At 44.0% G+C, this 72089-nt stretch overlaps 1 protein-coding gene across 2 annotated transcripts; it reads left to right on the plus strand.

Annotated features, from left to right (window-relative positions):
- The first annotated feature begins 508 nt into the window (after nucleotides 1-508).
- Nucleotides 509-26305, plus strand: Cysltr2 (cysteinyl leukotriene receptor 2). 2 transcript variants are annotated; one of them, XM_028877633.2, is made up of 4 exons: nucleotides 509-665; nucleotides 20285-20411; nucleotides 22794-22940; nucleotides 25111-26305. In XM_028877633.2, exon 4 carries the CDS (start codon nucleotides 25122-25124, stop codon nucleotides 26121-26123), a length of 1002 nt encoding a protein of 333 aa, XP_028733466.1. In that variant the 5' UTR covers nucleotides 509-665; nucleotides 20285-20411; nucleotides 22794-22940; nucleotides 25111-25121; the 3' UTR covers nucleotides 26124-26305. The 2 variants fall into 2 exon arrangements, with proteins under 2 accessions (XP_028733466.1, XP_028733467.1); XM_028877634.2 differs by lacking the exon at nucleotides 20285-20411.
- The last annotated feature ends 45784 nt before the right edge of the window (nucleotides 26306-72089 follow it).

The following is a 72089-nucleotide window of genomic DNA, read 5'->3' on the forward strand; positions in this document are numbered from 1 at the left end:
GGTGGACTGAGAACCTGTGGAGAGAGTTTGCACAGTTAACAGTTCAAGCAAGAGGGAAAGGAAAAGGGGAACACATGATGTGAGCAATGGGACCATCCATGACCTTTAGAGAGACTTTTTAGCAGCATGAGTAAGGCTTTTGCCCGAGTGCATGAGGAAGCCAGGGAGAGGGTGATGAAAGTGTTTTTATCGAAAGTATTTTACAGTGTGGAATGTAAAAAGCGGTGTTGATGGGCTTGTCATGGAAACAGAAACCCTTTCAGAGAAATAAGAGCCACTTAACTGCCCTCCCCCCCCCAGCTCTCTGCCCATCACATATGATTTAAAAAAAAAAAAAAAAGAAGAAGAAAAAGAAAACCCCCAACAAAAAACAGTCATTAGAGGAGGGCAATTCCTGGGTGACTTGGTAAGACAGCTACTAACTGGAAATTCTCTGCCTTTGGGAGAAGGAAGCCAGCACCCATTCCCACGGTCCCGCCACAAAGCTGAGGACCTGCTGACCCAAGTTCCTTCTTTTTCTGCTATTGGCTGACACTGTTCATAAAACATAGTTTGCTGTTTCACTTTTGCTTTAAATGAACAAGCAAGTTGCCTTCTATGGGGAGAAAGCCAGGAGGGAGGGCAGAGACAGACAGACCGCAGGGCAGCTGAAGGCAGACACACAGGTAGGTTGTCTGGTTGGTCGATTTGTTACTGAGAATTGTGCTTTGATGGTTCCTAGAGGAATGGCATATGGAAAGTAAGCTTAATTTGCTCAACTATTAGTGTTTGTTCTAGCATATATGTTTTAGACTTAAAAAAAGTACAAAAATTGTAGAAGGAAGAAGAAAACCACAAGATAGACTTGATTGGTAGTTGGGGAGTATTTTCTTCTTCTTCTTCTTCTTCTTCTTCTTCTTCTTCTTCTTCTTCTTCTTCTTCTTCTTCTTCTTCTTCTTCTTTTTTTTTTGTTGTTTGCACATATGATTTTAGCTTCCTTTCATAGTTGTATCTATAAAATATGAACAAATTTATATTCCTTCCTTTTATTAAAGCTTGTGCTTTATCCACACTGCCATGAATTCTGTGCAATCATAATTGCAAATTGCCATATAAGGCATTAAAAATTTCCCTCTTTGGGACCATATAGAATTTTTCCATTTTGCGTATATTTTATTCCATAAGATTTTTTTCTACTCCAAGTCTTGCTTTTGGTAGAGGGATTATATTTGAGAAGGTCTATTTCAGTGCTTTTGTTCAGAGGCAGAGCAAAAGTGAATATGAATGCAGGGCTGTGCACTTGGAATCATTTCGCTTCGGAGCACCCATAGTCTTTTTCAGCTTGCATCTCATGATGCAAGCCCTCAAATAGCCAAAAACTGATTGTCTGGTATTAAGCAGTCTTTAATGTGTTTGGATTGCTATTACTTCCCAGGTGATATTAATGAGTGGTCAGTTTAAAAAAAAATAAGTTGTTTGAAATACTTTGTCTCTAACACATCCCTGAGTGTGATATCAATGGCGAAACAAGATACAATTGAAGGCAAGTCTCTCTTTAACTCTGTAAGTAATCTAAGTTATAGAGCTGATTTTGTGGGACATACAAGAATTTTAGAAATCTCTGTTGTCTACCTCAACACTTCCACTCCGGAGATTAGAACCTACTTGAAAGCTCCAGTCCACTAATGCTTGAAGGAGGTAGGAGCTAGAGAAGTAGAGGCTCTAGAAGGTTCTAAATATGTTAACCTTAAGCTCACTGTGTACTAGTACCTGCCAAGGCAGCCAGACCTCCTTTCTTTTATAACCTTTCAAGGTCATTAAAGAGACGGACATTTAATATCTGGGCGTTCACAAATATACCACAGGTAGAGCAGGTGGATGATGGCTTACCCTGCTTTCCAAAAGAAATTATTTTCACTGGATCCCATGTCCCTCTAAGGAAAAAACGGACTGATTTCATATCAGAACCATGTTCTGGTTTCTCCCTGCAGGAAGAGTAGACAGAAAAAAGACAACTAAACAGGCTGAAGCCATCCTGGCTGTGCTCTGGGCTCCCCACAGGGTATACTTGACCTTAATTTGATCAACAGGGTGTCAAACAAATTTCCTCTTGTCTTCGTTCCATGGAGGAGAGTGTCTGTTCAGCACCTTTGATGAGAATAAGCATTTATGTAGTTCTTTTCTATACAGAAACACATTTTCATGTATCTGTTCATTTGACCTATGCAACAGTCTTTATAAAGAGTGTATTTCTCATTGAGAGATGGCAAAAATGAAGCCCTGTGATTGTAGGATATTTCCCAAGGTAGAACCAAATTGGCGAGCCCAGAGTACATGGCTACATCCTTACATCCCCAATAATAACTATTTTATGAATATATATATATATATATATATATATATATATATATATATATGAATTTTCTTTGCATCCGTATATTATTAGATAGTTAAATGATGGCATTGATATTATATCACTTAGAAAAAAAGAGGTGACCATGTCTCAGTGGCAAGAAAAAGCAGGATACAAAATAGCATTATGATTTGCGCTCTCTTTTTTTAAAGATAGTTATCTGTATTTGGAGAAAGAGGAAAAGAAGTATATGTACAGAACTTTAGACTTGTCTGATTGGCAAAACCTGTCACTTACACATGATTCAGCTTATTATCTTTTCTCCACTTTAAATTAACGTAACACTTGCAACAAAAACAAGAAGTAAATTAAACAGAACTGAATAGAATTGACTGTGCCTGTCCAGTTCATTCTCCAGATAAAGTGGGCCCAACTCTTTTTTCCATTTGGCTAGAAAGAAGCCTTGTCTTCAGTTCTGAGTTTTGCCTGTGCCTGTCACGCGTTGTGTCGTGGCTGTGGCTTGCACGGAGTAAGCACTTAGTGTGTCAGACGCCATGCTGACGGGGCCGCTCTCATCCTCTCCATTTGCTCTCGCTCCGTCAGCAGATGAGGCTTTTAAGAGGGGTGAAATAATGTGGCAGAAAAAGCAGAGCTGAGACTTGTAAAATTGGGATTCTTCAGACTCTGTCTACCTGGGGCCTAAGAGGAATTCCCTCCCTCCACAATTGTGGGGAAAGGATCATGGGGACCCTTTCCTATGCTGCAGAAGCGCTTCAGGAATTGTTATTACTTAATACCTCCTGTGCACACCAGACTTCAGGCCCCTTCTGTTTTTCTTGTTTGTCCTGAACAGCAGGCATCAGATACATGCTGGTCCCTCAGAAAGCAAGCTTATAGGAGAAAAGACTCATAAGGGATTATGCAGCCGCTCAGAGCTTAGCTTAATGCAACAGCAAGCTGGGTAACACAAAGGAAGATAATTTTTGCTGAGAGCCTTTTGAAATGCACTGTACTGTATGCATGCATTGTTCATGCATGGACTACCTCCCTCCTTGTACAGGAATGATTTATGTGTGTCTTTGTCCATTGCACTGCATGAAGAGTCTGAAGACAGAGTCTTGGCATTATATGGACTCCATTGAGAAAAAAATGGGAAGGTATAAAAAAAGTAACTCACCAATGGCTGTGGACTACATTATACTCATTACTGATGACTTTTATGTACTAACTTCTATTAACTGATCCATGGAGAAAATGTACTATTTGACACTATCTAAAGGAAAACTCCCATCGGGTTGAAACTGTTTCTTCACCGTAAACTCACTTCTTGCCTTGACAGGAACTGTGATGCTCGGCAGATTCTAAGGTTTGGAAATGGCTTACGTTGAACCGGCACAGATCTCTGTCAGGGATCTTACTGGCACAGAATCAGAAAGATAATTCACTGTCCTGGGTGTGTAGCAGCATCATTTCCTAGATGTTGACATCAGAACCTTTGCAATGGGCCCTGCCCCATTGTCCTTAACCTTAGAATTTTTCTTCCCTTTGATAGTGTTGGGAATTGAACTCATGACCTCATACATGCTAGGCTAGTATGCTACCAATGAGCCAGATTCCAGCCCTCCTGTCTTGCATCCTATTCACAGATCTTTGATCTGAATTTTAGAGAAAAATTTTTTATATAAGGAAAAGCACTAACAGCATTTCATTGCAAAACAATCAAACAAACAAAATAACAACAATCCCCCTCCCCCCAAAAAACTTGACATCCCCCCTTCTCCCCAGATATTTATTGAGAGACATGAGGAAGTAATGACTCAGCGGTCATTTATCTGAGCACATTTGTGTGTCACACGTGCTAGGCCTCCAGAGGGACTGCAGTAGGCATCCTGGTGATAGGATAGAATCGAGGCTGCTGCGACTCTTTGGGAGAACTGCAAAGACCTGAAATCTCTCAGGTACAGGCAGTCAAGACCTGGGGCTTTAGAGAATTCTCCCTCTGTCTCCGTCTCTGTCTCTGTGTGTATGTTGTGCAGAAGGAATGATATGTAGACAGGAATTGAAGATTGGGTAAATGATAACTAGGTTGTGAGGTGGGACTCCAAGTACATACTCAGAAGAGAGTTTCCTCTCCTTTTCTCCCCTCTTTTCCCTTCTCTTCCCTTCCCTTCCTTTCCTTTCCCTTCCCTTCCCTTCCCTTTTTCCCTTCCCTTCCCTTCCCTTCCCTTCCCTTCCCTTCCCTTCCCTTCCCTTCCCTTCCCTTCCCTTCATCCCTTCCCTTCCCTTCCCCTGCTCTCCCTCCTCCTCCTCCTCCTCCTCCTCCTCCATTTCCTCCTCTTCTCCGACTCTCTTTCCACTCCAGTTAAGCAGTTAACTAGTCTGTATACCATAGCATTCCCTCGAGAGTGTTTGCCAATCTTCTGCCTTTAGATGAGCAGGAAGGGAGACTCAATGCAGACTTATTGAGGCAAGTGAGCAGCCTTACTTAGATGCCAGATAGTAATGGTTAACTACAGTCTCCCTTAATGCACCGATGAAGTGGATTAGAAAACAAGAAAGTTGGGGTTTCAACAATGTAGTATTATTGTGTGTGTGTGTGTGTGTGTGTGTGTGTGTGTGTGTGTGTGTGTATGTGATATGTGTCTTGGCAGGGGCATGCACATGTCATGGTGAATGTCTGAGGGCCAGAAGACAACTTTGTGGGGTCTGCTCTTCTTTTAATGCTACATGAGTTCTGGGGATCAAACCTGGTCATCAGGTTGGCGTGGCAAGTGCCTTTATCTCTGAGCCATCTTACCAGCCCCAAAGTTGAGTTTTTTTTTTAATATAATTAAATCTATTGATTTAATAGATATCGTGGACTCATGATATTAACCAAAGTTAATGAAAGCTATGAGAATTTACAGAAGGCAACACTTAGTTAAAAAAAAAAAAAAAAGCTTTACAAAATTAAGTCTTAGTTTAAGGAGGCCAGAACTTTCTACATGTGTTTTCTGTGCACTGATGTATCTATTTACTGTGGTGCTTGAATGTTAGTGGTTAGGATGCGCATGGCAGAAAAAGTTAGCTTTGCAAGTAGCAGAGAAAGGAACAAGGGGATTTAGTGGAGAGAGAGAGGTGAGCTGAAGGAGACAATACTGTCATCATTCTTGGAGTCAGGGTGTCCCTCGCATTTATGGATATGGACCTTCTGTAAGGCTTTAATACCTGCTATCTTCCTGCAGATCAGTAATAATTTGGGAGCATTCATCCCTGAGAATAACACACAAATGACTGAAATTGTAACAAAACCTTAGTTTTAAGGGAGTAGTTATCTGAAAATGTGTCTGCAATTGATAGGTGCTTCTGTGTTCAGGAAGACTTTTGAGAAATCACTTAAAATGTACAAACTGGCCAAACATGATGTCAACAAGGGTGTGTGTGTATGCGGGTGGGGTAGGGGGTATTCTGCAAAAGAAACAAAAAGAGCAGCTATTTTTCCCTTTTATTGAATATGGATTATTTTCTCCCACAATACATCCTGATTATGGTTTCCCCTCCTTCTTCTCACCCCCCCCATTCCTCCCTATCTCCACTCCCCTCTGAATCTACTCCCTTTCTGTCAGAGCAGCTATTGCTAAAGTATCATCAATACAAGGTGCAAGGGTGATTATGGGATATCATCTTTGGGGGTACGTATATTCTCACTGTATTTTTCCACCCATGCAGGTTTTTTAAAATTTAGATTTTTTTTTTTACATTTATTTTGTTTATGTGTATGTGTGTGTCTGTGTGTGCCACAGAATGTGCACAAAAGTCAAAGGCCAACAGGTGGGAGTTGGTTTTCTTCTCCCACGTGGTAGGTCCAGCAGAAGTCCTCAGGCTTGGCTGCAAGTGCCTTTACCTGCTGAGCGTCTCAAAGGCCCTACTTTTGGATCTTTACCTAAATGTGGCTCTGGCAATATGCATCTCTTTGGGGGTGTCTCTTCTGCTGTCTGTATCTGCATTATATGTAGGGCATCTCTTCTGTCTGTATGTGCATTTTATGCAGTAGAGGATGTCCTGTGCATGTGACTATGTTCTCCTTTAGTGGAAGATGGACACACTGGGGTGTACGTGTCTATGTCCTGCACACAACCTGTGCCTAACAGTTGTTTCAAGAAGGCCATGGCTTAGGCAAGGAAGGATCTGGTGACATCTATACATTCTCATGGGTCAGAGAAAGACAGAGAGAGGTAGACAGAAGCTGAGAGGCACGTCTAGGTCAGTAGCTGGAAGAAGTCACTGACGTTAACTACCCAACTGCCATGACTTTTAGAAACTCTTTGAAGTAGGGAACTTAATGGCATACAATTTGACGTGCCTGGTCATTAGAACTAATATATGAAAGATGGTGAAACTCGGAAGTTATTTTGGGGTTTTCTGAATTTTCTTAGAGCATTATCATTTTGGAATTTGATGAGAAAAAGAAGGTCAGATGACCTAATATTTCCCACCAATCCTGGTGGATTCCTGAGGAACCCTTTCTTGAGAAAGGTGGATGGAAATTTTACTTACAGAGCAAACAGTTAGATGAGGCAATTTTAAGAAAGAAATTTCTTGGTGCATTTGGAGCCACACAGGGACTTTGGCCTGTTGGAGCAATTACGTATTAAAGCTACTCTGCCTCCTGGCCCTCAAGGATTCTCTATTCCCTCAGAGCAGTCCCTGATGGAAACCAGAATGGATTTGGAGACTGCTCCTCAGGAGCATCAAGTCACACAAGGAACCTGTGATACCTCTTGAATAACACCCCAAATCTCTCTGTCGAGTGCCAGGGTGAGTCAGTAGACCCTTGGCTTGGCATCTAAGAGGAGAGGACATGATGATCCTGAGGCTTCCAATGAGGAATGAACTGGTGGCTGTCCCCAGAAGAAGACAAAAATGAGCCACAAACCACGCAGGCTCTTGAGGGGGAACTTCAGGCCTGGACATCACATGAGAAGGTCCTCCAAAGCCACTGATGAGCTCTGAAGTAGAGAATGTGACATAGAGAACTAACTACCTCCTCTCGGCTGCCAGGGCCATGCATGCTTGTTTAATGAGTTCTGGCTTCCAATGGAGCTGCCAGCAAACCTTTTCCCAATGGACCCAGATATTGAGTACACATAAATGGCAGTTGGCAAGCAAAGAGTCATTAGTCTGGTGGCCCATGGAGTGGCTTCTGCTTTGGGAGTCTTTGAGGCACTCTGGGAATCACAGATGGAAGAACGAGGACATCAAAATCCTCCAGGGTGCTGAGTACAGTGGAAATGGAGCCAGGGTGTTCGTTCCTTCTAACAGACTCTGGGAGCCCAGTTCCTCATTTAGAAGCTGTCACAATCACAGTTATTTTTATCTGTGTGTGTGTGTGTGTGTGTGTGTGTGTGTGTGTGTGTGTGTGTGTGCTTTGTCTCCAATAACTTAGTTTGCTTCAACCCTTTGGGAAAAAAAAATCTGAAAAATCTATGAAGCTTTGCATTTCCAAGATTGTAGCACCTGTGCTCCTACCCATTCATCATGTCTGAGCGAGGGGCTGAGGCTTAAAACAGAGACAAGACAGCGGGTCATTCGTCTCAGTAGAATGCCATTTATTGAAGGAGGGAGGAGGCCTTAAATACAGGCTTACAGCACAGTGGGAGAACCCCGGAAGGCAGAAGTTCGCTGCAGATGTTTTACATTGCTGCATCCTAGCTGTTTACACCAATATGCAAGATACACAAACAAGGAACCTCCGGTAAATTGTTCAGGAGGAAGGAAACTGGCAGGGAATTAGCAGAGGAAAGACAAGGTCAGCAAGCAAGGCAACAGCTACTCAAGGAATGGGGGTCAGAGCCCAACACAAGATGAGTTCGGTTTCTTCTGCAGCTCAGCTCTACCTTTGCAGCTTAGACTTAGGAAGAGTCTCAATGCCACATCCTTGTTTTGAGGGCATATTAGTTATTAGTTCCACACTCTGCTGTCTAGAATTTGGAGAAACGAATATGCTTGTGGAATCTTCTACCCTGGAGGAAGGCCTCATTCTCTCTGCATAACAGGGAACTACTTTGGGGAGCCTGAACAACGACAGCAGACACATTCTTTCTGGTGTTTTCTAAGACACAGGCTCTGGCCTAAGTGTCATTCATATGTATCCTTCCAGCAAATCCATGAAGTATGCATTATTACCATGACTCCCATTTCATTGGTAAGAAACTGAGGTAAGAGATACAATGACCTGCCTTGGGTCGTAGAGCTAGTAAGTGAAAGGACAGAATTCAGATCCTGAGTTTGTGCTTTCCTCTCTGTCTCTCTTGTGCTGCGGAGGGAAACAGGGACCACAGCTTCCACAGTTTCAAAATCATTACATCATCTGTCTGTCTTTGCTTTCATAGTTGTCCCGATGTCTGAGAAAAAGGTGCCTCCTTAACGTTAGACTTGGGGAAGGGGGTGGGAGAGAGTTTTGAGCTAGCCCGCTTAATTCAGTAATGCTGAAGGAAGGAGGATGGTGGGATTCTGATGTCCATAGCTTCAGTGCTGCCCAGCAAAGCAAGGTGTCCACTCTTACAAGCTTCAGAGGAGAGAGGAGGTCTTGTATTTCAAGGAAGCAGGTTTAGTGAATGTTACCCTAATAATTATGGGAGTGGAGCGTACATGACTTAGGCCTTGTGACATTGGTCACATTTTTCTCTGGCTAGGGGGACTGAGGCTTGGTTAATGTGTAGCCATGCAATTTGACCCTGACCCCCAGATAGTGGTGGTTGTGGGGGATGTTCTTGCTTTGCTTGCAGCCCTCTCTGGTTCACACCTGTTTGAGTCCCTGAACACTTTTCCTAAGTCACACATTTGAAATTGAATAATAGTAGTGAATATCGCAGATACAGACACTGAGGCCCAAAGAAGAAAAACTACTTGTTCAAGGTGCCTCAGCTGGTACGATGCAGCTTTGGCTCTGTGACCTTCCAGAACCTTCTCCTGTGAACATTCCAGTTGTAGGTTCAATATAAAAACGTCCTCCGTGGGCTCATGTGCTTACACTTGGTTTCTGCTAGTGGTGCTGCTCAGGAGGGTCATAGACACGCTCATAGCTGGAGTCTTGCTAAAGGAATTGGGTCACTGGGGACAGACATTGACGTTTCATTTGGGCTTTACTTCTGGTCTGCTCTCTGCTTCCTGACTGGATTGAATGTCACCTGCCACCTTGTACTCCCGTTGCCATGCCTTCCTGGCTATGATGGACTGTATACCTTTAAATGGTGGCTCCAAATAAACCCTCCCATCCTTAGGTTGCTATGGTGAGAAAGCCATGGAGTCTGCTTAAAGGGCAAGGAATTTATTAGGGGATGAAACTCACTGCAGCACGAGAGATTTATCATAGGGTCTTGGAAAGCTGAGCTATGGTCCATGCTGTTCTTTGGCCTGGACCGACCCAGCATCCAAAAGCAGGAGGAGAGAGAGGGATGCCTACAAGCATCCCAGGTCTTGAGGGTCCTGGAGGCCACGCCCCAGGGACATGTACTTCAAGGTCATAGGCAGGTAGAGTAGTTCTACCTGCTGCATCTCTAGGGGCAGTGCTTCAAGGTCATAGAACAGCTACCCACTCTAGGTTGCTCTTTGCCAGGCATTTGTTTGCAGCAAGGAAAAAAGTGTTTGTAAGAACTGTGAATCGGGAGGCTCCTCAGTGTGCAGTAGCTGTGGGAGGTAAGATCCAGTTAGGTTCTGAAGTTTGGGGATAAATTTAAAAAAGAAAATTATGAGGAGAGTTAGGAACTGCAGGGCGTTATCAAAACAAAAGCCTCTTACCACGGAGGAATCAACCCCACAGCTAATAGACCCCATGTAAGGAAGGAGGAGAGACCTAAGAGGATGACAGATTCACCTGGACCATCAAATCCCACTGCTGTGCGGTACACACACACTCTAAGGATGTGGTATGGTGACATCCATTGGTTGATGATGGCATTAAACAAGATCTCTCCAACAGGAGCCTGGCAGAATTGCCTAGGCAGTGCATGGGAGGCCGTTCCTTCCACAGGCAGTGTGGTGTGTGGAAGGGCCTGGAGTCAGACTTGTCCTACTGAATTTCAGGGAAAATGTGTGGAAGGCTTTCCTTATCCACCATTTAAGTTATTTGTGGTCAACGGTGGCTCACAAATAGGAAATGGACAATTTCCAGAAATTATTTCTCAGTTTCAAATACTAAAATGTTTTGAGCAATTTGATAAAAATCTCATGAATCTTGCCTCTGCTGAACATGTGTGTATCAGCTACCTTCCTGTTAGTCATTTGGTGCCTTGAGATTATGTCTAGGTGTCTTGAGAAAGAGGATCTGGTCTGCCTTCCATGATTCAGCCTCTGTCAGCAGAAAATCCTTCACAGCATTTGCAGAACCAAGGATGAGCTGTTCCGCTTACTGTAGTCACATTTTCAATGACTTGTGAGAGACTTCCTTAACAAAAGCAGTGGAAAAAAATCTTTTAAAATATGAAGTTAAAATTTAGGTAAAGTAGGTGGTCTGGGTAAGCAATTAGTTACAGCAAAAACATGATTAATAAAAATGTACACACCTTTAATTCCAGCACTTGAGAGGAAGAGGCAGGTGGATCTCTGTGAGTTTGAGGCCAGCCTGGTCTACAGAGTGAGTTCCTGAACAGCCAGGGCTACACAGAGAAACCCTATCTTGAAAAAACAGAAACAGAAAAAAAAAAAAAGTATTATCCTTATTTATAGCTTCATTAAGACCAAGGTTAGCATTGTTCCTATCACTTAGGAATATACCAAGAAAAGTTCCAGATATCTTAAATGACTTAAAAATATCTAAATATAAAAGGATTCAAAACATAAAAAGTAAGAGCTTGTGAACCTGTGTTAAAGGGGTCGTACATTCCATTAACTGGAGTGTTGCACTGTTGATGTAGTTGAGATCAGTAGTATCATCTAGTTTTTCTGGGGTCTATGTACTGTGTTCATTGACATCACTAAGTGGGAGATGAGAAGTATCAATGCAAGCGTTTGTCTTCTGAAGTTCTTTAAAGCAGGGAGTGGTTAGAATCACCTCCTAAGGCCTTTCCCTTCATGCTGAACTGAGTCTTTAATTGGTCCCTTTTCCAGTTGGTGAAACCATCTGCATTTGGTTGTCATTCCTCTAGTTCTTTGTCCCCTGGGAGCTCACCATGTGAAGACTCTGTAATGGGTGTGACCAAAGCTGTAAACATCATGTTTAAAAGTCTCTCATGAGCGTGTGTGTACTGTCACTCTTTAGCCGAGAAGGCTTAGGCAGTCCATTGTCTTTTTTGGGTGTGTGTGTGTAGAAATTTCTCATTTTATGTATATGAGTGTTTTGCCTACATGTTCATATGTCCGTGCACTGGTGTGTACCCAGAAGAGGGCTTTGGATCCCCTGGAACTGGAGTTACAGATGGTTGTGAGTCACCTTGTAGGTGTCGCCTGCAAGAGTAGTAACTGCTGAGACAGCTCCCCAAGCCTTCCTCTGTCCATTTTAATAAGACATCCATATTTATTTTATAAGGAGATAATCGAGGCTTCCCCAAAGTGCAAGCCATAGATTTAGAAGAACTGATGGTCCGTGTCTCAGGTCGAGGAAACTTAAGCCTCAGTCAATTTTGATGGTTCATGACATTTGTTTGCTTCACCGCCAGCCCGTAGAGCTGATGGCCATGACACAGTGAACAGTTTCTCCAACAGGATACATTTTACAAACGGATGTTACTATCTGTACTAAATTACTTTTATAATTATTATTTAACTTAGCAAGAATGCCACGGGTAGTAATCATTTTTTTTAATAGGATTTCTCCACTGCAAGTACAGCCAGTGAAGAAAGAGAAGAAACGTGAAGCCTTTACTGGAGCAAGTCTGGCTTTTAATTCAATCTCATCATCAGGTTTTAACTGTTCATTTGGTAAAAAGATAAAACATAAAATCCATGTTCTCTAAGCCAGTTTTCCTCTGCATATCACTAAGAGAGGATCAATATCTAAGAAAACTTTCTTATTGTAAATGGAGAATTAGCCCAGCTCTACCTTTTAACAAATTTAAGTTAACCATATGTTAAAAATGTGAATCTTATTGTAACAGGTACCTAGAAATTGCTTTTCCTAAAGAGGATTTTAAAAAATTAAGTCTATAAGGCAACTAAAAGCAGAATGAAAGTCACACATTTCTGTCTCTGCCCTTTAAAAATTCCTCCTTACTTTTGAGTGTCCTGTTTGCCTTAGAAGTAAGCATGAAGATCATTAATTAGTACACCCCAAATTATTTTTCCCCTCTTTAAAGCTGAAGGAGCTGAAGGGGCAGAGATAAATCATTGTCCAAAATTCATTGTAAAAGAGAAACGATCTAACGCTTATTGGGCTTGTCTGTAAACTGTATGTTGTTTTTTTTTTTTTGTAAGCCTTTAAGAAGACTGAGCAGATTTTAAAACAACAATTTCCCCTTTTTAGAGGCAAGTAAGTTTTAGAGTTGTGTCTATTTTGGATTGGTCAAGAAAAGACTTGGCCTTTTTCTTTTTCAAGAGTCTGTAACCAGTCCAAAAAAAATATCTTAAAAATGTTTGTACTATATAGATGTGTGTGCGCGCGCGCGCGCGCGCGCGCACACACACACACACACACACACACACACACACACACACACACTGACTCTGAGGAAACACTTTCTGCTGTCCCAGTGCAATGCAGGAGACTTCTCTGACCATCCTGATTTCCCTGTCAGTTTCCGCCCTGTCTTCAGCACCAGTCTGAATGCTCTACCATCTTGAAATCTCCTCTGCAAAATAAATAATCAGTCCATCACCTTTAACTCAACACTTCTTAGCCAAAGTATCACAAGGTGCCTGGTCCAGGTCCTGATACAGCCCTTGCTCCCCTCTGAACTCTCATGAGCTGGGCTTCTGCTGTCTATATGTCTCCAGACACCGCTGTCTTCTAAACTTCCACCTGAATGGACCGCTAAGCTCTGCTTCTAGCACCCCATGGCCTTTCTAAGCCGAAGCTCCAAACTTTTCCATATTCCAGTCACAATGCATCAAAATAAAATTTTCTTAAATTGCTGACAAAATCCACAGATCTCACCTTAGAGGAACAATGTGTTTTTTGAGGTAAATTTGGATGACAACATGGGTTCATGTTCCCCAAATAACATATTCCAACAAGGAAATTGTTTCATGAAATTTGTGTAGACAGAGAAGAGAAGTCATAATTCAAGGGATACCCCAAATCTGTAGTTACATACAACGACGTGGGGAAATCTCTGCTGTAGGCTTCAGAAGCTGTCTGATGGCATTCTTAGAGTCTGGGGGTGGGGTGGTGGAAAGTAGCGGGCTGCTAAGTTAATGCATTCCAGAAAGTTTTTCCTGATCCTCAAAAAGATATTAGGTCAGACCCAGAGGTGAGCGATTAATGGATATTAAGGGAGTAAAGACAGCCCCAGATAATCTTGACTCTCGATCTGTGATGTTCCAATTCCTCACAAACGCTGGAGCCCATTATCTGAGTAGACTCTTTAACAGCCCTGTGGTTTTTTTGTTTTGTTTTGTTTTGTTTTCTGGACGTTTCAGTTCACAATACTTAATGCTTAGAATCTGATTTTCTAAGAACTCCCATGAGCCTCTGAGCAGTTGCAGCTTTCTAGGACTATGAGCACATTCTCCACAACTCTGTAAGTTACTCACCCCCTCAATGTTTAACTGACCACCCACCATGCCTGGTTGTTTTCCTGACCCATATATGGCGTCTCCATCTGCTGCTGCCCTGTCCAGTTTCTCTTTGTTGTTTTATTGCCAGCCGGGCTGTGGGAGCCAGCTTCATTCCGTCTTAGTTCTGAGCTCTTCTCTCAGTAGCGTAAGCTGGGCCTGCTCTCCCTCCTCTACCTCACGAGAGTCAGTGGAAATTATGTTGCCAAATGATTACCCAATTTCTCTTCCATTTATCTCTTCATATGTTTCTCAGCTTCCTGTCATTTTACTGGACTGGCTGCTGCAGATGATGATGATGATGTGCAGATGATGATGATGATGGCAACGATTATTTTATAGTCACATCTGTCAGGCAGATCCTCCCATACCCATTTTTCTCCTCTTTATTTTTATTACCAGCGTAGTGAAAGGCTATTGCAATGTGGTGTTCTAAACCCACCCAATTCGGGCAGATGAATCAAAGCAGTCGTGGCACTCAGTGGTACCCGTGGTGTTGATTTGATTCTGTCTTGTTCCCTGGTTCTGTGTGGGGGTCCCTGCAGACACCACAATGGCAGAGCAACAATCCACATGAGGCAAGAAGGAAATCTGGTTGAACATGGTTTAGTAACCAGTGCCAGTTCACACTTCCAGACTCTGACACCAGACAGCCAACGTTTAAGAAAGGTTTTCTGGTAACAGTGATCTCAATCCCATGTGCACGATAAAGCTTAAGGCACGACTGTGCTGAAACTCTTTGGCAAAGTACGTGTGACCTCTTCCATAAACATGGGTTCTGTAACTGAAGGCCTAGGGGAGGATCTGGTGTGCTCTCGGTCGTACAGATAGTGCAGAGGGCACCAAGCTATAAAGCACATGTGACATCTCCCCCAAGAATGGGTTCTATTGACTGAGAAACAATACTCTAGATGAAGGACTAGGGAGGAAGAGTCTGGGATAAACGTAACAGTCTGGGGAGATTCAGATGTGGCTTGGCCCTACAGATAGCATCCATCGCCTGGCTATTAACTACATCAGCCTTTTGGGTGGAAAACAGACATACATCTCCTCTGGTGAGCTTAAATATTTAGTATTCCTGGTTCCCCTAGTGCTGATCTGTGAGTACAAGGACACTGTGCCCTCCATGGTTCTAAAAGCAACCTTCTTTCTTCTTCTTGAGATCTGTTCCCTAATTCACCAGTGGCTATGGTCCTCCATGTTCACCGCGGGCCAGAGTCTCTGTGTCTAAGGCTTGGTCTGCATGCATACTCTTCAGTACTCATGGCATGTCTGTACTGACCAAACTTCTTCCTTGCTCCAGAGTCCTCTGTTTCCATTGTGGTCTGGTGCTAGGTCTGCTTTGTGGTCTCTGCATTTTCTAAATGTTTAAGGAGTCCCTGTGGCTAGTGTCAAGGTGAATCTATCTGTTCCTCTCTGTTCCTTGGTGGACCCATCTTTTATGATGATCTTTTGGATATGGTCATATTTGCTGGCTCCCATGTTATGCTGAGGATAAGTACTTTCCTGAAGCACCTGTAATTGATTGTGTCCTTGAAGCCCAGGCACATTTCTATGAGGAAAGAGGCCAGGGCTGTTAGGCCTAACCTAACTCCTCATACTCACTAGCTCCATGGCACATTAGATGGAATGAGGTCTTTGTTGTAAAGAAGTTTAAGGACTTGATTGCATACAAATCTGTCTCTACCTTCTTAGACCTTTCTCTGGTCTCTTAGGTATTAGCTTTCCTTTTGACTTTAACAGAGTCCCAGCTCCAATATCAGCATAGGAGGGTTAGAAGGAATAGACTTGAGAGTGTTTTTGAGCATTTCCCCTGTAAACTTATTAGAATAACCTGAGAGTAATCAGTGTTTCCATGGAGTACACCTTTCTAAAAGACACCAAGGAGAATCTGCTCTCAACACCTCAAGCTAACGTGAAAGTGGAGCAATTCATCCCTGCAACCACTGAGATGACAGGGATTGAAGCTAGTTCATTTCTACATTCGTTTATGGGGGTGGAGCAGCAAGGGAGCCCTTCACCAAGGGCCAAGAGTCATCTGCAGCACATTCTTTCTGTCTCTTATGTATTCCTTACACTCATTTCATGAGGTAGACAGTATAGATCCCTGTTGTGGGGTGAATTAGGCTCTGCATAGCAGCACACATACATATCTAACTCCGCTTATCTGTAAATGCAACCTTATTTGGAGATAGAACCGTAGGCAATGTAAGTTAGGACAAGGTAATCTAATACTAGGTGAAGTGAGCCCAATATGACCAAGGCCGCTCAAAGAAGAGAAGAGCCAGAGACACAGACACCAATAGAGGGATGATCTGAAGAATCAGAAAAACATCAAAAACAAACAACTCCCTCCGGTCACACAGATTGGAATGACATATCTGTGAAGCAAAGATTGCCAAAGACTGCTGGTATCTACCAGAGGCTAGACAGCAAAAAATAAATAAATAAAATAAAATAAAAAGGATTCCTCCTTCCAGTATTTGAAGAAAGCACAGCCATGTTGGCAACTTGAGTACAGACATGTAGCCCAGGACTAAAAGAGAATAAGAATAAAGTTCTAGTGTTTTGAGACACCAAGCTTATGGTACATTGCTAAGATAACCCTAGGAAGCCAGCGCAGTCTCAAGGCTTAGAAATGCTAATTTACCTGACAGTGAGTGCTTAGAAACACTTAGACCCTGTTCCCTACTTTTCTTATTGGTTGGTCTCACCACTGGGTGGTATGCCCTTCCTCTTCTATCAAAGTCACGATGTAGATAAGTTGCACAATCATGCAAGCAGTTATGTGGGACAGCAGAATGTGTCAATGTTCCAAAAAATATTTCATGGGAAAAACAAAACGAAACGGAAGGAGAGAAACTCTGCTTAAACCAGGCTTCTGCTTTTACAGGGCCCTGTGGAGCATCATGAATTCCCAAAAGAAAGGGTGACTAGAGATTGCTATATTTCTCAGGCTGATTTGACCATGGCCTTTCCTTTAACAAAGGATCTCATGGGATTCATGTTCTGTCAAAAGTGCTTTGGGAAGTTCAGAAACAAACAAACAAAAACAATTTGTTTTACATTATATTTATGGTAGTTTGAAGTAATTGGCTCCCATAAGTTGATAGGGAGTGGCACTATTAGGAGGTGTGGAAGTGTGTCACGGTGTAGGTGGACTCTGAGATCTCCTATGCTCAAACTGCTAGTGTCACTTCTTGTTGCCTGAAAGATGCAGGACTCTCAGCTCCTTCTGCAGCACCATGTCTGCCTGCATGCTGCCATGTTCTGCCATGATGATAATGGACTGAACCTCCGAACTGTAATCAAGCCACCCCAATTAAATATTTTCCTTTATAAGAGTTGCCATGGTCATGGTGTCTCTTCACAGCAATAGTAACCCTAACTAACACAATATATTCATACCAGATAGTTTTCTTAGGACTTAAATTATTTTATTTGTGTTTCTTCATTGCATATAGTGATGAGTTTCATAAAGATAATTTATTCCAAGTATATCACGTGCCTTTAAAAATAATAAACAACTATTTCTGTGAGTCATATTTTTACGTGAGTGTCTGAAGGAAAATTGGAGAGCATTCCTGCTGCATCTGAAATTAGTTTCTATATCTCTGAGTAGCTTAAACTAGTGCTTTCCTGTCTGTTTCTTATGCTTTGGATTATTATGTGGACTCTCAGGGCCAATGCCATCCAGTCAAAAGTCATTATGAAAATGCCTATAATTGAACAAAGCTGGGTCAGTGGATTTGTACTGAGAGAGAGTGCACATTATTGGTGTGCTGGATTCTTATAATTTTATGTTGCCTAAGCATATATTTTAAATTCAATTGGAAGGGCTAGAGAGATGGTTGAGAAGACGTACTGTTTTTGTAGAGAATCAGTTAGGTTCCCAGCATCCATGTTAGGTAACTCCTGACTGCTAGTAACTCCAGCTTCAGGTGATCTGATACCTCTGGGCTCTTTGGGCACTCATGTGCACACACCTATTATCCCCCCCCAATAATTAAACTAATAAAAATAAATGCACATATTTAATTTTTTCATACCAGAATCAGGACTCAGTCACTCTTGCAGGCTTCTGGTTCTAGCCCCTCACCCAGAGGTCCTCAGGGTGATTGATCCAGATGGCTGCAGTCCACATGGTGGCCATATCCTCCCACCGCCTAGTGATAGCTTCCTGTTGAATAGCTAATCCATCCTCCTTGGCTGTCCTCACTGGCCACTGCGCTCCACATGCACTGTGAAGATATATAGTACTACTTCTGGATCTTGTGTCTGCTTCCCATAGCTCCCCAGTGGGAAGCCTGGCCCCAATAAAGTCATTCCTCTGTGAGTTCCTGTCTCTCTCCCTACCTGGACCTTCTGACTTGGGTGTGTGTAGCTTCCAGGCAAGCTCTGTACCTGCCAGGACCTGTACGTAAGGAAATCTTTTTATTTCTACTTTGTGAATCTCTTAATTGTGGGAGGGGTGCTTCCATCTTCAAGATCTGACATTTAAACAACTGGAAAATGAGTGTCTCGGGAAGAAAGCCTTAGAAGGGAATTGTTACAGGCTTTGTGCTGCTGTGAGGTCATTTGGGAATGGAGTTAAAAGGAGACAAGAGTTGGCAGAAGTAAACACGGTCATTGGTTCTGTAATAGATTCTGGAAACAGGAAAACTAGTACCCAGACAATGAGTATACAGTCCTCAAGTCCGTGTGTGTGTGTGTGTGTGTGTGTGTGTGTGTGTGTGTGTGTGTGTGTGTGTCCAGTGGAACTTTTCACACCCAGGGATTGCTCTGTGGTATTTATGCAGGTGCAGCCAGAAATTTTTACTCTAGTTAAGAAATCGCTAAGGTTAATGTGATTACTTGTGACAGCCCTGCTTCATGAATTCAAATTGAAAAGAGGAACAAAAGCCTTTTTCTGGGGTCAGACCCAAGCTTTAGATGATCATCCCAATTCTGTCACACTGGCTGTGCTCACTGCTACTCATATCATAATAATGTAGAGGGCCCGGGTCTTCCGCCAGCCGTTTGTTCAAGTATCCTGTGTTTGCTTTTTTTTTTTTTTTTTTTTTTTTTTGAGGTTTCTTTCAATCCTTTGGGGATAGAGGTTCACAGAAGGGGTAGTACTTAGAACATCTGAACTTCTCTAACTCACAGGACAAGGTCTTGTGTGTCAATTGACTGTCCCAGTGGGGAAGACTGTATTATTAGGGGCATTTAACAGTTACTGATTATGACAGGAATGAGCTTTGTGGGGGTAATTGTTGAAATGAAATGACTATTTTTTTACCTGGTAGAGGATGGATTTTTTTGTTTGTTTTCATTTCTAAAGATTAGGTTCTTCTGATATGGTGTAAAGACTTTGGCAGATGTGCGTTGGTGATGTGAAGTCAATGTATGATGTTTATAAGATGGTGTCTGTGGCTGGTAATATGGCTCAGTTGGTAAAAGCGCTTGAAGCCAAGTCTGAGGACCTGAGTTCAATCCCCAGGACCCACACTGTAGAAGGACAGAACAAAGTCCCTCAAAATGTCCTCTGATTTGTACACACAGTATGACATCCCTGTGTGAGTGTGTGTGTATGTGTAAGTACTTGCACATGTCCTCATTTGTGACTGCACACTTGCACACACATACAATAAATAAATGTAATTTTAAAAACTAAAAGACTGATGTCTGTAATTAATTATGCAATGGAAACTTAAGCATCAGTGGGATATGGAAATAAAATTTATTTTTGGAATGCTCTTTCTCCTGAGAGTTATTTAGCTTTGTGAGCAATCAGTTAAATTCAGAACAGTATTTATGGTCTATGTTTAAAAAAAAAATTACAAAGAAATTAGCTGAGCAGCAAAAGACCAAAATTGGCTCAGAATGAGAGAGGGAGAGAAGTGATATTGAATCTGGTAATAGAGGTGGCCACAAGTCAATAATGGACAGGTCGGTCATGGAGTGACTGACGGAGATCAGAACACGTGTTTTGTTAATGTCGTGTGTGTGAAGCTATCTATTTCTACAATCAATGGCTGTCCCACAGCTTACAGCAGAGGCTGCCTACTTCTGAAACCCAGCAACCAGGGAACTCCCACAAACATTCAGGGTAGGGATTCTTTAAATAACACATACTTAGTATTTGGCTACAAGTGCCATTTTTGTTGAGTAATATGATGCAAGGTTAAACTATTGGAGTCTTTCAGCTGGGTTTGTTTCTCATGGTTCCCCTGAAGTCTTTTCCCTGGAGGTTCATGAGTGTTTCTCTGATGTCATTTTCAGAAGACCAGATGTCTATCAAGCAAATTATACAGAAGCTGCCCTGGGGAGTCTTTTGAGGGCACCAGTTTCCCGTAGTCCTTCATTGGGGAATAAAAGAATAGAACCCAGGATTGGAAGCAACCCCCAAGTAAGTCCCTCTTAGGAACTCAGAGGGAGATGATTAGTTACTTCTCCAGGAGAAGGTTCCTGGCAGGTGTCTTAGTCAGTTGTCTGTTGCTGTGAAGAGACACCATGACCATGACAACTCTTATAAAGGAAGACATTTAACTGGGGCTGGCTTACAGTTCAGAGGTTTAGTCCACTGTCATCATGGTGGAAAGCATGGCAGTGTGTAGGCCAACATGCTGCTGGAGAGGGGCTGAAAAGTCTATATCTGGCAGCAGGAAGAGAGAATGAGCCACTGGACCTGGCTTCTGAGCCTTCAAAGCCCACCCCACCACCAGTGACACACCTCCAACACAGCCACACCTACTCCAACAAAGCCAAACCTCCTAATACACTATGGGCCTGTGGGGGCCATTTTCATTAAAACCACTTCATCAGGAGACAGCTGCAGGTTGAGAGTTTTAGTTTCTCTCTCTCTCTCTTTTTTCCTTTTACCATACTGGGGAATCAAACCCAAGACATCCTGCATGCTAGGCAGGCACTCTACCATTGAGCCACAAGTCCAATCCTCTTTTTGTTTTGTTTGTTTTTTGAAACAAGATTTCTCTGTGTAGCCCTGGCTGTCCTGTAACTAGCTCAGTACTCACAGAGATCCATCTGCCTCAGAAGATCTCAAGGCTCTGGCTGTCCATGGTCTGCTCTCATAACTGTCCACAGAGGGAGGTGTTGCTGTAGTCAGGGCATGCATGGGGGTATTTTTGGCAAGTCTTTAAACTACCCCATCAATCCTGGCCTAACATCACTGCTAACTGTTGTAGTGGGAGTATCCAGAATCAGTTTTGCCAAATGTAACTTTTATTATAGTTCCTTCAATAATAGCAAATTACCTCATGGCTCTTCAATTCATTTACTGTTTTACAGAGGTTCTTAGAGTGTCCAGAGAGCTTCCTTCCCCCCCTGGTCCCCCCCCCCCTTTTCTAGTATCTTACTATGTGGCCCACGTTGACCTCAAACTTGAAATTATCCCGGTTTAGCCTTCTAAATCTGGGATTAGATACATGGCCCATTTTAACCTAAAGGATCTCATTTCGAAACATTTTGAAATTATGGATTCATCAAAATTCGTACGCTTTATATCAGCATAAATATCTTTTATCTTTTCTCAGCTGGCAGGTCTAGCTGAGGCCAATTTATTCAGCCATCCAAACATTTTGTTTCTAGAAGAAATTTAGATTCCAAGAGTAAATTCAAGTCAGTGACAATATAATCTTAGCAATTTCTAGTTTCTCTTTTCACTTATGAACCAGTTACACACAAAAATTAAGGCAGGAGTATCTGAGAAGATATTAGAAGGTCTATAGAGTGTATGGTGATTTCCTAACAGAGGTACCCGATCATGGACATGTTTTTCTAAGCATGAGGGTGCATGATCGTAGAGTGTTACAGCAATGCATGGAGGGAAGTCAAGAAAGCTGCAAAGGAGGGGTGACTGAGTTCCCCTCCCCTATCAATAAAAGCAGCAGGGAAATTACTAAGTTTAGTTGTGGGTCCTAGAGCTAACTCAGTTGGGTTGGCTTAAAGCTTCTAAATGCCCTGCTGCAGCGGATATGACTCTTAGCCAAGACAGGCACACAGGGGCCACTAGACCTAAGGAAAGACCAAAATACATAACAGATCTCTAATATTTCTCTTGTAGTTTAGTTGACGCCTTGTTGGCTTGTTCAGACTTTACATGGCTGAAAAGAAAAGTGATGTTGTGAGCCTAGACTCTTAAAAGAAAAAAATCTCTTGGTACATAACTGTTACAATAAGTTTGTTGTTTAGGCATAAACGTGCTTCTACTAATTTTTTAGTATTTAATTTTAATTATCTATTCTTTGAGGATTTGGTAAACATATACAATGTATGTTGATCATATTCACTCCATATTCCTCCCCAGCTCCTCCCAGAAGGCCTTCACCTCCCTCCCAACTTCATACCTTTGGTTTCCTTTATAGTCCACTGAGTCAGCACATACATGTACAGTCAGCACATACATGTAAGGCCATTTGTTGGAGTTTGGGCAACTTAGGGGGAGCCTAGGAAGAAAACTTAGCCCCCTTCCTTTCGTCCGTCAAGTGCTAATAACTGTTAGCTAGGGATTGGGGCCATGTGAACTCTTTCTCCACCCAATAAGCATGCTTTTCAAAACCTAAAACAACAGTATGACCCTTGAAATATATTTTTATTAACATATTTTACTTATATACAGTTAATTATGAGAAAAAGTCAACTTTCATTTTCATTTATCAGCTTTTTATGACTAAGTTCAATAGGCAAAAGAGAGCTCATATTAGTATTAAATTACTTGAAATTCAAAGACTATTTAGAAACCTGACTATCCATGTTGTCTTTCTTGTCACAGGATGAAGGCGACCATCTATTAGAGGCCCCTTGGAACAACCTGAAGACAGTTGGAGCTCGAAAAGACATATGATGGCCTTCTTATTCTGGTTTGGGGGCCTGAATTTGGGAAAGTAAGAGTCAAGAATAGTTGTTCAAGAGACAAGATGTAAGTCCTACCTATCTAGAGTCAAGAAACAATTATTGGCAACATTGTAAAATCACAATTCACAATAGTTGCTAGGAGCTTAACTTTGACTTTTTGGGAAAGCAGGGGGTCTTTCCAAAAATGACTTAAAAGCACACTAAAGAAGACAAAAATAACAATATTTTATTGACAAACATTACTTATGGGCATAAAATAAGAATTATTTTACATAGAGACCCAAATTCTAATTCTACTTGTTTTGCATATTATTTGTATAACAATGTACAACAGATCTTTTATTAATATGCCTTTATGTTTGTATATCTAGATGTACACATACATTCAAATAACTGGCGTTTTAAAAATGTTTGGCACATTTCTGCTACTCTACCAGCAACCTGAGCTAGACAGAGAGATGCTAATCTCATCCTTACTCAGAGAAGCTTCTCTCTGCAGTAAAAACAGGGATCCATGGCTATCCAAGGTGCTGAGAACAGGTGACAGCTGAGTACTCAGCCCCAAATAGGATACTGGAGCATCCCCAGAAGCTCGGAGGGGAGCTAGAAGAGGAGGGAAGGCAGGGGATGGGGCAATGTAAAAGCAGGAAGAAAAGGGGAAGGGCTACAAAGTACTGTCTTCTGGTCACGGCAAAGCCACTGGAAAGCCCAGCTCACAGCAGCTGTGATTGGCTGCATGGGGCCTATATGAGACTGGCTTTGTCAACAGCCAGCCATAGATTCTACAGGGGCTCATAGCCCTACCTCTCTCTGCTGAATAATGGTCTACCGATGGATTTTAGAGGTGAGGTAGACTGCGGTCTTCAGCTGTGCAGCCGTCAGGTTTCCATGGATTATTTCAAACTAGTGGTCACACAAAGATCCTGGTTAAAATCAGTGGGTCACAAAACAAAGATGTGACTGTAGGTAGGGCAATTGTGGGGATGATGCATACGTTCTGTGGGTCCTTGAGAAGAGAGTATATTCTGCTCCTGTTGAATGAACTGTTCTGTAGACTCCAGTTCCATCTGTTGGCTTAGATGCTTTTAGTTTCTCAGTTTTCTTTGCCTACCTGCTTTCTATCAGGGTTTGGGGGGTTGGGGGGAGGGTCTTAAGGTCACTAATGTAACTGTGGGTCCCCCCCCCAATTCTGTTGGTTTTGCTTCACATATTTATAGCTCTGTGGCTTGGTGCATCCCATTAGAACTTGTGTGTCTTCACAGTGGAGAAGTTATTTTTCCAGTACAGAATATTCCTTTATTTTCTATTTTCTGGTAATTTTTTTCCCTCTTAAATCTGGAGCCATTTCTGATTTGGTTTGATTTGAATAACTTATTTTTGTTTTCTTTATCTTTCTACCTGTCAATATTACTATCTGAGGTGAGTTTCTTGAAGGCAGTATCTAGACAGGTCTTTTGTTTTCACATTTCAATCTTCCAATCCATCTTTTTACTTGTATATTTAGACCATTGATATAGTGTACTTATCAATATGCTGGGGTTATGAATCCCCTTTTTTTTCTGTTTATATTACTTGTTTTTCCTGCCTTCACAATGTTTACCTGAACCCTTTAAAGTTTCATTTTAATTCATCTTTAGAGTCTTAGTATATATTTCTGTATAGTTTTTTTTAGTTTATGTTATTACATCATGTAAATATTCTTATCACAATCTCTTAGCAAATTGTTGCCAGTTCAAATGGGCAGAGAATCCCAACCCCCTTCATATATCTTTATTTCCCTTCCTGTAGAATACACTGATCAAAAACTCTTCTACATCCATTTAAAACCATATCAGACAGTGTTATGGTTTTTGTTTCAAGCATCAAATGTAGCTTAAACTTGAAAAAGCAAAGGAAGCTGCTGTCTGTGCATTCTTTGCTCATCATGGCCTTCCTTTTTCCTGATATTCTAAGGTTACTTTTTCACTTATCACTTCCTTCTTGGAGAACTTTACTTAGCCATTCTTTTAAAAAAGACTTATATATTTTTATTTTATGGTATGGCTGTTTTGCCTGCATGTCTGTAGGTCTACTGTGAGTATGCCTGATGCCTGCAGAGATCAGAAGAGGGCGTCAGAGGAATCTGTTTCTCTCCAAGAGACAATGAATGCTGCAAATGTTTGACCAATGATCAGGAAGAAAAATGGAGTTGAACAAAGTAATTTTTGTGTTTATTTCTTTTTAACCCACTATAGAGAGAAAACGCATGTCCTTTCCTCTGTCCAACTCCATATCAGAAATGGAATCAACTAAGGCCCTCAGCAATGATAGTGACAGGAACTGCACCATAGAAAACTTCAAGAAGGAATTTTACCCCATCATATACCTGGTAATATTTGTCTGGGGAGCCTTGGGAAATGGCTTTTCCATATATGTCTTCCTGCAGACTTACAAGAAGTCCACATCTGTGAATGTTTTCATGCTCAACCTGGCCATTTCAGATTTCCTGTTCATAAGCACCCTGCCCTTTAGGGCTGACTATTATATCAGAGGGTCCAACTGGATATTTGGGGATGTGGCCTGCAGAATTATGTCTTATTCCTTATATGTCAACATGTACACTAGCATTTATTTCCTAACTGTGCTGAGTGTTGTGCGTTTCCTGGCCACTGTCCACCCCTTCCAATTGCTCCATGTCACCAGTGTCAGGAGTGCCTGGGTCCTCTGTGGGATCATATGGGTTTTTATCATGGCTTCCTCAGCGATGCTTCTGAATAATGGCTATGAGAAGAAGAACGACATTATATCGTGCCTGGAGCTGAATTCCCAAAAGTTTAATAAGCTACTGATCATGAACCACATTGCATTAGTGGCCGGCTTCCTGTTTCCGTTTATCATACTCACCATCTGCTACCTACTGATCATCCGGGTCTTGTTAAAGGTGGAGATTCCAGAATCGGGTCTTCGGGCTTCTCACAGGAAGGCGTTGATCACCATCATCATTGCCATGATCATCTTCCTCCTCTGTTTCCTGCCTTACCATGCACTGCGGACCCTCCACTTGGTCACATGGAATGCAGATTCATGTGGAGACAAGTTACACAAGGCCATGGTCATCACACTGGCCTTGGCTGCCACCAATAGCTGCTTCAATCCCTTTCTTTACTACTTTGCTGGGGAGAATTTCAAAGACCGATTAAGGGATGCATTCAGCAAAGATCATCTACAGAAAGTAAAGGCAAAGTGCAGCCTTCCCTTGTGTGCGTAGCTGAAGAACAGAATTAGAGTTCGGGGAGCAGTTATGCATGTGTGTGCATGAATCATGGTGTCCACCTTCATTCATTCATTGTCTCCAAATTACTTTGTATTTGCATCATAACCAACAAGTCTTGGTTCCCAAAATTCAATTGACCACAACTTTTGCTAATAAAGCCTATTTCAGAAATTTCATTAGATGTATGTTTAGTAGGTGGGGCTCAATGAGAAATGTAGGAAACCTGTTTCTACTGGAATCTTGCAAGCTGAAATGTGACATTGGGAAACATTGTCAAGCACAGTAAGCCATGCTTTGCATCAGATCCTATGCTAGGTCTCTGGCCCTAACTTTAAGATATCCACACCGGGCGGTGGTGGCGCACGCCTTTAATCCCAGCACTCGGGAGGCAGAGGCAGGCAGATCTCTGTGAGTTTGAGGCCAGCCTTGTCTACAAATAGAGTTCCAGGAAAGGCGCAAAGCTACACAGAGAAACCCTGTCTCGAAAAACCAAAAAAAAAAAAAAAAGATATCCTCAAGCACCCTAGCTTCTCAGATCCTTTCCCTTTTAAAGCTCCTGAGACACAGCTAAACCTACCGAGAGCCTCCATGCAGCCTGGAGAGCATCCTAAGAACTTAGGAGCACACTTTATTGGAGAGGAAGACTGCCCTGTAACAAAGCAAGTCCAGGCAAGGTTGGTGAGAGAACAAGGAGGAGAAGGATTAAGGCAAAATAGAGTGAATGATACATAGAGGTAAAGAGTAATCTCATTTTTGTCCCAAGAAATGGGTTCTAGCAACGAAGTTGAAGAATGTGTCTTTTGTGTCTTTCTTGCCAGGGATTAGGAAGACCAAAGAGTAGGGGTGGGTTGGGATGACTTTCCTAGGGAACACAGGAATTGTGTGTGGAATAGAGAAGAGGTGGAGTCATGGACTTGCATCTCAATTTTACTTGAGACTTGGGCTGGGATTGATGTCATGGTAGTCATTGCCCCCTCCTATTAACCCACTAGGATGACAATTAAAACAAAGGAGGTGGTGCTATGGTTTGAGTTGAGCCTTTGGAAAAAGAGTTGGGCAGAACATGAGGAGTGGTATATAAAAATAGAAAAAGACCCTTTCTATTCACAGAAACTGGCTCCAGATACCACCAGTTACTCACATGACCATTGCGTTGACCCTGACCGTCAAGTGCCATCCTCATGCTGAGAAGCCTGAGCAGGTGCTATATAACTAGGTAACCCTCACAAGAAAGCACAGGGATTTCACAGGTGAAGAAATGAAAGCTCAGAGAAATTAAGAAATGCCCAAATCTACACAGCTAATCAGAACTTCAAAGGGAAATGTTGACTGGACGCTCCCCTTCTCTCCCACCCTTGTGAACCTCCAGGAATGCAGCTCTAAGGTCTGGATGAAAGCTCCCACTGTTATCAGGCACATATGTCTTCTTATTCTTACAAGAAAACCAAGCTTTGGGGCTGGAGAGATGGTTTGGGGCTTAAGAGCCTTATGGCTCTTGCAGAGGACCCCAGGATTCGTTCCTAGCACCCACATGGAGACTCACAGCCGTCTGTAATTGCAGTTCCACAGGATTTAATGCCTTCCTGTGGCCTCTGTGGGCATGCACATGGTGCACAGACAGGTGCAGACAAAACATTCATGCATGTAAAAATTCTTAAAAAACAATAACAACAAAACTAAAAAACAAAGCCAAGACTATCTCCTTGCAGTTGGTGACCCCTGGCACAGTTGAGGATGGAAAGAAGGTTGTGTTCTGAAGTTGGAGGGCACTACAGGTAGTGTTTGTATAAAACAAAGACTGTGACCTTCCTTTAGTCAGCTACCAGAGTGATGACAGACAGATGTCAGAGGAAGGCCCTGGAACATTTGCCTACAGGACAACTCCCCTATCTCAGAGAAAAGGCTGACAGATAGATACTTGGAAATCTTCCAGCATCAAATCTGGGCATCTGCTCTGTCATTTACCTGTCAGTGAAGCCTACAATCTAATATATCCCCCATGCTTCCAGAAAGCATCCAGCTACTTGGTCCAGTCCTACTCTTGACTATGAACTATGGCCACACACTTCCGATGGGAAACCCCTAAGACTCAAGGCACCAGCAAGGAAGAGCACAGAGGGAGACATCTTCAGTAGGGAAGGGCTCTTACACTTGTATCAGAAAGCACTGGTGTGCTGCTCCCAAACGAGAGGAGACAGGCAACCAAGAAAACAGGAATGGCCAAAGGGGAAGACAACTCCCAGGAGGGTTAGAAAGAAGCTCATACAGGTAGGGCAGGAATGCCATGGGACTCCAGGAGGAATGGCGCCAAGAACAAGAAACCACCGGGGGAGCATACATAGAGAGGGAGAGCTTGGGATGAACTAGTGGCAAACGATAGACAGCACAATGCCGTCATTGTTACACTAGAGAAGAAGAGTGCTAGCTAAGCGCACCAGGACTAACTTGAGCACACTGTGCAGTTGAAGGTTTACACAGGCAGGGGCACAAACACAGAAACGCTGTGATAGAATCTTTCTCGGGAAATGAGTCGGGTGGACGTGCGTGTAGGGGAAAAGTGCACGAAGCTTGGCTTTCCATCTTCCACTGGAGAGAATTCACCAGAGTTGGGGAGCAATGAACAGCCACACAGCGTGCTGTCTAGCGCGAGGGAGTAAATTCCAGAGAAGAAGCAAAACGAACCGGAGGAGGCGGTCTCCGGAGAGAAGCTGAGGGCGGGATGTTCGCTTTCAGGAACTGTCACACCGAATAATTTGTGGATGTGCACGGCTGAAATAAAATAAAAATTAAGATGAAATTAAATTGAAACCTTCAAATCAGTTTCCTGTTTTTAAAGGAGCAAGAATAAGGAAGCAGGAAAAAGCCTCTTGTTAGGGTAGAATGTCTCTGAGGCAAGAGGTGAAAAATAGAAGTCTGTTTGCCAAAGTGAAGGCCAGGAGCTCTGAGGTTTTAGTTAGATATGGCTTTTTGTTTGAGAGATTAGGCGTCCCTTCAAAGAAATATGCAAACTCTCCAAGTAGGAGAAAGGGTTTTTTGTTGTGCAAATGCTTTCTCAGTGGAGGCCAGGGCTGGATGACAGTGTCTTTTACAACTGTATACAACTGTATTGAGTACTAAAATCTCTGCTTTAGATTTGATCAGGGTTTGTTCTCAAGCAGAAAGGGTACTGAACTAGCCCGGGGGAGGGTGTGTGTGTGTGGGGGTGTGTGTGTGTGGAGGTGTGGGGGGGTGGTTGCGGACACGGAGGACTGGCAGACTTGATCATTGGGATCACTTTCTGTCCAGAATTCACCTTTCTACCTAGAAAAACATTTGGGAAAAGAGGCCTGCTCAGAGAAGAATGGGAGCCCAAGGAACATGGGGATGGGGATGAGAGATTCTCACTCTGACGTTCTGTGAGACCAAAATGAGCCATCTTAGAAATAAGACCAAAATGCTTTCACCCTAAAATTAAGGCCTAAGATTTCTCCTTTTGAGAACAGGCCAGAAGTTACTGAGACCAGTCAGTTCAGATTCCAGAAACCAGGAAGTGTAAAAATACAGAGTCACAAGGTAGTCAGGAGGTAATGGCTGCCGGACTATGGAATGTCCTCTCCCTGGCCCCCTAGACAACTGCTTGACCATAGAATGTCCCAACCCTAGTTTCCATAGTGACCGTGTAATCACCAGATGCCCCCATTTGTGGGCAGCCAATGAAAAATGGTGGTGGGCAACTACTTCCTTAGAAGGAAAACTGAATTGTGATTTCTGGAATTCCTAGTCACAAGCCAATCAGAATTGTACCTGTACTAGCACCCCTAAATGATGTAACCTTGTGACTTTTCCCTTTAAAAACTGAGCTTGCAGACAGGTGGGCGCTTCCTCCAGCCTCCACTGCGTTGGATGTATTGGACGAAGTCCCTGCCTAGGCTTGTATTGCTTTTGGATATCCAGAATTAAACCTTGCTTTTGCATTCCGGCATGCTCGTCTTTGGTGGTCTCTCTGGGGGTCACGATCTGGGCACAACAGTTCCATCCTAGATGGAGAGAAGCTAATGGAAAACACACCGAGAAAGAACTTATTATCACGCTGATATGACGTTTAACATTAAATATCAAAGTAGCATGAACATGGGTATCGACAGAGAGCTGAAAAGAAACAGCCCCAAGAAACAAGCTGCTTGCCACGAGGAGTTGGAGAGGTCTCTGGCTGAGTGATGTCTGTGAACAGACTGCCAGCTCTTACTCCGAGTACCTCTGCATTCCGGTATGGGTAGACACAACAGGACATACTGGCCATAAAGACAACCTTCAGCATGGGTCAGTGCACCAGTGTGAGCTGGTGTCTGGTGACCGGAGAGGCCTCCCTGATGAGCGGGCTCACAAAGTACCTCAGTCCTTTGCACGACCTCAGGTTAGGGAACAGCAGACTGTTCATAGGTCTCACAGTGGGACACCAAGGACCAGATGGAATTTCCCATCCACTGATGCAACAAAGGCTTAGAGTCTGCTGTAAGTTAGTGTTCTTAAAATCGGCTGTGATGCTATGGAGCATTTTGGCCAGAAGCTTCCATCCATTCTTTATTAACAACGGATTTCACACAAAGACATAAGCTAATGGAGAATCAAATGGCGGTCTCTGTTCTTACTCCTTTCTGGAAGAACTAAGCTTTATTAGTACTGCCACGGTCCTTCACACATCTCTGACCACAGACATCATTAATCTCCATTTCACGTTACTCTTAGAAGCAGCATTGCCCACCACACAGGTACCAATGATCAAACTTCCTTGTCTTACACTATGTTTCTTACTTATCTTACAAAGCAATGGATTCCCGTAAAGCTTCTTCATACATCCTTATGTTTGACCAATCCATCGCTACCCTTTGCTCTCTCCTGTCTCCCTGCTCCCGTCCCCACTTAACCCTTTAACCCACAGTGTTCCCCCAGCTGTCCTTTCATGCCACCTGTGCTCTGCTGCGCCCTCTAATTACATCTTTGACTTGGGCTGCAAGATCATAGGTTTCCACAAGGCCTTTTCATTCACCATTCATTTTTAAGCCTTCCTCTACCCTCTTATTTCACACACCCCCCAAGCCCTCCATGTATGAACCTTTCTGTTTCCAGTCTGTGCCCTCTACTTTCTTTCCCCCTGTGTTTTACTATTCTCCTCTCTCTTAATTCAGCCTACATTCCATCAACTGACATGACTCTGCTTTATATGAGAGGCCTAAGAATCTACAGGCTTGGGTATTGGGTAGTAGAGTCCTGGAGCTAATTCCCCAAGGATAAGGAGGTGATTGTATTTTACTTCTTGTTTTTAGAAATTCATTGTCAAGGGGCTTGGCAGTCACATGTTTTCTTGCTATTGTTAGTTTCTTCACACTTCATTGTGTTGAAATGCATGTATTTTTTTCTGTTGAATGTTTATTTTAATCAGTAATTGAGTGGCTTATTAAAGCTGACAGTTAAAGGGGACAGAGAGATGGCCCAGTGGTTAAGAGCACTTGCTTTTTCAGAGGACGAGGGTGGAAGACCCAGGGGAACAGTCTAATGACTAGAGAGCTGTGTGAAGAACAGTATCCATCAATGAATATATAAACTGGAATTTTAATATTAATTTAGGGTCAAATCCTAAAGTGAAACAGCATTTACTCTTTCTAAAAAAATTATTTTTCAAATGTCGTGTGTATGTGTGTATTTTGTCTGCATGTCTGTGTGCCTGGTGCCTACAGAGGCCGGAAGAGAGTGTCAGATCCTCTGGAACTGGAGTTACAGATGGTTGTGAGCTGCCATGTGAGTGCTGGAAATTGAGCCAGGATTGTCTGGAAGAGCAGCCAGTATTCTTGACCACGGAGCCATCACTCCAGCCTCCAGAATTTACTCTTGATTATCTTCTATTTCGTGTGGCTTGTTTGTCTTCCCTCTGCTAGAGAGAAGAAACAGGTTAATTATGCTGGATTTGCCTGTGAGGAATTGGCTGGACACTGAGCACAGGCCCATTCAGTTTCACAAGCTGTGGCTTGTCTTCACCAGTCCTGAGAGCATGTCAGGTCATTTTGGTCTCCTTTGTGCCATCCAGTTTGAGCTGAGAACAACGAAACCCGCACCTGGAAATTCTTGATGAGCAGAGCTGCCCCACTCATCAGTTTTCGAAGTGTGGTAACAGATTTTTATCTGGTTAAACGTTAGTTCTGGGTGGATTTGTGAGCATTTCTGGAAGAGGTGAACATTGGCACTATGGCTCCCTCTAAAGAGGTTGAGCACCGTGCAATTGTTTGTAGGCTTAAAGAGAACATGAAGGCAGAGAAAGGGGGTCGTCTCTCTTCAGTTACTTGGGCTGAGACATTGGCCTTCTGTCTCTAGAATGGGACTCACCTTTAAGGACTTGGCTCTCAGGCCTTCAGACTTGCATTAAAAATGTACTGTTGTAACCATGGATCTAGCTCCAGAGAGCACTCACTGAGATTTCCAGGGTCTTGAAACCTGGAACAAAGAATTGGACCAGTGATGCATGGATAACCATAGAAACAGAGGCAGATTATTAAGAAAGAGAATGGCATTATGGAGAATGTAAGTTGACTAGAGAGCTAGAACAGGCCCCAAAGATCATGACCAACTTTTCATAATTTGAAGAGCACAGAGTCTTTCTTGAGTATGCTCTGTTTTGTTACAAGTGACCTTGGTGGGGAGTGGTTTCAGGTCTTTTTTCTGCCAAACAACTGATAGTTAATCTTGATACTGCCCCCTAGGGCTTGCGTTCCTACCTAGTATCGCTGCCTTCTCTGGGTCTTCTCCTTGTGACAGACATCATGAGACTTCTCAGCTTCCATAATCTCATGACCCAATTCCTTGTTATGACATTGCTTTGTATATGTGGATGTAGACATAGACATGGACATGGCTATACACACGTCTAGTTGATTGTATTTCTTAGGAGAATCACAGTGAACACACAAAACTCCATTAGTGACTTGGCAGGAAGTTACAGATCTTGGGGCTACAGACATGGCTCAGCGGTTAAGAGCACAAACTTCTTGAGGAGGACCTGAGTTAGGCTCCCAATACCCATGTCAGTCGATTCACAACTGCCTGTTACTCCAGCTGCAAGGGGATCTGTAATCTACTTCTGGCCTCAGTGGGCACCTGTACTCATGTGTACATACCTGATCCATACTCACATAATATTTAAAAAAAAAAAAAAAGAAAGAAAGAAACATAGATCTCCAGATACTTTAGGAATCAAATTACTTTCTACACAGTTATATATTTCAAATTTGAATATACCCTGAAATGGTTCTAGTATCTGAGTTCTAGAAGAGAGACATGGTAGTGCAAGCCTGTAACCCAGCGCTCAGTAGGCCGAGGCAGGAATATTCAAAGTTCAAGGCCAGCCTAGGCTGCAGAGCACAACTCCATCTCAGACAGACACACACAGACACACGGACACACGGACACACACAGACACACCAATCTCTGGGTTCCGTCTCAAGGGAGAGCACAAATCTGAACAAGTCATGTTTTTATAAGGAAAGTGTCCTTTGATGTCCTTTGTCAAGGACACTTGACAATTGACAGCCAGGCTCACTCCTCTGTTACTTTGCAGCTATGTGACCTCAGCAAGGACAATTTTCCCTTTTGCCCTGGTTGTCTGTCACAGAAGGATGTTAGATCATGGGCTTGGAACCTGAAGATGCTAATCACTCTAAGAGATCGGATCTGCAGCCTGGAAAAATCAGGGCACAGCTGATTTTTCGAAAGAAAGTTCTCGAAAGAAAGGACTGGCAATCCTTGCTGTTGACACACAGAGTCCATCCCCTTCAAGATATAATAGGATATTGTTTTCTGATAGCCTGTTCCTCCACCATGCTATCCGTGATGGCTTTCTCTCCTCCTCTTTTGCCTTAAGGGATCTCTCCTAATGTTCTCATGATGTCCTTTCTGCTTGCTTATCTCTCAGCTAAGTCATGCTGTTTCCGGTGTGATGGACTGTGTTTTCTTATGCTCCTTCACTTTAGGGTCCAGTCATGAACCTCATGGTCGCAGGACTGTCGTTCTTAAGGAGAAACATTTCTGAAGAGTAATTTCTTGTCTGGTCCTTTCCCAAACCCATGGCTCTAATTTCTAGCGGAACAACAGTGCATGCCCTCTCTTGAGTAGTTACGAAGACAAAGCGTACTGTGACATGTGTTGGTAACATTCTAAAGAATGCAAGCTAGCACACACTGCCTGATACTCTGTGAAAGAAAACAACAGGGTTTCATTATTCACATTGCATTTTAGATTGCTTTGGGGAGCTTGCTACACAAATGAAGTCATCAGTGAAATTTCACCTAAATCAAACAGTCATTTTGTGTTTAGAGTCCTTCCCTTATTTGCTTGTTCTCTGAATTTTGCTGTTTTCAGTGTTCCAAAAATAGCACATGCTGTGCTCTCACTTAAGAGGCCACAGTGAGTTCTCTGACCATAATGCCATTGGTCGGAAGGGAGCTCAGAGGTCTGCATCCACTTGGGGATGAGGGAGAAGCAGGACTGCTGGAACAGCTACAAGTGACCCTTGGGACTCCTGGAGCAAATGACTTCCACCACCTTCCGGAGAAGAAGTGACGTCATGGAGTAAAGGTCTCGATGACTCAAAGCCCTCTGGGTTTTCTTAGCTTGTCCTTAAGTGCAGAAGGCTATAAACAGCTTCTTACCTCAGCACATTTACGTACCTTCCAGAATAGGAGAGGAAAGCCACAATGGCTACTGCAGTTTGGGGCTGTGGCAGCCCCCCAGCAGGTTAGGTACCACCACCTGTTCTCATTAGTCCAATTTATGACACGTGCAATAGTGGAAAGTAGAGCAAAAAGATTAATTCAGTTTGGCCACACTGGGAAAATGGACAAATGACGAGGTCTAGTGACCCAGCCCCCAGTCTATCCTTGGGATCCTAACATGAGGTTTGGTTTTAAACCAAAGGGAATGCATGACGAAGCAGACCTGGTCAGTGGACCTGCTTAGAACGGACATGTCACTGCCCAGGCCCCGTGCTTAGGTCTGTTCTGCATGAAATCTCTTTCTTAGGGACAAACGCCCCTTCTGTCACCAGGACCCTGGCCCTTTCTTCGTGGCATGAGACTCCTAGGGGGATCTTGGTTCCTCGGGTCTATTGAAGTGTCTCTCTTTAGAATAGCTTCACTCCTGTGGGACAGACATCTAATCTGAGAAAAGGCAGGCTATTCATGAAGTTGTGTGCTGAAGCCTGCAGGAACGGAAGCTTAGTGGAACTTATTTCCATCCTCTGTCTTTTTAGGACTTTGGGATCTATCACCCTAAAATAAAGATCTGTACTTATGATTTGTGTTGTTTGTTCTCATTTTTCCTACAAAGCATCCAAGAAGGGGAATCCACAGAATGTAATGAGGCCTAAGTGATGGATCATGTGAAATACACCAGGAAAAGGTTTTCAGGAAGCAGGTAGATGTGGTGGGAGACCAGGAGCCCATCCTTTGCAGACCTGCCTCTAATCTCAGCTCTGGAGATCTCAGGCAGGGCAAGTACCCTGTCTGGCGTCCATCAAGAGACTAAAGCCTGCCTCACAGTGTCCCAGAGATTAGCACTCATGGCAACATATATAAGAGCAACCAGCAAAACCCTGGGTCCACAGCGGACCCTCGAAATCTTGCTTATTTTAGTAAGAGGAAATGGGGTCAGAAAAATTGTTACAAGAGTGCAACATGACAACTGAATAGAACAAAACTGAAATGAAAACATTCCCCAGCTCTGTTCAGTGTGTGTGTGTGTGTGTGTGTGTGTGTGTGTGTGTGTGTGTGTTTCTGTCCATCTGTCTGTCTGTCTGTCTGTCTATGGGGTCGGTTGTAGGTCAAAAGGAAACATTTATAAACTCACAATGAGAATTCCCAGAAGGGCTCTATCACCCCAGATCCAGTCCTCCAGTCTCACCCCCACCTCTGCACCGGAGTAACCTGTGTCCTGGCTCCCATTTCCCGTGGATCTTCCTAATCTCTCTCCCCAAACTCATGTCCCAGCCCCCAACTCCAGCAGGGAACCCCTGCTAACCCAAGGGCCACTCCTCCCAGGGTAACAAATAGGCTAAGGGCAGATCTCTCCTACTGCCCCCGAGATCCACTCCCCGACCCCACAACCCCAGTCTCATCCCTAGCTCTGTAGCAGGAAACCTGCTGTGGTCTCCCTTTCTTTTTTGACCCCATCCCTAATGGATCGGAAAGACCTTCTCCTCCAGCCTTCCTTCCCCTAACTCATGCCAGTATCCCAGCCTCCAACACCAGCAGGCATTCCTTGTGAACACACTAGCTGAGCAGGCTAGGAAAACAAGTAACACACAACCATCACACTCTCTGAAAATCCAAGAGAACAAGGAACAAAACACCTACCCAATAAAGACAAATCCAGAAATCAGCACTTGGACCTATACTTATCCCAACCTAGGTGCCTAGATGTCAGTGTTAAGACACAATCAATAACAGCCGGGTCCATATTTCTCCACCAGAGCCCAGCTATCTTACAACAGCCAGGCGCTGAATATTCCAACATAGCTGAAGCACAAGAAAAAGACCTTAAAACCAATGACATGAAGACAATAGAGGTTCTTAAAGAAGAAATGAATAGATTCCTTAAGGAAATGCCTTGTAAATTAGGCACTCTGTCAACCGGCCTTTCAGCTACTTAGCGCCAGCAGCTTACATCATCACCTGCCCTGGCCAGGTGAGGTGCATTTCCACTGTTGATGTGAGTTGTGCTCACCCTTTAAAAGGTCCCTTTGGTGGACACCATGTCTCTGTCTCTCTCTGTCTCTCTGTCTCTCTGTCTCTCTCTCTCTCATTCTTGATCTCTTTTGTTTTGTCCCTCCATCTTATGTCCCTATTCAGTGATGCTGCACCCATAAACCTCTTGCATTAGATCTGTTGCATGGTGTGATCTGTTGCAGCATCTTTTGACCCCAACCCACCAAGGTACCTTTCCCCACTTACCCTAACAAAATCCAGGAAAACACAAACAATTGGAGGAAATGAACAAAATCCCTTAAAGAAATCCAAGAGAACACAAACAGTGGAAGGAAAAGAATAAAATTGTTCAAGGCCTGAAAATGGAAGTAGAATCAATAAAGAAAATACAAACTGAGGGAATTCTGGAAATGAAAAAGGAATTTGTACAGGAACTACAGAGTCAAGCTAAGAGAGAATCCCAGGCTTTGAAGATATGAGATGAATACATTAGTCAGAGAAAATACTAAATTTAAGAAACTCCATACACAACACAATCAGGAAATCTGGGATACCATGAAAAGACCAAACATAAAAATAATAGTAGAAGAAGCAGAAGAATCCCAGCTCCAAAGCCCAGAAAATAATCTCAACAAAATCATAGAAGAAAAATTTCCTAACCTAAAGAAGGAGATGTCTAGCAAGATACATGAAACACACAGAACATGAAATAATAATCCCTCACCACATAATAATCAAAACACTAAACATACAGAACAACAACAAAACAACAAAAGAATATTCAAATCTGCAAGGAAAAAAGACCAAGTAACATAAACCTGTTAGAATTACACCTGACTTCTTAATGGAGACTCTAAAAGTCAGAATGGCCTGGGCAGATGTCCTGCAGACTCTACGAGATCACGGATGCCAGCCAAGACTGCTATACCCTGCAAGACTTTCAATCACCGTAAATGGAGAAAATAAGATATCCCATGATAAAGTCAAATTTAAACAACATCTATCTACAAACACAGTCCAACAGAAGGTGCTAGAAGGAAAACGCCAACGAAAAGAGGTTAACTACAGTCATGGAAACACAGGGAATAAATAATCTCAGACCAGCAAAATCAAAAGAAGAGAAACATACACACACACACACACACACACACACACACACACCACCACCACCACCACCACCACTACCACCAAGAACAAAATAACATGAATCAACAATCAGTGGTCATGGATATCTCTCAGTATCAATTGGTCTCAATTCCCCAATGGAAAGACACACACTAACAGAATGGATATGAAAACAGGATCCATCCTTCTGATGCATTCAAGAAACACACCTCAGCATCAAGGACAGACATTATCTCGGGGTAAAAGGTTGGAAAAAGATACTCCAAGCAAATGGACCTAAGAAGCATACTGTATGAGAAAAGAACCTATTTTCAATAAAAGGGGAAAATTAAAAAGAAATTCCTGAGAAGGGAAGCCTTTGGATCTATTGGGATGATATAAGATAAATTATTCATTTTAATAACTTCATGGATTTCCTTGCACATTTATTTCTACAAAGACAGGCAGTTTTGTGGTCCAGTCATAATATGGCATCTCATTAAAAAAAACATAGCTCGGGAGCCAAAGAGTGATTACTAGCAATTAGCATATCTTATTACAACCTTTCACATAAAAGGCCCAAGAGAACAATTCTCTCTCTCTCTCTTTTTTTTTTTTTTTTTTTTTTTTTTTTTTCTCTGCGTACTTTCGTTTTTTTTTTTTTTTTTGTTTTTTTTTTTTTTTTTTTTTTTTTTTTTTTCTTTTTTATTTCTTTTTTTTTTTTTTTTTTTGGATTTTTTCTGAGTCACCTTACTAGAGTATTCTCTACTAGCGTTAGACTCTTGGAGACGCGCTTTACCTTTGTTCCTGAGAGCGTCACTTAGCATGGTAGCACCAGGCTGGCCGTCGAACTACATCAGAGAGTCATGCCTGGCTCTGCCTTCCGAGTGACACACCTCCTCCATCAAGGCCACATTCTAATCTTTCCCAAATAGTTCACCAACTTCGAACCAAACATTCAAATATATGAATGGCCGGTGGGTGCCATTCTCAATCAAATCATCACACATGATAAATCACTAAAGAAAATAGCTCAGTATTTAATATTTTTGTCTCAGATTCACTATTTCTGAATGCCCCACTGCATTCACAAATGTATTGTTGTATTATGAAAGTTTAATGTGTTAAAAGAAATTATAAATGGCCTGGAGATGTAGTTCAGCTGGCAGACTGCTTCGCTAACATTCAGGAAGCTCATGGGTAGGTCGCCAACACTTGATATAACTGGGTGTAGTAGCATGTACCTATGATCCCAGTGCTTTATAGGTGAATGCAGGGGGATCAAGTGTCCAAAGTCATCTTCAGCTACATAGATAGTTTAAAGCCAGCCTGGCTCAAAAACCAAACTCCCTTGCTGGGTGGTGGTGTCACACACCTTTAATCTGAGCACTGAGTAAGCAGAGGCAGGTGGATCCCTGAGTTTGAGGCCAGCCTGAACTACACAGAGAAACCCTGTCTCAAAGAAACCCAAACCCAAAATACCCAACAAAACAAAACACACCTCTCAAGTTTACACCCATCACTACTGCACAATTCCAGACAAAAAAGGCATACTACTTAGAATATTATAACTATAAAAGTAGTGCATTTTCACCAATCAGGTAACACTGGTTACCAATATTATGAAAACATAGCTTTCCCACAAGGAATATGTACATATTTACCTTTTGGTCCCTTTCCCCCATGTCACATGTATATGATGTCAGCAATTATTTATTCAGTTGAATTTTTTATATAGAAATTTAGCTCAATGCTGGTGTCATCTTTCCCATGTTTAGTACAAACAATCAGGAAACAGTATTAAAGGCTCCTTGGATTCCCAATGATCCCACTCAACTGCTCTGCAAGTCAGAGGGAACCCTCCTTCCCTTCCAGTCTAATGGGGGCACAGGCCATGCTCAGGCTTGCTAGAGACCCAGTGGTGCCGTAAGAAACAGGACACAGAAGGTCCTCACTGGAGTGTGGATTAGTTTTCTTGGATTGGCACACACATACCACCACCACCACCAGCACCACCTCCACCAGCACCACCAGCACCACCACCATCACCACCACCATCACCAGTACCACCACCACCACCAGGACCAGCACCACCATCACCCACCATCACCAGTACCACCACCACCACCACCACCACCAGGATCAGCACCACCATCACCACCACCATCACCACCACCATCACCACCATCACCAGTACCACCATCACCACCACCAGGACCAGTACCACCAGCACCACCAGCAGCACCAGCAGCACCACCAGCACCAGTACCAGCACCACCACCACTGACTGCAGTTTTAACAATAGATGCTTATTATAATTTTGATGACTAGAACTCCCAGATCGAAGCACTGTCAGGGGTAATTCTGGAGAGGCCTCAGCCAGGCATGTGGTTGGCTGCCCTCTCACTGTGTTCTTAGCTTTTTGCAGACAATGGAGGACAGGATGGCCGTGGGTGAGATGCCAGAAAGGCAGCCTCTTCCACACTGCATGGCTTTCTCCGGTGGTGACAAGGACGGAAGAACGGAGTGGCTCATGGCCCACTCACGCTTTAATGGCTCGGGACACAATGAAGAATGGCAGAGAGGTGACCTTCAGGAGGAGAGGTTGGGAGGGGGGCATAAGGCACCACACAAAGGAAACTTTGTCTAGCCAGTATCTGCTCAAGATAAACGTGTTTCTGGGATACAGAGAAGACAGCAGATGGAGCAAAGGCTCCTGAACAAGGCCATTGTCAGTGCGGACAGGAAGGGACTGAGAGCTGCGTGAGGTAAGGCTGGGTCACCATCTCTTCCTAGTGCCGTGGTAGTGTAGCCCCTGGCGTATTACAGGTACGCAGGCAGCCAGAAGGCACATTTCAGACACAGCGGGGTCAGGGGGTGAGGTGAAACCGACCAAAGAGAAGCCCGCGGAGAGCACAGTGTCAAGTGTAGAAGCTATGTAAAAGAGAGATTGTCAACGGGGTGGGCAGTCAGACAGCTGTGGGTTCCAAGGGACCGGCTTGGGGATCCCAGGGCAAGTGTGCATTCCTCTGTGTCTTACTTTCTCATCTGAGAAAAGTGCATGGAACGCTAATGACTTTCAGATTACATTTCAGTCATATGTAAGCTAGCTCAGCATGGCCCTGGGCTATGACATATATATTGCGCAGAGGAGAGAGGAGGGATGGGGGAGAGGGCTTAAATGGAGAGGTATAAAGGATAATCTTCATGGTCTACTTTGTAGATTTTCCTTTCCCATGGATTTTGTCAGAGTAAGCTGCAGAAACCAAGTAAAAGAGACTTATTTGCTTACTGTTGTTTTTTTTTTTTTTTTTTTTTTTTTTTTTTTTTTTTTCTGCTGTCTCGGGCTGAGTTTTTTTTTTTTTTTTTTTTTTTTGTTATTTTTTTTTTTTTTTTTTGACATCAGAGCACTTGACATACAGACATCCGCACAGCAAGTCAGACCATCCAGACACCTCACCAGCCCATGGCCTCATCCCTATGCGGCCTGGGTAAGCACAAAGAAAAGAACAAAATAAGAAAAGCATCTACTGATGAGACCTATGCTGGGCCTTGAGAAAGGCGCAGGCGCTGGGGCTGAAGGGCTGGCTCTGTGGGCTGGCTCTATCTCTCTGCAGAAGGGGGCCCGAGGATGCTTTTATACTTCCTGCTACCCACAGCTGTGCCGGGCAGGCTCAGAATAGCTCAGCTCCATGGAAGATGCTCAGTAGAAGATGCAACCATTTATCCACATAGGATTCACCAGGCTTGGGTACGGATACCTGCTGGGTAGGAGACAGAAACAGAGGCAAGACTTCCCACCATCCGAGGCAGGAAAGAAATGAAAAGAGCTGGTGAGTCACTGAAAGGCAGATTTTACGTTAATTCAAAGTAAAGTGTTTGATTAAACAGCTGTTCTCCGAGCTGATTTCGGATGTTGTGGGGATGGATAGGCCTTGGCGTAGAGCATTGTATCTGCGCCTCACTCCAACTGTGCCGTGTCTGATTCACCCTGCTGATGACTTGAATGCCAACTAGAGTCGTCCGTACTCTCACGGTAGATGCTTTCTCTGAGCATGAAGCTGCCTCCTCAGTAGGTCATTGTGTTACAGGATGGAATTGCTGCCTAGAAAATCAAGATGAGACGCGCCTGCCGCCTGACCCCAACTTCTCTCACAAACCCGCAGGAAGCTGTGTAATCGCTGCTGCTCACTGAATATCTGGGTCAGAGCTATTTTCATAATGTAGCAAAAATGCTAACTACGTCTTTTACTCCAATTCCTTCTTGAGTGTATGCTAGTTTTCGGGGGTTACGTGATACGGAGTGTGATCACAGGCCCAGAGCCAAAGCAGATGCACAGATCCGGCTGTTCTCTGTGCAGCCAAACACTAATTACATTTGTATTTACTTGTTGGTTTGCATGTGTGTGAGTAAGTGCCATGGTGTGAATGTGTGTGTGTGTGTGTGTGTGTGTGTGTGTGTAGTGTCAAACAACAACTTAGAGGCCTCAGTTCTCTCCTGCCACCAGGTGGGTACTGGGAATCAAACTTGGAGGCAGGTGCCTTTACCTGCCGAGACCTCTCACTAACCCAAACAGGCAAACATTAATGTGCAAAGATGAAACATGCTGCCACTCTTGTGTGTTTTTGTTTTGGCAACAATTATTTTTTCTTTAAATGTGTTTTTCAGATATCCTTTCTATACATATACAGTTTAAGTGAAAATTTCCCACCAGGGATGGCAATGCTCCCTAAGACTATCTAACAAAACCCCCCAATACCATGTATTAGAAGCCCCTTATGAGTTGTTGGCTGGGGGGTTGAAGAGACTCCTCAAAAGTTATAGGCTATGGCTGTTGCCCTTAGCTGTCTTCCAGAGGCTGAAGATGAATTCCTATTGGTACCATGTACTTAAGACACAGGCCCCGGAGGATTCCAGCGGGATCTGACCTGAAATTTTCCTCCCTGAGGACTAGCTTTCATGGTTCCTGAAGGCTGTGCATACTTCCAAGGGGTGGGAGATGCAGTCTATAGTCCTACTTAGCTGTGATGCCTTATGAACTACAATGGTTACCGTGGCACGGTCATCCCATGGGTGCGGTAGTGGCACACGTACCTTGGTGGTAACCAACGGCTCTCTATTGGCGTGAAGGTTTTCTCACAAGAAGGAAATCATGCCTGGCACTGGAAACGTAGCTAATTACCTGGGGCTAGTGAGGTCAGGGATCTTGGAGGAGAACCTATCACATCCACTTTACCAAACCAGTGTAGTTCCTCACTGCACTCTAAGCATTTATCCTTATGCCCACAGATAAGTGTAGCTCTCATCCCTCACCAAAGAAGTCTCTCTTTGCAACAGACAGAGACTAAAACAAAACAAATGAACAAACAAACAAACAAACCCCAGAAACCTCACAGCTGGTCAAAATGCCGAGATCAAGTGATCATGTGAATCCTAGCCCCAATAGAGCAATCTACAACACAACTCCTGCACCCAAGGCTCAGAGAGCATTCTAGAAGAGGGAGTGCAAAGACTGGAAGAGCGAGAGGCCCATGATGTCAACAGAGATTATGTCTCCTAGAAATGACAGGGACGCTAGACCCATGAATTCTCAACAGCATGGCTGCCTACATAAAACCTGAACAACAGACATGCTAATACTGAAGGAGGAAATCTCCTGGGGCCTCCATCCTAACAAATAACTAACTACAGGCAGTAAAAAGAATGCTGAGAACAGGAGACAATTGGTTATCCAATACCAAGTGCTCAGCCCTAAAATCATATGCTTCAAGTAATATTATATGGACTAAGCAGATTGTATTAACAAATTTAGGAATATATATTTAACTGTATATATGTGTTGTTTGAATTTTAGATGGCCTTTTAATAAAAAAAAAAAACTCAGAGCCAGATATCAGGGTGAAAGGTGAAAAATCAGAGAAGCAGAACAGCCAGTCACTAGTTCTTACCTCTACAAAACCCTCAGCCTAAAGAGAGTGAGTTCCTGTTTCCTCACACCTTACATACCTTTCTCTGCCCTGCCATATTACTTCCTGGGATTAAAGGTGTGTGTGCTTCCCAAGCAAAGGCATGAGATCTCAAGTGCTGGGATTAAAGGTGTGTGCCACCACTGCCTGGTTCTGTGTCTAATCTAGTGGCTGGCTCTGTCATCGGATCCTGAGGCAAGTTTATTAGGGCACACAATTTATCACCACATATATATTTATAGATAAAATGTATATACAATTACATATATATACAGTTAGAGAGAGAGAGAGAGGGGGAACAGGGTAGTGTGTGTTCATGGGACAGATCAGACTGGGGAGAAAGGAAAGAGGAAAATGATGTAATTATATTTTAAATTTCAAAAAGTAAAAAAAAAGTTTTTTTTAATGAAATAGCTATTTTAATTGGAAATCTGGTGAAATAAAATTTAGTTTGTCACTCAAATAACTCCTCAACTATTTAAAAAAGTGTGATGAGGTCTATTTTGTGTTTTGAGACAGAGTGTCTTGTGAAGCTGAGGATGGATGGCCTTAAACTTATGATGCTCCAGCCCCAGGGCCAAGGGTGTTGGAATTACAGATGTTAAGACTGCAGGATTGCAAAGACAGAGACTTTTCTTCACACTCTCTTTGTTCTTCAGAACAGATCCGTGACACAGAGCCTGTGATAGAAAAACTCACGCCTCTGTTGATCGATTGTTGGCTCTGATTCGCCCACTTTCCATGCTGAACCCACTGGTCTGCACACCCCATTGTGGCAAAGGGAAGCCTTGAGAGAAAGCAAAGGGCGTTGAGATTTTGCAAGAGGCAAATTTCATTCTCCGCTGCTAAGTCATATTCTCCAGGTGACGTGGTCTCTTGGGAAGGAAAGTGACTCAGTTCAAAGAGTCTTCTGGGTCTCTCTAGTTACGTGAGCATCCGCAAGTGGGTGGGGATGGGGAAGACCCGGCCAGCCACATCTGCACAGCGCCCTCTGCTGCTCGGTTCTGCCCTGCCTGGCCGCTGCTTGGTCTAGCCTGACTGTCTCGGATAGGCTCTCCTTTGGACACTCCACCTTACCTTACTTTAGGTTTTGGGATTCTTCTGACAGTAAACAGGCTTTTTTTTGGGGGGGGGGGGAGCGGCGTCCAGACAAGGGTTCTCTGTGTAACCCTTGGTGTCCTGGAACTCGCTCTGTAGCCCAGGCTGGCCTCCAACTCAGAAATCCGCCTGCGCCCAACCTCCCACCTCCACCCTCCCGCTGGGATTGGAAAATAGGCTTTTAAATGACTATGTGAGGTTGCCTCCAGCAGCTAGCCCTCCCCCGGGGCTTCACCTGGTCTGCAGCGTCATTCCGCCCCCCGCCCAACCCCACCCCTGAGTCATTTTCCACTTCCAGAGCTTGGGACTCACATTAAGACCCACCCTTCCTTGTTCCTGTCGTTAGGGGAGGAAAAACCCAGATACAAACCCAGGCCCTTTGACAGTTTGCTTAACCTCCAGGGCTGCATTCTTCTGCGTTTTAAACGGAAATATTAAACTTTTAAATGGAAATATTAATATTTGCCTCCAGGGTTATCAGGAGTAAAATGAGATGTTACAGAAGCTCCTGGAACAGGGCTGAAGGGTGGTGCTGCTGGGTTCTGGTTTTCTGCTCTGTTCTGCGGCGCAGCCTCTGCCCGTGGGCCTCACAGGCTTCAAGAAGCCATTGCTACTGCCTGCGATCTGGGGCTGCAAGGGTCCTTACCACAGCCCTGGTTTTTCCCTCAGCTCCCTCAGTGGGGGTGCGGTTCCCCAAACTCCCAACACTTTTAAGAGAATTGCCCACATCATTGTTTCGTTAAAGACCATTTCCACGGGGAGATGGCGGATAAAGGGGCTTGCTGCTAAATCTGGAAACCTGAGTTCATTTCCTGAAAGAGAACAGACCACAGGAAGGCAGGGTAGGTGTGCCGCCCCCTCCCAAAAAAAAAATAAATGGAAAAATAATAAAGACCTTTAAAAATATTACTCCTTAGAGCACTTTCAGGTTCCCAGTAAACTAAGTTCAGAGAGTCATCTAACTCCTGTCCCTGGTCCTGGCTTTCTCCATGATCAAGCTCCTGTACCACAGCGCGCATCGCTGTTACCATGGATGAATGTGCCCTGTTAGATCATCTCCCATTTTCCAGAGTTCACACTAGTTAGGGCTTTTCAATGTATTCACTTGTTTATTCCATGTGTGTGCTCGGTCCTGTCAAGGCCAGAGGACGTCACGTGTCATTCTCAGGAGCTCCATCCATCTCCTCGGAGACAGGGTCTCTGGTTGACCAGTAGCTCACCAGTTAGGCTGGACTAGCTGGCCAGTGAGCCATGGAGATCCTTCTGTCTCCACCTCTCCAGCACTACAACTCGAAGTGGGAACCACCACGCCTGACTTTTTATGTGGGTTCTGGGTGTCAGACTCAGGTTGTCAAATGAAGCAAGTTCTGTACCAATGGAATTGTCTTCCCTGACCCTGGAGATAGGCTCTCATGCCGCAGCCTAGGCTGGACTTGAACCTCTGACTCCCCTGCCTGTCACCCAAGTGTTGAGATTAAAGGCCTGTGCCGCCATATCTGGCTCATAAAAGACTTCGGAAGTGCTAAACTGGATTTGTGTCCTTGGAGTAGGCATAGAGTTGGCATAGATAAATGCCCAGGGTGGGGGGAGGGGAGCGTGGTTTGCATACTCTCTTCAGCTTGATGGGATCATCCAGCCTCACCCCAGGGGCCCCATGGCAGAAGCTCTGAGAAAGCAGACCTGGAATAGGAGTTGAGAAGCAGGAACCCTGCTGGGCACCTTCTGGGCAGCAGAAAATATGTCAGCTGAGGTGTGTCAAGGTTATTGAAGGACTAATCACCATTACTTAGGCTGTGGGATGATGCATGACACATTTGGCCACGTTAATGAGCTTGATGGCCATACTGGAGGAAACATAGTGCAAACTTTAACTGAGCAATGGTAGGATAGAGTACAGGAGCAAGAAAACCAAAAGGAGTAGAGGGACTTTGGAGTCCTCAGGAAGGGACAGAGAGCGTCAGGGACAGTCTCAGGAGGAGATAGGGTTTCACTGGCTGCTATCACAGGCATGAAGGAGGCAGAAACAGTGGTCAAGGTTACCCAGCATGTGCTGCATGCTGGGAGGTGTGCTGGCTAGGACCTGGCTGTGCCTATTGAATCTTCACAGCTCCGAGAGGCAGACTCGTGTCTGACTCCAGCTTTCCTGGAGAAGAAACAGATATTGAAGCTTCCCAAGGTTAATTTTGTCCCCAGACACAACAAACTAGCAAATAAGATATCACATTCATTCGTTTGGATCAGAGTCGTGTGTATCTTAAGCTGGCCTCAAATCCAGAGTGTGGCTGGGGATGGCTTTCAACTCCTGATCTTCCTGCTTCCGGTATGTGCCACCATGCCTGGTTTATGCCATGCCATGGTAGACAAGTACTCTAAGGAGAGACATTCGCAGCTCCAGATGAACAAGCCTGTGTGTTTATCATCATCTTTTGTTTTAAGACAACTGTCATGGAATAAAGACTCTCAGCGGTGAGAGGTGGCGGCGTGTAGTCTTTGTTGGTGCTGAAAGAGAAACCATCAGGAGCTCGCCCTGTTTACAGGCTAAGGCTGGGCTCAGGTGATTTACCAGTATCCACCACCAGAGGGAGCTGTGCTACATTCAGGCTCCTCGCCTCTGTTTTCCCACCCAGCAGCTTCCGGCAGAGGCTCCTGAGACAAAACTCCACAGATCTTGGCTTCCATCCCTTGCGGGATTGTGTTGGAGCCAGAGATTGGGTTGTTGCTGTCATTAATGCTGTTTGCGCCGTAAACTTGTTTTTGTTGTTGTTTGTACTCCAGCAGTCCTCCAAATGAGGCACCCAAGGCATAGGGAGGGTTGTTTTCCTTACACAGGATCATTTATCACATTTTTCTTATTTGAAGTGATGAATCTCATCACCAAATTGCATTTAATTGATTTTCATATTTCATGAGCTCAATAGCTACTAACCATATCCACTTTGCCGGCAGCTTCTGAAAAATATCGGTGTCTTTCCTCGGACATCAGAAAAGGCTGTACATACCCCTCTGGAGTAAATTGATCTGTATTCCAGGACACACAGAAGAATCCCTGGTCGAAGAGGGATCTCAGTAAAAACACAGCCCGAGGATTTCAGGACAACAGATGAGTGCTGAGAACTGATTGAGGAAGACGGAAGGTATTCCAGTCAGGAGATGCCTTTCCCCTTCCTGTATGATCTGGAAAGTGGTCTGGGCTAGACCTCAGGGCAGAAGTAGATACCACTCAAATAGTTCCATCAAGTGAGAAGGCCCTTTGCATAGAGCTTAGCCAGCGTCTTGCCTATGAATCTGCGGAACCTTGCAAATAGATTTTCCACGTTCGTTTTCCAGTGTGTTAGAGAAAACGTGTGTCGGAGGGTGTTTTTATGCCAATTCTGGCCACTTCAGATCTCCTGTCCAGCTCACACTGTCTTCTGGGCTGGCTGGAACCTCAGGCTGTGCCTGGACTTTGGGCCCTGGCCTAAGGGTTTCTAGTTTATTGTTCATACATCAGTACGTCAACAAGTAGCGTTTCTTCCTGCATTGGCACAAGAGTGGTGCTATAAAGTGTTCAAGACTGAAAGACAAAGGTAACTCACTGTAGAGAGCTTGCACATGCCCAGTGTGCAAGATTCTGGCTTCAGCTCTCAGCAACACACACACACACACACACACACACACACACACACACGCAGAAACATGATATACACATACACAACCCTATACATACATAGACACACACTTCAGAATTTACACACGCACAGGCAGGGCATCAAGTTGCAATATCTTTGTATTTTCAGGGAGATTGTACAATTAACACCCCACAACCTATAATTAGTACTCTGATCAATGATATTATTATTCTAAATACATAGTGCTATTTTGCTCCCTGATAGCTACCACACTGAGTGTTGATATAAAGTCCCCAGTTCACAATGCATTCTCGCATATTAACCCTTGTCTTACTCCTTACAGTGGCCTGGTTTCAGACAGAGGAGTCTCAGGCTCAGACCATCTGTAAAGGTTAATCATCATTGTCAAGTGTACTGGATTTAGAGTCACCATGGAAACACCTCTGAGGAGGTTTCCAGAAAGGTTTTACTGAGGAAGAAAGAGCCCCTTTGAATGTGGGTGGTGCCATCTCCACTGGCTGGGATCTTGGACTGCCAAAAAAAAAAAAAAAAAAAAAAAAAGAGCCAAGGAGCGTCATTCACCTCCTGCCTACTTGGGGACTGGATGCAGCATGACCAGTGGCCAGCAGGAGCCGATCTCATTCTCTCCACCACGCCTTCCTGCCATGATGTAGATAATCCTCAGACCATGAGGCCAAATAAGTCCTCCCTCCATCCCTCCCTCCATCCTTCTCTCTGTCCCTCCCTCTGTCCTTCTCTCTGACCCTCCCTCCATCCTTCTCTCTGTCCCTTCTCCTATCCTTCCCTCCATCCCTCCCTCTCCCTCCCTCCCTCCCCTCCCCACATTTTTGTCAGATATTTTGTTAGAGAAGCAGGAAAAGCAGCCAATACTGCCCAAGATTATGGAGCTCGTGAGTCGATGGCGCTGCAGCTGACCAGGTCTTCCCAAGGAGCATTGCTGTGTCTTCTGCGCACTGTACTGCAGGACTGCAAACGCTGAGGAGCTGTGGTGATTGGAAAAGGAATGCCTGTCATTTAAAGATGTATGCCTTGTGCCAGGCATTGAACCAGGCACTTCTCACGCAATTCTTACGTGCCGCAACCCCGCCCTCCCCAGCCGCCAATGGTAAATAGCCTAATTCTTATTTTGTTGCTGGGGGAATCTGTGCTCATTGTGGTGATGTGGCAAACTGAGAACCACACAGCCTCACATCGGCTTAAGCGAGGCTTTAACTCAGCTCTCGCCCACTCCTCAGCTCACTGAGGTGACCTATTCATCAGTTTCCCTTTAGTCCAAATTTAAGACAACTGTTGCCCTCTTTTGTAGGGGTATTTGCATTTTATTGTGTCTTTACGTACAGAATGAAAGGACGTGTTCCAGTGCTAAAGCAAGTTCCAGTCATTGGGGACCGGATGGGATAGAATCTCCAGAGGGGTGGGCAGCCTTCTGGGTATCTGAAAGATAGATCTCGGGACTGATTGGCCCGGTGGCTGCTGGGAGCACAATTTCAGTTCTCCAGGGAGGAGGAGCTCATCTGGGGAGAGCTGGGTCAGCTGCACAGTTGAGAAATCAGTAGTTTCAGTGATCCTGTGGCACAGGATGTGTGTGCCATGACAACTCCCTCAGTGTCTGAGGGTCTCTATGTCTGTCTTACTTAGGGTTACTATTGCTGTGAGGAGACGCCATGACCATGGCAACTCTTAAAAGGAAAACATTTAATTTGGGGGTCTCGCTTACAGTTTCAGGGGTTCAGGCAATTATCATCATGGTGGGAGGGAGCATGGAGGCACGTAGGCAGACGATGTGCTGGAGAGTCCTACATCTTGCAGGCAACAGGAAGTCAACTGATTGTCACACTGAGGGAAGCTTAAGCAAAAGAGACCACAAAATCCACCCCCACCATGACACACTTCCTCCAACAAGGCCACACCTTTTAACAGTGCCACTTCCTTCGAGGGCCATTTTCTTTCAAATCGCCACAGCTTCCTTCCTTGAAAAAACAGGCAGTAAATTGGATAAGTGTGTGTGAACTGTCGGGAAGAAGCAGGAAGGCATTGTTCTTGTTTTCTAGAGAATTCTTTAGACTCTGCTGCTGCACAATTGTCACAAACGTGGAGAGGTGACTGCTAGGGAAGAGCGCTACCTTCAGAGGGTTTTGCTGGGAGATACACCTGACGTAGGTGTCTACAGTCCTCTTCACTGCAGAGCCTCTTTGTAGGGGAGTGCTGGAGCAGGTGTGAAGGAACAGGCCCCGGGCAGCTGAACAGTCAGCAGTGACCTGTTACAGGTCCCCAGGAACTAAGCACAGGATTGGCAGACAGCAGCATACGAGTCCAGATTCATAATTTCCCAGCTCTCCTGTCAGCCGAGGTGGCTCTTCCTGTTAGTCTCACTGTCCTTATCAGTATGAGGAGGCGGCCCAGTTTGCAGAGCTCCTGTGAGGACGGCAGACGATGCCCATGAAATGCCTTGTAGAGATCACGCGTTTGGAGCCCGACTGTCTTCTCCTCTGTCTCTTTCAGGCTCACATTTAGTGTCTTGTGTGTGTCACAGGCAGAAGTGAATCCCATCATCAGAAGGCTCTGAATAGAGAGAGGCCATGCCTGCTCCCCAGGCCTCTCCGAGTCCCTCATTAGATCCTCTGTCCAGGCAGCTTCTCCCACCTGGGCATTTACAAAAATGACAAAGGCATAAGATGTAGAAAATAATGGCCAAAGCCACATGCACGAGGTATTCAGACACTTCTGTGAGGTAACCTCTGCAGGATTCTGCCAGCAAACTCCTGTTTCTTCCCACAGCGGCCTAGAGGATTGTCCCCACATAAGGCCCCTGCAGAATGTGCGTCTGCCACGTTCTGTGGACCTCCACCCTGGCAGGTTCCCTCTTACTGCCTCCACTTGCTTCCAAACAGGGTGTACTGTCTTCTCAATCTTGCCTTCTGCAGACCGCACGGCCCTGTTAACGCCGGGATTGTTATCAGAGTGTCTTCAGTGAAAAGTTTTGCATCCCCTGGTAGTGTGCACCCCTTGGAAGTGTGAGCTCCGACTTGGCTGCGGCTGGTATGGAAAAGCGCCCCCACTCAGCCAAGCCCTGGAACTTCCTTTTACACGATTCCAGGAAACATCAGCTGGTCAGCAGGAATGTTAATCACTTCCTATCCAGTTTTCTGTAGGTTCAATATAGGCTTCATGACTTTGGAGCCAATGCTACGGAAAGAATGAAAGGAGATATAACTGTTTTCCACTAGCTGATATGCAGGCAAGTGTGTGTGTGTGTGTGTGTGTGTGTGTGTGAGAGAGAGAGAGAGAGAGAGAGAGAGAGAGAGAGAGAGAGAGAGAGAGAGAGAGAGAGAGAGAGAGAGTTGTACCCTCGGGTCTGGCTGCATGAAGGACAACACCAAGTAAGGTAGAATACGCATATGTGTGGCTGTAACCCCATCCCCATACTCAAGGAACTTACTGTATTTATAGTACTGCAACACACACACACACACACACACACACACACACACACGAAGGCAGAAAGAAAATTTGGACAGCCTTTCCAACAAGGGGGCAAATCGGTGGATCTGCAGCTTCAGGGAGGTTACTCTCAGCTGAATTGAGGACATCGGAGGATATACAGGACAGGAGGAAACAGAAACGTCGACAGGAAGAATCTCAGGCAGAAGCGATAACTCACCCAGAGGTGGGAATTGGCTCAGTGTGGTTAAGGCATGGAGCACCAAGCAGCCTGTTTGGCTGCTGTATTTATTCTGTATTTGGAGTCTGAACGGTAGGCAAGGGTGGACAGGTATAAAGAGAGAGTGTGGGCTTCATCTTTTAGACAGTGATGTCCTTGGGAAGCTTTTGAACAAACAAAGGGTGCACAGAAGGGGGTGTTGCTGGGAAATGATGGTGGCCCCGGTATTTGCAGGGAACTCAGCAAGAAGTAATAGAAGGGCCAGAGAAGAGGTCCCCGGAGGACTGTTGCCATGACGCCACACAAAATCCTAAGAACCTGCACCAGGCTATTGGTAGAGTGGAAGAGACCAGGGGTAAGTGGAGATCGAGCAGACGGCGGACAGCCAGCACTGGCTGGTGGAAGAACACTGGAGATTGTATGCAAGACAAAAAGCAAAAAACAACAAAACAAAAACAATAAACAAAACCGGGAAGAACATTGGAGACAGAGAAACAGGTTAAACATGAGGTCTAGCATGGGGACAGTGAGTGACAGCTGAGGACCTGCAGGACAGCCAGAGATGTGGCTGAATTAGACCACAGAGATGCCCTGGGTGTCCTTTGCACAGGGCAGACAGCTGAGGTAGCTTTTCTTCAGATCCTATCTGTGTGAGAGCCAAGGCAGAGGGAGAGACTTCGAGATCAATGGGAAATCCCAAGCAGATCAGGGAGTATTGAAGGAGCAGGGTTGAAAAGCTAGGCGAGGCCTTGGGACAGAAGGAGGGCTTTGCAGAGAATCACAGACAGCCTGTGGTGTCAGGGTGGAATTGGGGTACAGAGGTGGTATGTCCGGAAAAGGTGGCTGAGCAGCCTCTTGGCTGTGAGGCTCACCTTCTAAGAAGAAGACTCGACGTTGTCAACACTGGTTTGGAACGACATTGATTTGGGCACTCAAGCAGGCCAGTAAGATCAGGACATGTAGTCAGAAGACTGTAATTTCTCCAAGTGTGGCACATTACTAGTGACACACGATGGTAATCTCAGCACTCAAGGAGGCCGAGTCAGGAGGATTGTGAATTTGAGCCAGCCTGGGACAGGTCTCTGCCTCAGTTTTTAAAATAAATTATAAAGCAAAAATGTTGGCTGGATTCCATGACGGTGACTTCACAGAATCCACTGAAACAGGACCCAGGATCTCAGAGAGGATTGGGAGACATGGAAAAGCTCAGAGCTGGGCCAAGAGAAGGGCTGGGACGTCAGCCAGGCAGTACACGGCAAATAAATGGCAATGACTTCTCTTTTGTTTCCTAAGACCTCATAGTTCACAGAGGAGACCTCCAGGACCACCGAAGAAGTGCCCCCCTTCCATCCAGCCTGGCAAGCTCTGCTTTCACTCTTGGATCTCTACGGGTGGACTGGACTTGAAAATTTCATGACAAAAATGAAATTTGAAAGTCAATGCTGGAAGACTTGGGCCACTGTGAATAAGACAGGATTGTGATTGGCAGTGGGAAAAAGCCAAACGACCTACAGGTCCATCAACAAGGGCAGAGTTGAACAGATTGTGGCCTAGCCAGTGTGGGAACTATGTTAGACATGATCAGTGAGAACTCCATCCAGAAATCAACCAGCACAGGGGTGTGCCCATCTTGTTAAGGACCTGGAGCAAGGTTCAGGGTAATGCATGTGATATTGCTCTTATAACACAAACAAAGTGAAGCCTGTGCTATTTTTGTGTTTGTTGATATGAAAGATAAAATAAGAAAGAAAAAAAAGATAAGAGGACTGTGCACACCAGACCAGATTGATTTTTTGGGGACCTGCAATTTAAAAGAGGTAATTACCACATTTCTTAGTGTGGGGGTAGGGATACTTCTGCATTGGGTAAGTGATTCTAAGACAGTATCTTTCTTTTTATGTTTTTGTTTTTTTAATTTGAAAATAGCTAGATTCATCAAGAGTTGCAAAGTAGCACAGAGATGCTTATTTCTTCCAGTGGCAGCTCTTCCATAATGACGGAGTGGGAATGGGCACCAGTGAGAGAGCTCACTAGCTTCATATGCATGTGCACATAATGTATCATATATATATGTATATATACATATATACATATATATACGTGGAGCTTTATGTAGCTGTTACCATTACCGTGTTAAGGAGACACACTGGCTTCACCACCACAAGAATCCCTCACTTCAAATCCCTGCCCCATCTGCTCTGTTTCTCGCAACCAGTAACTCCTTTTCCATCTCTATCAACCTGTCATTTCAGAAATGAAGCATGAATGGAATCATAGTATGTAATGTCTTTTAAACAGCCTTTGATTTCATTCAGCATGGTTTATTTGCAAACCATTCAAGTTGTTGCATGCATCAATAAGTCATTTCTTTCTGTAGCTAGGCATGTATCATTGTTTGTTTAAGCATTTGCCCTGTGAGGGACACATACGTTATTTCCATTTGGGGAAGTTTGGTTATTACAAGTAATGCTGCTTGGAGTACTTGTGTGCACGTTTTTAATGTGCGCATAATTTTTCATTTCTCTGGTACAGATGCTCAAGAATGAGACTGCTGGGTTATAAGATAATTGCGTGCTTTGTTATTTTTAATAATGTTTTTAGCTCTTACTTGACAATTTCATGCATGTATGTAATATATTCTGGTCACACTCATTCCCTTACAATCCCTGCCAACTCTCTGCCCTACTTCTGTGTCCCCATCCTGATTTCATGTCTTTTCGTTTTGTTTATGTTTTATCCTTGTGATTCACTGATTTGACTAGAGCTGCTTTTGTGGGCACGGGTGTGAACCTATCCCCTGGAGCATGAATAACTCCCGAGTGGCTTCTTCTCACCTGAAGTCCTCGACTGCCATTAGCTCTCCTGGGAGGGGGAAGCCCCAAGAGCCCATCCCTGTCTATGACTAAATGTTTACAGTTCAGCCTTGTGTAGCCCCTCTGCAGGCAACTGCCAAGGCTGTGCCTTCATGGGTGCCATGCCAACAAGACAGCATTTCAAGGCCTTGCTTCCTGTTCACCGCGCTCCTTCAGTTCTAACATTCTTTCCACCCTCTTTCTTCTGTGATGTTCCTTTGGAGGAGGTGATATTGATGTTTGGTTTAATGCTGAGACCCAACTGTCAATTGTTCTTAGTGCCTTAAACAGCCACTAAGTACCGTTTGCTGAAAAGGGAAGCTTGATCTAGGCTGAGGACAGCACTGGTCTACCATAAGCCTAAGTATTTAGGAGAAAGTTTGACAACATGTCCTACAAAAGTAGTAGGTCACCTCTAGTGCCTATGGATTCCCCAGCCAATTTTGCCTTTGACCAGATCCACAGTAGCAGACCTAGCTCCCTCCAATATCACCACAAACTTGCCTCTTAGAACAGCCTTCATTGTGTCCCTTAAGTTTGGATATGATGTGTTTTCATTTTCATTCAATTTAAAAAAGGTTTTAATTGCTTTCCTAATTTCTATCTTGACCTACTCTTAACTTGTTTGGTTTCATGAGTTTGCAATCTTTCTGTTGTTGTTAATTTCTAGCTTTAATCTTTGGTGGTCAGATAGGATGTTATTTCAATTTTCTTGGATCTGATGAGACTTGCTTTGTGTCTGAGTATGTGGCCAATTTTGGAGAAAGTTCCATGAGGTGCTGAGAAGAAGGTACATTCTTTTGTGTTCAGGAGAAATGGTCTGTAAATATTTGTTATGTCCATTTGGTTTATGATGTCAGTTAGCTCCATCATTACTACTACTGCTTCTTTCTTCCTCCTCCCCCACTTCTTCTTTCCCAGCACTTTAGTTTTTTTTTTTTTTTTGGTTTTTCGAGACAGGGTTTCTTTGTGTAGCTTTGCGCCTGTCCTGGATCTTGCTCTGTAGCCAGCTGGCCTCGAACTCACAGAGATCCGCCTGCTCTGCCTCCCGAGTGCTGGGATTAAAGGCGTGCGCCACCACTGCCCGGCCATGCACTTTAGTTTTTGTCTAGATGACCTGTCTATTGGTGAGAGTGGGGTATTGAATTCTCCCATTATCAGTGTGTGAGGGATGGTAAGTAATTTAAGCTGTAGCAATGTTTCCTTTATGAATGTGGATGCCCTTGAGTTTGGTGCATAGATGTTAAGAACTGTAATGTCCTCTTGGTGGATTTTTCTCTTGTTGACTATGTAGTATTCTTCCCTATCTCTTCTGATTAGTTTTTGGTTTGAAGTCTATTTTGTCAGATATTAAAATGGCTATACTAGCTTGCTTGGGATATAATTTTCCATTCTTTTACCCTGAGGTGATGTCTATTATTGATGTTAAACTGTGTGTCTTAGATGTAACAGTAGGGTGGATCCTGGTTTTGAAATCATTGTATTATTCCACATCTTATTGGTTAATTGAGACAATTGTGTTTGAGAGTTATTAATGAGGAGCATTTGTTTATTCCTATTTTTGTTGTTATTGCTGTGATGCAGTTTTTCTCCCTTTGTTTGATTTACTTCTAAGATATTATTTATTCCTTCAGTTTTCTTGGGTGTGGTTAGCCTCTTCTGGCTCAAGTTTTTTTTTTTTTTTTAGAGCCTTCTGTAAGACTGGATTTGTAGATACATACATACTAATTAAATTTGGTTTTATTGTGGAATGTTTTTCTTTCTCCACCTCTTGTGATTGAGTTTTTCTGGGTATAGTAGTCTGAGCTGGCATCTGTGTTCTCTCTGAGTTTGTAGTATATCCGTGCAGGCCCTTCTGGCTTTTAGAGTCTGCATTGAAAAGTCAAGTGTTAGTCTAATAGGTCTGTCTTTACATGTTACTTGATTGTGCTGGCTGCTTTTGTATGTCAACTTGACAGAGCTAGAGTCATAAGAGAGGAAGGAGCCTCAGTTGAGGAAATACTGAGATCCAGGTGTAAAGCATCTGTCAATTAGTGATTGATGGGGGAGGGCCCAGCCCATTATGAGTGGTGCCATCCCTGGGCTGGTAGTCCTGGGGTCTAAAAGAAAGCAGGCTGAGCAAACCAGGGGAAGCAAGCCAGTAAGCAGCACCTCTCCATGGCCTCTGCATCAGCTGCTGCCTCCAGGTTCCTGCCCTGCTTGAGTTCCTGTCCTGCCTTCCTTCAGTGATGAACAGCAGTGAGGAAGTGTAAGACAAATAAAGCCTTTCCTCCCTAACTTGCTTTTTGGTCGTGGTGTTTTATCATAGCAATAGAAACCTTGACTAAGACATTGGTCTTTTTCCCTTGCAGATTTTAATATTCTTTCTTTGTTCTGTACATTTAGTATTTTGGTATTATGTGTTGTGGGGAATTTCTTTTCTGCTCCAGTGTATTTGGTGTTCCATATGCTTCTTGTACCTTGATAAGCATCTCCTTCTTTAGGTTTGAGAAATAGTCTTCTATGATTTTGTTGAAAATATTTTCTGTGCCTCTGACTTGGGTTGCTTGATTTCATCTTTTCATCATGCACCATATTTCCTGGATGTTTTGTGCCTTGATTTTTTTTTTTTAAAGATTTAACATTTTCTTTGACTAAGGTGTCCATTTCTTCTACCTTGTCTTGTCTTTAATCCCCAAGATTCTCTTTTCTATCTCTTGTATTCTGTCAATAAGGTTTGCCTCTGAGTTTCCTGTTCGAGTTCCAAATTTTTTCATTTCCAGTTTTCCCTCAGTTTGGATTTTCTTTACCGAGTCTCTTTCCATGTACAAGGGCTAAACTATTTCTTCATTTCATCCAGTGTTTGCATCTTCATAGATTTCTTTGACTAATTTATTCAGTCCCTCCTTAAGGACCTCTAATACATTCGTAAAGGCTGTTTTGAAGTCCTTGTCTTGTGCTTCATCTATGTCACATTTCACACGGCTGTGGTAGGGTTGTGGGGCTTTAGTGCAGACATATTGTCCTGGCTCTGACTGACTGTGTTTTTATGCAGGTAGTCTGCTACAGAGCTGGGGATGAGACTGGGGGACTGGATTTGGAGTAGGGGAGGGAGAATCAAATCTATTTTGTTTTAATTAACTTTTTTCTAGGCAAGGTCTCTCTATGTAGCTCTAGCTTGCCTGGAGCTCACCACGTAGACCAGGCAATCTGATCCACCTGACTCTGCTTTTAGAGTTTTTTTTTTTTTTTTTTTTTTTTTTTTAAGTGAGACCAGGTTCCCACACCAAATGTTCATCCTGGACCAAGTGGTCTATAACATTTTAAATTTAAAAGGCCCTGAATGAGAGAAACCATTTTCTATTTGGCTATGGAAAGGTAATGGATTTGAAGTTGAAGTTTGTCATCTACTAGAGAGATTTGGTTTTAGAAAGTACACTCATGCTCAGAATTCATATCCAAAGAAGCATGGAGTGAACAAAGATGTAGAAGAGAATCCAATGACTATTCTCCAACTTCCATGTGGGTATGAAACGTCTTCCAGGTGAGTCTGTGTGGTCTTTCACTAAGTAGGTAGAGCCATGGGTGCCAACATCAGCCAAAGTCACTATCTCTTACAGTTTTTTTCATATATAAAAGTAGAGCTGAACTGAAATATTTCATATTGGGTTCTCATCTTCCTCATGATAAAACTGTATCAGTCAGAACTGTATCAGAAAAATGAAGATGGAAGTGTAATATCCATGAAGAATAAAACCAATAGAGTCACATTTTATTTGAAAGAGATAACTTTCGTTTTTAAGGCAAACAAGCTCTTTCTCCAGCAGGATACATTATTGACTCTTCTGTCACAAGCAATCGACTGAAGCGACAGAATTGTATTGCTTTGCAAAGCTGTTTCTAACGAGAAGAGAATGATGAGCCTGTAATTGCTGTGTGAGGTGTTTGTTCAGGTCTGTGGCATGTACCGAAAGACACTAAGGCACACAGGTACCCAAACCCCCTTTGAAACCCGCAAGCAGACTCCAAGACCAGAAAGCCCAGACTAGCACACAGCAGAACATTGCTTTCCATGAGCACGAATTATATATTGCTAAAGGGAGCTACCTCATATAATCAGTTACACCTGGAGATTAGTGGAGAAGATTCCTGACTCATATGGGAGGGAACGGCATTAGAGCTAGAGTCGTCCTCATATGGGTGACTGGAATAAGGCCCCTGAGAGACTCAGCATGATGTGTGGGCAGGGGTGGGTGGGAGCAGGTATACTCCAGTTCTTTCCGGCATGCGTATTCTCAACCCTTTCAAAAGTTACTGTGTAGGGATGCCACTTCCCAAACTAGTACCGTGAACTTCTTTACAAACCGTTTCTATAGGCAAATGTCATCCAAACACAACACAGGGGATATAAATGGCGACTTGGCCATGGTTGGAGAGACCTTTAAAAGTAGCTAAGAAGAAGGAGAGTTGCTGTCTAGAGAAAGCAAACACTTGATAGTGTGTCGACGGCCAGGTCTCGTTCTCGGTGTCACGTGGTTCCTGTCTTGCTCATACCAAAGACAATCCAGTGAGGCCATTATGTGATGATGGCATTTTATAGGCAAAGATGAGGAACAAGGAGGCCAAGGAAATTATCCAGTATTATTTAAATGCCCAGTGCAGAATTAAGTCCATGTCTTCAGGGTCCTAGTCACCACACTACGGAAGAAGCTTACGAGAGTGAGACAGACATATCAGGAGAAGACAGGGAAGCTGTGCCACATCCCTCCAGATCCACACAATGTATGCAGTAACTTGCCCTTTGTGTGGCCCCCACCACCAAGACTGGATGACCCCCACTGTAGTAACCTGTGAGAAATGCTCAAGGAAGGAATGCAGTAACCACCGAGGAAGAATTCCTCTTTGAGGAGAGATGGGGATTTGATCAAAAGACATAAAATGAACTGCTGAAGCTTTACCAGAAAATTCTAGATCAACCTGAGCCAAAAGGAAAACATTAGGAAGGCTAATGAGAAAGTCGAAAGTGTCCCCGGGTCCCGGGGGTGGTACAGTTAGGCTGGGGCTGAGTAGCAGAGGTGAAAACGATCAAGCAGACACCCATCAGTTGTGATGCATGTGCTGCATGCATGCCTGTCTTTCATGGCTCTCATAATTTGGCAAAATGGCTTTTTCAACTAGTGATGCTGTGCCTTTGGGAGGTACCAGGGAGATAAGAATATAGAAGTGGCATTCCAAAGGCCCATACTTCAGAGAAGAGCCCTTGATTCCTCGGCCCTGTGTTGAGAAGAAACCACCAACGCTCAAAAGGAAGCCACAGCAGACTCTGCCCTTAATCTATGCCTTTGTTTCTGCCACTGTCTTTAATAGACACAAGATTCATCCTCTATCGTTTCAGTTTTCAGATTTACCAAGTTATGCATGTGATACTGTGAGGTTCTGAGGGATGGCCGAGCCTAGACCTATAGCTTATGACCAACCAGACTTCCCTCCAGAGCCCAGGACAGCATTTTTTACATATTCTAGGTCTCCAGGGGAAGAAAAGCTTCTCTCTTCTCACCTCTTCTCTAGGAGTCTCCCTTGCGAAGCAGTGTTCGTCAGAACAGGGTGTTAGCCAGAGCCCACGAAGGCACAGAGGCAAAATCAGTGCCCAAACAAACCATCATGATGGTCTCTGCTTGCATATTGCCCCAGGACTCAGGACCCCTCTGGATCTGTGGTGCCTTGTGTCTGCTGCTTATCCGACCTGCCTAATTTCCATTCATCTCATAGGAATAATTGGTCCCCTCTCCAGGGGATCAACCCTGCTTGCTCCTGTATGACTCTTTCCTCCGCAAGCTCATCCCAGTGCAGCATTGATGGACACACAATTTCTTGCTTGTCTTTTCTTTGTCCTCTCCTGGGGTATTTAAGTAACTCACAAGGGAAGGCAGTCTGCATAGATCCTGGCTGACCAATGGGCTCAGTCCTCAGCCTTCACTGAGGATGTTTGAAAGATGGACGGATTCTGGAATCACAAAGGAACATGCAAGTAAAGAGTATCCTTCAGGAAGGAGTGGTCAAGACCATGGCTGATGTTAGAATGCCTGTCCTGTCACTTGGCAGCTAAATGACATTTGCTAGTCTAAACTTTAATTATTCCACTTGCAAAATAACAACCCTGGCCATGATAACAATCTAGAAAGATAGTTAATTTGATATTATTATAGATACGTCAGGACTGAAATGGAGAGTAAGTGAGATAGCATAATTATTTAAACTAGAGTTTGGCACGTTCTCAAGGCTGAGCTAATATTAACAATACTCTCACCCCCTTGGTGCCAGCCTCATTTTTTCTCTGCTGGGGTACATTTTGACGAAGAAAATCATCACAACATTTAGAAAATCCTACAATTCTCATTTGGTAACTATAAAATGGAATTTTTTTTTTCCAAAAAACAGCCTCCAACATCCCTGGAGCTTGAAGAGTCATTTACAAAGATTACTAAGTATTTATCACGCTGCCATTGGCAAGACTCCCAGAGCCAGAGGGTCTCATTACCAGAAATGCTTACGAATGGCTTCTCCGGAGCCATGTTTCACCGTCATAGAACTCACCACTAGGTGGCAGCTGAGCCAGGGTTCCCGGAAGTGAAGACAAACACGCCCTTTTGGCAGCTGCACCAAAGGCTTTGCTGTTCATACCCAAACATCTGACTCACCCACCGAGTGTCAGCCTGGAAAATGACAAATACAGATTTCAGCAGCAAGTGAAATATAACATCCCTGGGGCCAGAGTCGTAAAACGAATCTGGAAGCCTGAGAGCAGTTTCTACGGAAATGGGAGGAATTAGGGCTGCTGACAAATGAAGACGCACAAGCTCATAAACAACTTAAGTCTTTACGATAAATCAGGTCCCGAGGTAAAGAAGCCTCATAGAGTCACGCTTCTCCCTTGCGCAAAAGCCTGCAATGACCACCCCGCATTTCTCAATTAGTATGGGGGTGGGCAGGGAGGAGGGAGGGGAGGACCACATGGTGTCAGAATCTCCAGGGAGAACTAGAAAAGGACATTTGGTAAACCTCCTCTGTTCATAACACCAACCGAGGGAAGCGGCTCTCGGTGGAATCTATCAGTGATACACAGAGGACAGAGGGCAACGGTGTTGAAGGAGATTTTTAAACTGGTAACAGAAACACGGCGGTTACAGTAATGACCATGGTAGAGTCACATTTATTAAGCACTGACTGCATAGCATTGTCTGCTTTACATGCTAGCTCACTCACCCTCCCAAGCCCACAGTGAAGCGGTAGCGATTCCTATCCCCATTTAACAACTAGGGAATTCAAGGCTCGGAGAGATTAACTTGTCTCAAGATGCAGCTGGATGATTCCATAGCCGAGATCCAAATCTCAGCCATCTGGCTTCAGAGCTATGGTAACAGGAAGAAATCCAAGGTGGTCAGCAGGGTTTGTGTGCCGCATTTGGGACCCTTCTTTGCTTCATCGCCTCCTAGACCTCTCGATATTCTAAGTAGGCTGCACGATGGGTTGGCCTGGAGGCTACAGGTGCTGAGGTGCCCCCCGAGGTTGCACTGAAGACGAGGGCACTAAGGATAAACAACAGCTCCATTCTATTGTCTTGAGGGTGTCTCCTGGGGTCACCACGGTTTCATGCACCCCAAAGATTTGTGTGTATCCCCTTGGCCACTAGTCATCACAGCACATTTGTTCTTTGAACTTAGCCTCGACATTGGCTCTTTTGCAGAACCATTCTGGCCACCACCAGAGGTCCATGTGTTCTCTTCACATACAGTGGAGCTGTAAAAATCACCAAGTACTTCTCTTCTGGTGCATCACCTGTTCGTAGGTCTGACATTCCTAAAGGATCTAAGCTGACCCTTCTTTGTCTCTGGTTCCTCAGTCCTGCCCAGTGCACCCCCCCCCCGCCCCGCAAAAGGGTACTCATGAGCTTTTTATTGAGTGAAAGGATTCTTAGATACCCTGTTTGCTCTCAGAGTAAATGGAGGAACACCCCAAGTACTTACGCAATTTGTACTTAAAGCAGGCTCTTGAAATGCTGGCTTCAGGTCACAGCCCTTGGGAGCTGAATCATGAGCTGCTAGCTCCCTCTGAGACAGGACAAAAGTCTAGTAAACACTTACTTTGTTGTGCCTGCTAGAAGGGAAGTATGGGGATATTACCCTCTCAGCCTCCTTGGGAGCCTGTGGATGCTCACTTGGAGGTCCCTGATTATACCAAGGTGACATGAAGACAGACCGCCCCCCCCCAGCTCAGCTGCCACTGTGGTACTTCCTCCAGGGCTAAGCAATAGCTAGAATTCTTCCTAAGAGGGTGGCAGTCCACACAGGTTTGTATTGGTCACAGGAAGTTCTCAGGCCATTTGTTTTCCTGTAGTGCCATAGCTCAAGCATGTCCCTGCTCTTCTAAACAGGTGTGGATACACACATTACCAAACCTATATGAATGCAGTATTATGGCATCAACATGATGCTTGGTGTATCAATTTAGAGTTGTCTATAGGCACAAACCACTGCAGCAAGCTCATGGAACTGCAATCAGCTTCTGCCCTCTGCCAAGAGCTCCTCCCCTCTGAGCCAGAGCTAGTTACTAACATGCTTCCTATAAAGGCAAAGCAGAACACACAATCAGTCCTGGATCTCCAGAGGTCTCAAATGAATATGGTTAATAGACTTTGTGCTTCTAGGAAACTGGAGAGAATAGCACAATGAATGCCTGTTCCCTATCACCCAGCTTTCTCACATGTTAGCTTCTCATTCTCTTGTCCACATTATTTTCCGAACATGTAAATTAGAGATACAGTTGAGGATTCCTATGAGGAGAGAGAGCTACACTCACTTCCCCTCGATCATTCTCTCTCCTTCTATTGTAATTGACTGTCAGAAGCCTCTGTCTACTGTATAAATGTTGATTTCTGTCACCCCCAATGTTTTAAAACATTGGCTACCTAGATATGAAATCATAAATAGAAGTAATATTCCATTAAACTATTCTAATATAGAAATAAATCCTCCTACACTCACAATTCTGTAAATTTGGCTCATTTAATACTATTATATTTAAGGACTGAAAATATTGATGTGGGTGTCCAGGAGATGCCTCAGTGTGTAATGTGCCTGTCATGAAGCCTGGGGACTTGAGTTCAGGCCCCCAGAACCCCCACACAAAGCCAGCTGCTGTGTGCACATCTGTAATGCTGGGATTGGTGAGGCAGAGGCAGGACTTGTTCATTCACAAAATGGGAACAAATGACTCCTTAGCTTCTCTGTGGTTAGTGACATTTGATTATCTTTCATTGTGTTCTCTGTCGTTTCTTTCTAAAATTATTTATTTTTATCTTATGGGCATTGATGTTTTGCCTACCCCTATGTCTGTGTGAGGGTGCCAGATCTCCTGGAACTGGAGGTATAGGTAGTTGGGAGTGGCCATGTGGGTGCTGGGAATTGAACCCAGATCTTTTGGAAGACCTCTGAGTCATCTCTCCAGCCTCTTTCTCTGTAATTTCTTCAGTGCTTTTATCATTAAGGGATGTCAGACTTCATCCAAGATGGCTTTTCTGCATCTGTTGAGATGATCATATGATTACTGCCCTTGCATCTGTTTAGATACTGTGTAACTTTTATTGTTTTCCAAGTATGGAAACATATTTTCATACCTGGAATGAAGCCTTCTCTTTTTGGGGGCAAATGATCTCAATGTGTTGTTGAATTTGATTTGCAAGTATTTTATTGAGAATTTTAGTATCCACACTCCTTAAAACCACCTACTTAGTGGTTTTAATGAGTTTGCCCCATCCCATAGGCCAGACATTTGAACATTTTGTTCCCAGTTGGTGGCATGGTTTGGGGAGGTTTAGGAGGTTTGGCTTTGTGGGAGGGAGCGTGTCACAGGAGGTAGACTTTGAGATGAAAAGCTTTGTGCCGCTTGCAATCCCCTCTCTGTCTGATTTGTGTTTGAATTAGAAAATGTGAGCTCTCAGCTTTCTGCTCCTGCTGCCTAGCCTCCCCACCACGATGGGCTCTCATCTCTTTGGGACCATAAGCCCACATGAACTCTTTTTTTTTTTTTTTTTCTGTAAGTTGTCTTGGTCATGGTGTTTTTATCATAGCAACAGAAAAGTCACTAATACAGCTTATTCTTTTCTGTTGCCATGTCCTTGTCCAGTTTTGTTTCCATGGTAATAGTGGCAATGCCAACTGAATTTGCTAGCATTTACTCACTCTTCAGTGTTACGGAACAGCTTGAGGAGAATTGGCATTAGTTCTTTCTCTGAGTGGTCTTCCTGTCCCCAAGGACTCAGTAGGCGAGCTTTCCACTGGTATCTTAAAGTTCATGATGCTGCCTGTCCCTCAAATGAGTGTAACTCCAGTCTGTGTCTCAGACTGGATTATAACACACAGAGCACTGCATTTCTGATCCAAAGACCCCACCTCTACTAGAGAGAGAGCAATTCCGCAATCCAGTCCTTAGAGTCCCGCCTTTCCACCACCACAACACACAATATGGTGGTTTGAAGAAGAATAGCTCCTATAGGCTCATATATTAGAATGCTTGGTCCCCAGTTAGTGGAATTGTTTGGGAAGGATTAGGAGTTGTTTCCTTGTTGGAGGAGGTGTGGCCTTGTTAGAGGAGGTGTTTCACTGAGGGTAGGCTTTGAAGTTTCAAAAAGCCCATGCCAGGTCAGTGTCTCTCTCTGCCTGCTGCTGGTAGATCAGGATGTAGCTCTCAGTTACTGTTCCAGCATCATATATGCCTGCATGTTGCCATGTTGATCATGGACCAACCCTCTAAAACTGTAAACAAGCCCCCAGTTAGATGTTTTGTTTTCTAAGAGTTGTCGATGGTCATGGTGTCTCTTCACAGCAAGTACGGTGACTAAGACACACACTCCCCCCCCCAGGGCTCCCAGGGGCCTTATAAAGAGGGACCTTTGCCTCTGACTTAGTAGTGCCACCTAGTCAGTGACTCGGCACAGGCCTTTAAAAAATGGCTTCTCATCCCTGCTGCAGCTGAATGATGGGGAGAGAGGATTGTCTTAGCACCTGTGTGTTTGGAAGACCCTGAGAATCCTGTCTGTCAGACTGTGATTCTGCTTAGTGGTGGGTCCAGTGTTAATTGTATTTTTTACTCTATGAGTGCTCCCCATTTTCTTCCCCATCTCTCTGCTGTATGATTCCCCTCCCTCTCCCTCTCTGCCTCTCCCCCTCCTCTGTCCTTCTCCCTCCTCTCTCCTCTCTTTTCTCTCTGTTGTCTAGATATGTCTAGATACTGGAAGGACACTGTGTGTTTCCCGAAGTTCTCTCTGTTGGAAGCCATGGTTCTCACCCTCTGCAGCTGCACTCACTACACTTGGAGTCAGGCTCTCTGGAACAGACTCTGCACTCTCATTCTGTTCAGTCGTCTCAAGTTTCCTTTCTTTCTTGGCTAATAAAAACTCATTGCCTCTCTGCTGTCACTCATCTCAGAGGATGCTTCTCTTCAACTATGCTGGGTTCATTCCCTGGGGATTTCAGCATTGGTGCACGGTTTTTGTCTGCATCTTGACTGGCTCTTGACCTCACAAGACTTTAAGAACCCCATGGAGGGATGCTGCTCACTGGCTTGTTCACCACGACTTGCTCAACCTGCTTTCTTGCCAACTTGGCAGCATCAGACTTTCAATTGTTGCCAGACTGGTCATGGTGAACTAGCACCTCATTATGGTTTAATTTGTTTCTCCTTGATCATCAGTGAAGTTGATAACTTATCATTTTATGTTTTGTGTTTGTGTGTGCATGCCCAGGCCACACTATGCACACAGAAGTCAAAAGATCAATACACTTGGTTCTCTCCTTCCACTCCGTGGGTCCCAGGGATCGAACTCAGGCAGTCAGGGTTGGTGGCAGCTGCCTTTACCCATTGACCCATCTTGCTGGGCTTGAGGAAATTTTTACGCACATATGATAATTAAAGTGTCTTCATTTTTTTTGATTTGCTTCTCAATATCATCTCCCTGTTTCACCTGAACTTTATTGGCTTCTAAGAGTTCTTCTAGATATGTTCTGGATAGACACTGTTGCCAGCTGAAGGTAGTTTGATCTGTGATGTTTGACTTTGCTGTTGAGCAGCGCCTTGGATTTTAATATGCAAATATTTCATGACTTATAGTCTTTGTAAGAAATCCATTTCCAAGGTCATAAGAGATTATCATAAAGATAATGTTAGACTCAGTCTCCCTAAAATTGAATTGATCTACCTGCAATCTGTATTTCATGCTAGTACCTGGTCACACTCTACTGCCATTATCCCTAGTGCCATTTGCTGAAGACTATTATTCCTTCAGTGACTCATAATGACATCCTTCTCTTCTATGGAGTGGACATTTATAGTATCCGCTCATTCCAAAATCAAGTAGAATGGGTGAGTCATAGGGCACAGACTTGAAATTTTACTAAATATTACCAAATTGCTCTCTGAAGTCTTTGTATTTATTTTGTCACTACCAATGACAGAACATCTATCTCTTCATGCCCGTCGAACTTTTCTAAATTCCATTGGTCGACTGCCCTATCCCAGAGCTAATATCTTTTCCTTAGATCAGACACACCATTGCACTAAGTGTTAGCTGGAGGGAGATCCCTCCCTAGTCCCCAAAGGAAGGCACTAGACAAGTGGGAGAGCCAGGCCTCCTCAGCTGTGCCCCCATGAACCCCCACCTCCTTCAACCCCTCCCAGCGTTGGCTAAATAAAGGGGTGTTCTTAAGTGCTTTTGGGATTTTTTGTGGCTGTTTACCATGTAGCATGATCATCAGGTCACCGCAAAACAAATAAACAAATCCTTGTGAAGCGCTAAGAATTTGATGAATGCAGGCTGTTATCACAGTTTCAGCTAATGGCAGTTAATGGGCTGAGTCACTCCAGTCAGAAACCCGGGGCTCATCATGGATTCCTTTAGAGTCCCAGCACATGCCTCACCCAGGTATGCTTGCTCTTTTTGACCCAGTCATAACCGCCCGCCTCTGCCGCTTTGAGCTTAGCTCCCCGCTCTCTTTAATCCTACTGAGCTATGCACTGTTACAATGAACCATGCTACTCCCCTCTCACTCCTCTGCACGCACCTTGTACACTCACACGCACGCACGCACGCACGCACGCACGCACACGCACACACACTTCCACAGAAACATGGCTGGATTAAGCTGGATAAGACAGTCCACGCCTATTATCGAAGCACTTGGGAGGCTGGGTTCAAGGATAGCTTAGGTTACATAATCGGACTGCATATTAAATCAGAACAAACCAAAACATCGGACATTAAATCCCATATTCCCACTTACTAGGTGTGCTGGCTGGCTTTATGTCAACTTGACACAAGCTAGAGTCATCAGAGAGGAGGGAGCCTTAATTATGAAACTGTCTCCATAAGATTTGGTTGTAGGCAAGCCTGTAAGGCATTTTCTTAATTAGTGATTGATGGGAGAGAGCCCAGCCTATTGAGGGTGGAGTCACCCCTAAGCTGGTAGTACCGAGTGTTATAAGAAGCAGGTTGAGCAAGTAGTGATGAGCAAGCCAGTAAGCAGCATCCCTCCATGGTCTCTGAATCAGCTCCTGCCTCCAGACTTCTATCCTGTTTGAGTTCTTGTCCTGACTTCTTTCGGTGATGAACAGTGATGGAATCATAAGTCAAATAAACCCTTTCCTTCCCAAGTTGCTTTTGGTTATGATGTTTTACCATAGCAATCGTAACCCTAACTAAGACACTAGATATGTCTTCATAGAAGCTATGTGCCATCTCTTACCTGTTTTCTGCTCTGCAAACTGGAACTAATGATAATATCTCTCGGAGTGGTTGCAAACATATTTAGTGTACCGTGCATAGCACACACGAACATGGCTTTTAGCTGGGTCTCATCTTCATTCTTTATGGTATCTGCAGTCGTTCTGCTATGCGGGCTGCATGTCAGTATTCTCGCCACATTTCCTCTTAGCAGTATCTTTTGAGTATCAGGCATGTGATCTAGATTGGACGGGTCCCATCTCATCGACAAGGATGAGTCTCAATTCATGTAAGACTGTTGTCCTATCCTGTTCCCTTAGCCTGTTTGGACACAGAGACTGCCCTTTCCTTCAGCCTGAGAGCAACAATGTTGCAGGCTGCCATTGTGGGACTACGCAGGAAACAGCATTAAACAGGAAAACAACTTAGTGTAGGGCTTCCTGAATCTTGACTTCTCATGTGCCCATTTGCTGGATTGCTGAGGTCAACTTTAGATGGGTTTCTGCTGTTTACCACAGAGTCTCACGCAGTACCTGTAAGGACTGGCGTGTATTTCCTCTCCTTTGGGCCTTGCTGCTCCAAATGAAGCTCATTCTGAGTACTTGGCTGCTATAGTGAGTTCAACAGTGGCTCCACAAAAGACTGGTCTCCCAAGATTCCACGGCTGTGAACCTACTTGGGAAAAGACACGTGCGAGGATGGGGGTAGGCCTGGGAGTTAGGCAGATGCAAGCCAAGGAATGTCTTGAGCTGTCAGAAGCTGCAGGAGGGAAGGAAGCGCTCTCTCCTTGACCCTAGGTGACCCCAGAGATGCTTTGATTGTCAACGTCTAGAGTCTGTAGTATTTTACTCATCACGTCCTAGGAAACTAAGCCACCCATGTTAGGTAAGTAATTTGTCTTTCTGCCGGCATGAAGGGACACTCTTCTTTAAGGACCTCCAGCCTATCCCCAAGACACCTGAGCACACCTCTGTGTAACCCTTTCTTCGCTAAGATTCTACCTGTAATAGATAATAGTTACCTTCCATATGATCAGCTGTCCTGGTGAGGTGTGTGTGTGGGGGGTTGTTTGTTTAGCTTGTTTTTGGGTTGTTTATTTTGTCAACTTGAAACAAGCTAGAGTTATCTGAGAAGAGGAACCTCAGTCGAGAAAGTGCCTCCATCAGATTGCCCACAGGGATTTTTTTTTTAGGGCATTTCCTTCATTAATGATGGATGTGGGATTGGCGCGCTTACTCTGTGGTCCTGGAATGTTTAAGAAAGCAGGCTGAGCAAGCTCTGAGGAGCGAGCCAATAAGCCACATTCCTCCAGGGTCTCTGCTTCAGCTCTTGCTTCCAGGTTCCTGCCCTGCTTGAGTTTCTGCACTCACTTCTCTTTATAGTGGACTAAGCTGTGAGACAAAACAAAACCACTTCCTCTTCAAGTTGCTTTTGGTCATGGTGTTTATCATAGCAATAAAAACAAACCAGGGTATCAGGTTTTGAAATTTTATCTCGGCCCCTTTCTCTTCTCTTTTTTTAAAAATGTCAGTCTAAACCAGGCGGCCCTATGTACCACTTGGTCTGCACTGTTCCTGTGTATACATAACCCCTGTCTCAGTGTCATTATGGCTGTACCCCTCTTGTTCTCAGAAGGGTTCTGATTTTAGACAGTTAATCCTTTGCTCACTCTTGCTAACCGTATTTGCTGGCTTCCGCCAAGCACAGTGTTTGAGGTGCCAGCTATTGTCTTCTGAATCACACTTCCTATGAGACACAACATATTCAGAGCTCTGCATCCTCAATGGCCAGAGCCACATGTTCCCTTTATCATGGTGACCTGGGCTGGCCACTTGATGTATTCACAGACTGGTCAGTAGCAAGTGCTTTCTTTCATGTGTTTCAAGAAGAGCGTGATCTGTTAATGTTCTTCTCTAGAAGGTCTGTAGACTCGGATGCTTTTGAGATACACAACCATAATGAAAGAGCATGAGGCAACATTCAGGTCTTGAATAACAATTCATGAAGGGAATGGAGAGAGTGGCAGATTCCTTCACAGGCTTGCACACCTTGATTTACAGTCTCACAGACCACCTTCTGAATGGAGCTCCGGAGTTGTCCTGTGTGGCAGCTCTAATTATCTTGCCTCCTCACATCTTTCTTTTCCAATTCTAGTACCTACAGGTGTCCATCAGTGTTTATCAAAGTTTGCAAAACATTAGAATTTACAAGGCAAGGATGTTTTTAAAAATCTGATTCTGGGGTGTTGTGGAATACTTGTTTAACTAGGCAAAGATGTGTTACATTTGTTTATGTTGTTGAGTATTGATTTAACTATGTGAAGGTGTGTTACAATTGGTTCTGCTGCCTTTGTTAAGGATGTAAAGTTGTTTTACATTTATTTATGATGTATTTGTTTAATTGTGTAAAGACGTGTTGCTGTTTCACCTTGCTTGCCTAAGGCACCTGATTGGTCTAATAAAAAGCTGAACTGCCAATAGCTAGGCAGGAGAGGGCTAGGTGGGACTGGTGGGCAGAGAGAATAAGCAGGAGAGAATGAGAAGAGAGAAAGAGAGGGACACAGGAGGGGCCAGAAGACAGGCAGCTAACAGCCAGCCATAAAACAGCAGGAAAGCAAGATACACAGAAAGAAAGGAAGGCTAAGAAGTCCCAAAGCAAAATGTAGATGAAGAGAAACAGATTAAAATAAGAGCCAAGATAAGGCTTAGCATTCACAACTAGTAAACAAGTCTCTGTTTGGTTGATGGCCGAAAAGAAAGCCTGCTCTGCCAGGAGCTAGAGAGATGGCTCAGTGGTTAAAAGCGCATGCTGTTCTCGCAGAGGATCTAAGTTCAATTCCCAGCACCTGCCTAGGGCAGCTAACAACTATCTGTAGCTCCATTTTGTGAATGACTGTTGATCCCTTCACTGCTCTTTTCAAAGCCATTCCAGTGATGCGGTCAGTACATCCTTAAATATTACGCATCTTTATGTGAGTCTGAGCCTCACTCTGTACTTGAAAGTTTTCCTGTGTCCTGCCTGGCCCTGAAGTCCCACAGCCATTTATAAAATAATCATTCAATGGCTTATATTAATTACCAACTTTATGGCCTATGGCAGGCTTTTTGCTAACTAGCTCTTTCCTCTTAAATTAACCCATTTCTATTAATCTATGTATTGCCACGTGTTC

The sequence above is a fragment of the Peromyscus leucopus genome, chromosome 9 (assembly GCF_004664715.2).
Source record: "Peromyscus leucopus breed LL Stock chromosome 9, UCI_PerLeu_2.1, whole genome shotgun sequence".
Lineage (NCBI taxonomy): Eukaryota > Metazoa > Chordata > Mammalia > Rodentia > Cricetidae > Peromyscus > Peromyscus leucopus.

Bases quoted from the DNA above. Each gene is read 5' to 3' on its own strand.
- Cysltr2 (XM_028877633.2), top strand. From the start codon at position 25,122: ATGTCCTTTCCTCTGTCCAACTCCATATCAGAAATGGAATCAACTAAG.